Raw genomic sequence first — 72,089 nt, 5'->3', positions numbered from 1 at the left:
CCAATCACATTTTTTAGGAGTAATGCTGACGCTTCGTATCCTTGAAACTGAAGGAGGTGGAAAACATCGACCAAAGAACAGCCAACCTTTTTTCTTTCATTTATTACCCCTTTTAATTTTCTTCTTACATATTATTTTATGCCTTGGGGCAAACAACGTTGTGGAAAAAAAATGCGACCGCACGGAGCCGAAACATCCTTCCATCCTCATTCTCTTGAAATAGTGCGTTGTTGGGCGAGTTGGTCAGACATATCTTCAAGGTATACTGCGCGCACACAAAACAAGGAGAAATGTACACAACAAGCGCAACAGCTGCGCTTGTTGTGTACATTTCTCGTCCTTGTGTTTTGTGTGCGCAGTATACCTTGAAGACTCATTCTCTTGGTCTGTCTTCTACTTTCGACATGCACTATCTCGATCCGACGGGACTCATTCAAGACCTTTCAACTCCTGGAACTGAAAGGATAGATATGCCCGTATTCTACACACCAGAAGTATTGGAGTACCAGCCGATCGATTTTAATTGTTTTGTTTGTTGGGTTTCATGTGCCAAAATTACTCGGGCTATGAGAGACACCGTAGTGGAGGACTCCTAAATTTTGACCACCTGGAGTTCTTTAACTTGTACTAACATCACACAGGACACGAGCGCCTTGCTTTTCGCATTCAGTGAAAAGCGGTCGCCGCGGCCGGGATGCGATCCCTCATCCTTGGGCACAACAGCCGAACGCCCTAACCACTGCACCACCACGGCTTAAAATTGAATTCTGTAAAACACGTTGTTGGGCTAGTTGGTGCATTGCATGAAGTAAGACTAACCGGCCAAGACGCACACAGGAAAAATCGACACAGAAAGAAAGAGGCTGGACTTTCTTTCTGTGTCGATTTTTCCTGTGTGCGTCTTCTTGGCCGGTTAGTCTTACTTCATGCAATTGAATTCTGTCAGCCGTAATCAGGTTCGATTCGAGTTTAATGAGCTAAACCATTACCTGCAACAACATCACTGAAAGGCCGACGCGTTGCACACACGGCGGGCATACGTATGTTCAAGTACCGTGGCTGAAGGCGAGCGGCGCGTACCATGCATCGCACTACGGCCAACAGCGCCACCTACACCCGGCTTGAAATGGAGGAGCGGCTTCCGTCCGCCGTTGGCGTCACCTCCCCCTTCTAGCCACCATACTCCGGTGCAGCTGTCCTCTGCCAGGCTCTTACGGGAACCGGATTCAACCCCACCTGCTTTATTGTGCCTTATCGCATTTCATTCTGTTTTCTGCATGCCACTGGGAAAATATTAGAAAAGGCCACGGGATACCGTCTGCTTTCCTGTATGAGGGTAGGTGTGAATTAATAAGCGAAAAGAAACAAAATGCTGATACGCATGTAGTACAATCAGCAGGCGTATATCGCATTCCATCCATTGCTACCACCTGACCGCTTATTTATAACTTGATGGAATCGTTCAGAAAAGAAAGAGGATGATTACGATAACGGTGCTCAAAAGGAGCAGGGGTGAGGTTCCGTTCCCAGAACAGCCTGGCAGAGGACAGCTGCACCGGAGTGCTCAGTGCGCGCACGCGAGTATTCTCGCTCATTTCGCTACTGTGTTCCGTCATACGGCGCTTATCGATTCGACGGTCGACGCTCGTGCGTTCAGGTTAAAAACGTGGGAGGGTGCACTTCGTCGCAGTCACTTACATTGTTGAGCCTCTTCGCTATCTTCTGGACTTCGGCGCCGTGGCCGTGAAACTGTACATGTGCAGCGCCTTAAGCCGTTCTACGACCCCGTTGTATTTTCGTCCCCTTAAGTCACCAGGATGGCTCCTTTTTCTCTGGAGGGCACTGTGAAGAAGAAGATGGACCCTTTCGCTGGACACTGACGAAGAAGGAGCAGTTTTTGTGGAATTGCCATTGCTCAGATCGTGTTGGTCTTGATCGCCCCGCTTCCTCGCCGCCCTCAAAGCCGACACTGAGGGCGGCGAGTGGACTTGCAATAGTCCACTGTTTTCAGGGGGTCCCTCAGGGCACACGATAGCCAGATTGGTTTGGTTTGCGGGGTTTAACGTCCCAAAGCGACTCAGGCTATGAGAGACGCTGTAGTGGAGGACTCCAGAAATTTCGACCATTTGGAGTTCTTTAACGTGCACTGACATCGTACAGTACACTAGCGCCTTGCTTTTTTCCTCTATCGAAAAACGGCCGCCGAGGCCGGGATTCGATCCCTCATCCTCGGACACAGTTGTCGAGCGCCGTAACCATTGCGCCACCTCCGCGGGGCACAGTAGCCAGATTAAGACGATTACTCATTGGAATCTACCTAAGCGCAACCATGCGGCTAGCCGGCTACAAAGGAAACCTATGCAACTTTCTCATAATAATCGCAGCTGAAGGAAAATTAGTCCTTGCCCGAGGTTCGAACCCAGGACCACCGCTTGTCCGAGGTCATAGCGCTGCTAGCTCACCTATCCAGGACGGCCAGCAGATCAGGGGCTACAGCGAGAGGCAATTGATCAATAAATCGCAGTGGGAACGGTGTTGATTCCACGTTGAGGTGAATCTCCTATGGCGGACTATTATTTGTAATAACAAAGTAATTACTCTTTAGCCTCCACCTGAGCGCACCCACACGGCTGCAAACGAAAGCTACAAAGAAAAAGTGATATTCGAAACCGAGATGTTACTGGCTTGTGCTCAGCACTGACGACTTCTAACATATTAAAACAGGTTTGTCGCTCCAACAGACGAGACTTGAGAATCCCGCTAAATGATAACGATGATATGTCGTAGGTTCGAATCCCTGTCGGATATTCGCCTCGAACTTGCGTAGGACATGGAGGCTAAATATGGAGCGAAATTGTATCACACTACACTGAATGCTCCCCTTCATGGATCACTGCCTTGTCGTGGCGGAGGGGCTTGCGAAACTCGATGAAGTCGTGAGCTCTGCTGTGTAGGGCCACCCAAGATAGACAGGTCACGGCAGAGAGTTCTGACAAAATGTGATTCACTGGAGAAGGTAATGGCAACCCACTCCAGTATTTCCTGCCAAGAAAACCCTATGGCCAGTCACAATACCATTAATGATATGGCGCCGGAAGATGAGCCCCCCAGGTTGGAAGGCGTCCCACATGTTACTGGGGATGAACAAAGGGCGATTCCTAGTAGCTCCAGGACGAATGAAGCGGCTGGGCTAAAGCCAAAAGGACGCTCAGTTGTGGATGTGTCGGGAAGCGACCGGAAAGTCCGATGTTGCAAGGAGATATATCACATAGCAACATGGAATGTAAGATCTATGACGCAAGGTAAACTGGATGTCGTCAAGCGAGAAATGGACAGATTGAACATTGATATCTTGGGTATCAGCGAGCTCAAGTGGACCGGAATGGGAGAATTCAACTCCGGCGACCATTATGTCTTTTATTGTGGGCACGAATCCAAGAGAAGGAATGGGGTCGCTCTCATCTTAAACAGAAGAATGGGCAAAGCAGTGCTAGGGTACAACCCCAAAAAAGACCGAATGATTTCACTTCGGATCCAAGGTAACCCTTTCAACATAACAGTTATCCAAGTCTATGCACCGACCACTACTGCTGAAGAAGCTGACGTTGAGAGATTTTATGCGGACCTACAATGCCTTTTAGACCGCACCCCATCATCAGACGTCGTTTTTCTCATAGGAGACTGGAATGCTAAGGTCGGGAGTGAAGAAATATCCGGAATTATAGGCAAGTTCGGACTTGGCGAGCCAAATGAAGCTGGGCAGAGGCTAGTAGAGTTTTGTCAAGAAAACAACCTGACCATAGCGAATACTCATTTTCAACAGCCCAAGAGGCGCCTGTACACATGGACTTCACCGGACGGTCTGTACAGGAATCAGATCGATTATATTCTTTGCCGGCAGAGATGGAGAAGCGCTATACAAGCAGTAAAAACAAGGCCTGGGGCCGATTGTGGCACCGATCATCAGCTTCTTGTTGCCAAAATTAAGCTTCGATTGAGGAAAACGAAGAAAACTAGAAGGACTTTCAGGTATGATCTGGATCAAATTCCATTAGAATATGCTGTGGAAGTGAGGAATCGATTTCAAGAATTAGATCTGGGAGACAGAGAGCCCGAAGAGATGTGGACTGATGTTCGTGATATAATACAAGAAGTTGCTGCTAAGGTAGTTCCAAAGCAAAAGAAATGCAAGAAAGCAAACTGGTTATCTGAAGAGGCTTTGCAAATAGCTGAGGAAAGGAGGATGGCAAAAGTTATGGGGGAAAGAGAAAGATACAAGGTTCTCAATGCGGATTTTCAGAAAATAGCAAGGAGAGATAAGAATGCCTTCCTGAACATACAGTGCCAAGCAGTTGAGGACAACAGCCAATTAAGGAACACTGGAACTCTGTATAAGACAATCAAAGATATCAAAGGAAGCTTCTGTGCTAAGCTGGGCGTGATAAAGGACAAACAAGGCAAGGACCTCACTGAAGCCTCAGAGATAAAGAAGAGGTGGCAGGAGTACACAGAAGAACTGTACAAGAAGGACCCGAATGTGCAAACCCAACATAAGACGGTTGTGATTACTGATCTCGAGCCGGGCATCCTGAAGAGTGAAGTTGAATGGGCCTTAGCCAGCCTTGCTAAGAACAAAGCTAGCGGAATTGATGGCATTCCAGCTGAGTTGCTTCAAAACCTCAACAATGACGCTGTTAACACTCTGCACATACATTATGTCAGAAGATTTGGACAACCCTGCAGTGGCCACAGGATTGGAGGAGGTCAGTTTATATCCCCATTCCAAAGAAAGGCAGTGCCAAAGATTGTTCCAACTACCGCACGATCGCGCTTATTTCGCATGCTAGCAAGGTGATGTTGAAAATCCTCCAAGGTAGGCTGCAGCAGTATGTGGATCGGGAGCTTCCGGACGTGCAAGCTGGGTTTCGCAAGGGCAGAGGAACTAGAGACCAAATTGCTAACCTTCGCTGGATCATGGAAAAAGCAAGAGAGTTCCAGAAACCCATCTACTTCTGGTTTATTGATTATGCGAAAGCGTTTGACTGCGTAGATCACAGCAGATTGTGGCAAGCTCTCCAAGAGATGGGAGTTCCAATTCACCTCATCTGTTTCCTCAGGAACCTGTATGAAGGGCAAGAGGCCACAGTCAGAACTGGGAATGGTCTTACTGATTGGTTTCCGATCGAGAAAGGAGTGAGGCAAGGCTGCATACTGTCGCCCTGCCTATTTAACCTATATGCAGAGTGCATCATGAGGAAGGCCGGTCTGGACGAGTCTTCAGCTGGAGTGAATATTGTTGGAAAACGTATCAACAACCTTAGATATGCGGATGATACCACCTTAATAGCAGAAAGTGAAGTGGAACTCAAGAGACTTCTGATCCGCGTTCAAGAAGAGAGTGAGAAGTTTAGGCTTAACCTGAACATTAAAAAGACAAAGATCATGGCGCCTTGCCCTATCAAGTCCTGGAGCATCAATGGACAAGAAGTAGAAGCTGTGACAGATTTTCTGTTCTTGGGCTCCAAGATTACCTCGGAAGGAGACTGCAGCCATGAAATTAGGAGACGCCTGCTTCTGGGAACGAGAGCAATGGTTAGCCTTGACCGCCTAGTAAAGAGCAGAGACATTAGTCTGCCAACCAAGATCCGTATAACTCGTGCTATGGTCTTTCCAGTTGTGATGTATGGATGCGAGAGTTGGACTGTGAAAAAGGCTGACCACCGAAGAATTGGCGCGTTTGAATTGTGGTGCTGGCGAAGACTCTTGAGAGTTCCTTGGACTGCCAGAAGATCAAATCAGTCGATATTGTCGACCATAAACCCTGACTGCTCATTGGAGGGTCAAATTTTAAAGTTAAAGCTCAGCTACTTTGGTCATCTGATGAGAAGAGAGGAGTCGCTGGAGAAAGATTTGATGTTGGGAAAGGTTGAGGGTCGTCGGAGAAGGGGTAGGCAGCGAACGCGTTGGTTAGATGGCATCCTCGAGGCACTGCAGATGAAGTTATGTGATGTTAAGAAGATAGTGAGAGACCGGAAAGCGTGGCGTGACATGGTCCATAGGGTCACGAAGAGTCGGACACGACTGAACGACTAAACTGAAACTGATATATATATATATATATATATATATATATATATATATATATATATATATATATATATATAAGGCGCCCGTGTGCAGTGCGATGTCAGTGCACGTTGAAGAACCACCAAACAAACCAAACCATATATATATATATATATATATATATATATATATATATATATATATATATATATATATATATATATTTATATATATCTTCGTTAGCGATCACTTTCTAAGCAGTGGCATAACAATTAAACACTTTAAGGAATATCAGGCCATGAAATATTTCGGTGTAAGTTGCCCAAGCTAACCTTGTTCGTCCATGTCGTACTCAAAAACATGTATTTGTATTTAATAGAGCTATCGATGATGCTATCATGACTTATCTAGTTCACGAATACGAGACGATTTCTAATTTGTATTTTCATAAGCAGTCAAGCATTCGAGGAGTGTGTGATGAGGGGCTAGTTGGTAAGGCGTTATACTGAAGACATAAAACTACACAGGAGACAGGACACAGAAACGAGGCAGACGGGATGAGCGTAGACTAAAAACTGATTTATTAGAATGAAACATCCTTCCTTCAAGACCATAATGCATGCGCAGACGGGACGCTGCATTAATAAACGCCTTCTGGAGCACAATGATTCTTTAGCCAGCACAGTGGGCAGCATTTAGCAAGGCACTTCCAGTCTTGCAAGATGAATGAAAGAAGGAAAAAAAAAAAGTCTTTTGTACACCGCTTTTCAAGCCAACGAAGATTTTAGGCTGCGCGAAGGACAGGAAGGCACGCGAGATTATTGAAGCCTGGCGAATTGCTAGATGCGGTACGGACAAATATGCTAGCGATGCATCAATTCACCTGTATCAGAAATAACTAGATATGGTGGGGGTCATAAGAAAGGGTAATCTGTTTTTTGGCGTTAAGTTTGTTTGCACATGCGTTATGCTCTTGAAGGAAGGATGACATTCGGTCTTCTTTAACAGCTTGCCTACATGTAGCAACGAGGCATGGATGTTTACACGCTGAAGCACGTTAGCTTATTTGCGATTGCATTTGAAAGCGCAAATGCTTAATAATGTTTTACTTGAAAGGGGCGCAATGGATTTATTCTCGTTCAAAAATGCTCTGACAATGCGCAGGCAGCGAATGCGGGCGGGATTCTGGCACGGTTCCACCGATAACACGATGGGGTGCACAAAGCTGGCGATGATGGCTGGACTGCGTCTCGCTGGCCCTCGGAGATAAATACGTATTCCCATTTGATAGGCCGGTTAGCCCCGCTCTGTACGCAAGCGAGGTGTGCGGCGGCGGTCAGCGCTGCAATCACTATAGCCATGAGTGAGGCATGCCCATATGTTTACGCGTGCCGTGGCCGAACACGGTCGACTCGTTTGTCTCGGTGGGAAAGCCTAGCGGTAAGCGCGTATATCATCGCAATCATGTGGACGCAGAGCGGTTCATACGGACACCTGCAATCTATTTTGCTTGCATTAGTGCCCTGGGTGCAGAAGCGCTTGATTCTCCCGCGGACGTACGAGCGCACCCATCTGCCGTAATCCTTCAGGCCTCCCTTCAGGCCTTCTCAGCCCTGTGAGCCATCCCTTCATAATTGCAGTCATTGCGAGAAATGCACATCAGTTCACACGCGAAATCATAGAAGCCTCTCACATTCTAAAGCTAGGTCAAAATTGTGTTAGCACACCCTCAATAGCCCTGACTAAACGCGAGTTAGAATATCTGAACCAGACGCACAGTAGTTTTAATGTTTAGATTCCGGGTACACTCCTCAGCCTCTAGCGGCTTGGCCTTGGTTGTTTTAGGTATTCTGTTTTTAATGCCCTTTTGGTCTTGTAATGCCTTAATTGTCCTTTTGATTCTTTTATCGCTCTTAATGTCCCTTTTGTGTTTTTTATCGCTCTTAATGCCCCTATTGGCTTTTATCGCTCTTAATGCCCCTTTTGGCCTTTTTTCGACTTTAGTATGTATCTTCGGATCGTGCCATCTTTAACTGTTTTTACCTACATGCCTCCCCGTTTTTCGCTTCTTTATTTTTTATAGCCCTGCCGTTCTGCCTTGCTTTGACCTATATTGTTATCGTGCGCCTTTTAACTTTGCGTTCGGTGTTTTACGCCACGTGCAAACTCAGCAGTTATCAATTCTTTCACGCCCACTTTTCGTACATATATATTGTGTCACTCTCTAATAAAAACCAGTTGAAGTCAGCGCTGTGTTGTCGTTCTCTTCCTGTGTCTTTGTTTTGAAGTGCGCTAGTTTGATTTCCAAGAACTCTGGTGCACTCATTTTTTCTCCAATCTCTAGCCGCGGGAAAATGCTGCTTGGCCGGTCTGGTCCTGCCATGGACGCCAAAATTGTGAGGTTCTTTTCTTTAGATCTTCTGGCCACCTTATTCTGTGGCTTATGCAGAGACAGCAACCTAAATAGACGACCAGACTGACCAAGCTAACAACGAATAATTTATGTACACATATGGACGGGACGAGAGTAGGACAAGCAAGTAGGTCAAAGACTAAACACTAAGTTATCTACAGTCACCAGTTCGTTGGGTGGAGAAGCCGGTTCAGACGCTCCGGGTGGTCAGAGTTTTGTAGGGTCGGTGCAGTAAGGCCTCAGTAAGCCCAGCGGAAGGCTAGGCCACCGGACGGGGCCCAGTAGAGGCAAGAGGCCTCGGGTTGCCTTTCCACGGCCGATGCGTCAGGCCTCCCCGACGTGCCTGGGCTCAGCACGGCGCCGAACACTCGTGCCAGTAAAGAGCTGGCGCTGTGGCACTCCCGGGCCCGACCACCGTTCCGAGTTTCGTGGACGACAGGAGAACAGGACAGGATACGGCCGGCAGGCCCCAGGTCTGGATCCCCGGGTCAGGCCTGGCAGAAGACGCACCGCTCCGAGCTCCTTGGACAGCCGATCGGCTCCGCTGCTCGCCTGTTCTCCCCTGCTCGTGCCTCGCGTTCCTCGAGCCAACCTTCACGTTTTCCTCTTCTTCTATCTCCAAAAGTGGCTTTCTTTCTTCGTATTTGATCAAATTATCACATGTTCTTCACAATTACCTAGTCTTGGTTGCTTTTCTAAGAAATAAAAAGGCACAACAGGAATGTAATATAGACGAAGGCTTTAGTTTGAGATAGTTTCTTGTTTTTAGACATGCTTTGCATATAAGCGAACTGGCGGGAAGAGAAGCGAACTTGCGCTAACTTTAATAAAACTGCCAATTGAGTTCATTTAAAAAAGATCACTCTTTTGCTGTAAAGGAAAACAAACAAGCAAATGAATCAAGGGGTACCACAAGGATTAGGTAAACCTGCGAAATGAGATCGAACATTGAAAAATGCGCAAGCATGCGGGCAAATATTAGGAGGACACTTAAGTTTCGCCTTAAGTACCGCCTTTTCAATCCGCGAAATTTCAGCCCTGAGAGACTGGCACAGAGTTTGGTGAAGTGTTAAACGCCTTAGTCTGTTTGGTTTCCCGGGGGGAGCGGGGGAGGGGATAAGACGCAGTGCTGCCTCACTTCTCGTTGGAATGCTACAGCTAAAATCAACAGCGCACAGTTGGAGATATATATGTATACAGTCTGCTTGAATTCTAATGCTTATTGCAAGTTAGCTTCTAGCTTGACTAGCAGGTGGATGCTAAATGGAAAGCGAAATTGCATGGTACCAAATTGAGTGCTGCACACAGAGCGGCTACATCACACGGGATTGTGTGCGCATTTTTCGTTTCGACTGAACGAGCTGTACACGCTGCCACGTAAAACTGCAGTTTCTTAATCACAAAGGGAGAGGAATGGCCTCCTCAAGTAGGTGGGGCCCTTCCTCTTGATCAAATATGCTTCAGTTGTTTTTTCGTTTTGTGACCTGCCTACCAACCTTGTTTTTGTGAAGATCGTGGAACTCGTGCGACTTTAGTGTGGACGTGTGGCTGCGATAACCATTTTTTTAACGAAATCTTATCTTCGTATTTTCTCTCGTGAAAGCACTGGACTGTCTGAACAGTTAATATTAGTTACGGCCGGAACCTAGCGTACACATCGACAGCGGTGCGCTCAGTAATGGATATCTCATAAATCTTGCGAGGCATTTTTATAAATTTCCTTTGTTCGTTGATGATGCACATGTGCGAAAATTCGCAGTTTACTGCCTGCACAAAGTTGCCATGTACCTGCTAGCCTTCTTCCCGAGGCAGTGTAGAAGTCAACGAATGACAGGAATCACATCTATTCGACGACTGATTACCTCGTTTCCGACCAGAAACACTCCACTTTTCTGTTTAATTTTCTTCGCCCCAAAAGGACCGGAATATGGTGCGTCATGGTTTACGCGTAGCACATATTTGACAAGGCTGCGCAGTATAACGTATCTTTGTTTGGTAACCACTCCTTGCATTGCGTTGGATCATCATCATCATCATCATCATCATCATCATCATCATCATCATCATCATCATCATCATCATCATCATCATCATCATCATAATCATCATCATCATCATAAGCAGCAGCAGCAGCAGCGGGACTATCCCCACTGCAGGGCGAAGGTCTCTCCCATATTCCTCCAATTAACCCGGTCCTGAGCTAGGTGCATCAGCCTGACCCCTGCGAACTTTTTAACTTCATCTGCCCACCTAACTTTTTTGCCACCCCCTGATACGCCTTCTTTTCCTTCGATTCCAATTTGTTACCCTGAACGACCGTCAGCTTAGGAATCCTCTCTGCGACGTTAAACCCCGCAAACCAACCAATCCTCTCTGCGCTCTACATGCCCTGCCCATGCCCATTTCTTCTTGATTTCAACTAGAATGTCATTAACTCGAGTCATTTCTTTGGCCCACTCTTCGGGTCTTCACGCTTCCTCTCCCTCAACGTTAACCTACCATTTTTCGGTTTCAAGAGGAAAGTATACCAAAATAGTTTCATCTTACTTATACTCACCTATGAAACTGAAACGTGGAGGTTAACGAAAGGGTTCTACTTAAGGTGAGGATAACAGTGATGGTTACGTTGGCTATAGACCTTTAAAAGTAGGCCAGCTGCGCTCAGTGTGTAGGGGCGTAGCCATTTTAAGACTTCGGATCATCAGGTAGTTTATCCCTCAGTTATTGAGGTTTCGTGGGCCTCTGCTGATCTTGTTTCAGCTTCTCTTCATCAATAAATGAAATAAGAGCTGTGATCCTTACTTCAGAGACTCGCTGCGAGCTAACCTGACTCAAGTCATCCGCCTTTGTGTGTACTTTTCCTGCTCTGTGCTATATCTCAGTTACAGCCAATTGAAGCTGGAGGTTCTATCGTGCCAGTCACGAGCTAGGATCCATTATGTTCATAAATTATACCCCGCAGGGGGCACCTGTTAAAGCAGATGTTTGTGTGTACTGTGCGACAGCACGGAGCCCGAGCACATACGCTTAGCCGTGCGTGGCATCGCCGTGTCTGGGGAAAAGGAGATCCTGGTGGTTGAGCCGATGCTGAGTGTTTGGACCTTTAAGACCCCTTGGCACAGGCAACATACCACTTCGGCCCACGCTTCCCATAGACGGCAACTCCGGCCTGACCCGACCGGCGGAAACCGGCAGTCGCCCTTTCCTATCCTACCCTGCATCTTTCGCTTTACTATCTTTTATCTTACAACTGTCCTGTCTCTGCTTCTTTCCTGCTTTTCTAATTTTTCCTGGCGGCTAGGGTTAACTCTGAGTGTCTATCCACCCTGTGTTACGCCATATTTGGTTATAGTAGGGGTGTACGGCTGGCGTGGGCAGGACTGCTTTGCAAGTTCCTTTTCCGTCCCCTCGTTGGGCTCCGTGGTGGGTGCCGCCACCCTGGCCGAACAACAAACTTACCTTTATGGCTTCCAAATACTCTAAACCTGATCGCCCCGACAAACGGAGGCGCACCGAAGTTACAGCCGAATTCCTTGCAAAACCAAAGAAAAGCTATGCTAAGCTCTATTTCATTCACTCCGAACTTGAAAAAAAAAAAAAAAAAAAAAAAAAAAACAGCCCGAACATTGTCCCCATTTTCAGTATCAAAATGTTTAACAAATGCCTTAGGCCCAAAGTATAAAGTGTCTAAAACAGCAAATGGAGACCTGCTTCTATAGCTATGCCATGAAGATCAACAAGAGAAACTCGCCAACATCCAATCTCTTGGGAAAGTCCCTGTGAGCGTTACCCCACATAGTTCCCTAAACACCGTTCGAGGAGTAATATCTGATTCTGACTTCCTTCACCTCACTGAAGAAGAAATGCTGGATGGTCTCACTGACCAAAATGTCGTAAATGTCCATATATATGGAATCAAAGTTCGTAAGGACCACCGATAAATCGCAACAAAGCATCTGATCTTGACCTTCAATTCCAGCACACTGCCAGAGACAACAGAAGTAGGATACCTTAAAGTCGAGGTTCTTCCATGCATACCGAATCCTCGAAGATGCTTCAACTGCCAGAAATATGGCCATGGATCACAAAGCTGTCGTGGACACAAAACTTGTGCTAAATGTGCTTCTAAAGAACACCTTGCGGAATACTGTGATGCTCCAGTGCCACATTGCGCCAATTGTGAAGGAGAATCACCCATCATATTCACGATCTTGTCCAACCTGGAAGAAAGAAAAAGAAATTATCACGATAAAGACAAAAAAAAAAAACAACAAAAACATATCGTTCACGGAGGCAAGAAAACGGCTAGAAAAAACAATCCATTCACCTTCACCGCAAAGAAACCCTACGCGGACATGGCGCGCAGGGGCGGAGCGCCAGACTGCAACCTGGCAGCTACCAAGGAGTCTTCGGACCCTTTGGAAGGGCCATCCATGCCGCCCCAGGCAGATGCAGCGAAGGCTCCTCTGCCGGCTCCGAAAGAGGGTCTGCCAACCTCTGAGTCGGGAACCCACAAGGTTTTCCAATACAGAGGGAGGCCCCTAGCTAGTTCGTCCGTGGCATCGCCACGGGCCTCCAGCGCCTCCATTGAGGCCCCAACATGGTTGTGTTGCAGGGGAGGCGGAATTCGTTGGAAAAAAAAGGGAAAACCGAGGTTAACTCTATCCGAACCTAAATAACTTTTATTCCCCAAAACACCACAATATGGCCCACATAGGAAAATGGAATTGTAGGGGTTTACTCCGAAATTATGCAGACATCACAGATATACTTACATTAATGGTACCTAAAGCTTTGTGCCTCCAAGAGACAAGCTTTGGCCCAAATAACAGAAATATTCTTAAGAAATATAAAACCTTCCGAAGAAACAGAGAACAGGCAAACAGATTCTCGGAAGGCGCTGCGATCATAGCACAAAGCGACGTGCCTGCCACAGAAGTACCACTGAAAACTGTTTGAAGCAGTGGCAGTTAACATAATCAGCCACAAAACAATAACAACATGTTCTGTATACTTACCACCACATCTAACCTTTATCGTACATGACCTAGAAGAACTCATTAAACAGTTTCCGGAGCCATTCGTGGTAGTTCGGGATTTTAATGGGCTCTCTTCCTTTTGGGGGGAGTGAACGAACCGACATGAGAGGGCAAATTATAGAAGATTTTATTTTGTATAATAACATATGTCTATTGAACATTGGAAAGCCGACATATTTCTGCCCCAGCTCAGGCAACATGAGCTGTCTTGATTTCGCTATTTCATCACCATCCATTTTTAATGATTTTAACTAGAACGTTTTTGATGACCCTAGAGGGAGTGACCATTTACTCACTATTTCAAAGCTATTATCCTCTATACCCACCATCCCATCAAGACCACGGCGTTTGAAGCTTCACTTCACTTATTGGTCAGTTTTTAAATCAAATGCCACATTGGAAAACAGTACTCTGAAGAATTACCTACAGACGAAATAAATGAAAGGTTCTCCACATGCATAATATCAGCCGCATTATTAGTCATCCAGGAAACATCCGAACACACAAGGAGAAAGCACAGAATATGGTGAAGGGAGGAATGCAAAGCAGCCAAAAAGAAACAAAACAAAGCGTGGGATATCCTCCGTCGATACCCAACTGCAGACAACTCAATTACCTTTAAAAAGGCAAGGGCCAAAGCGCGGTACGTCGGGCGAAATGCCGAGAAAACCTCGTGGCATAATTATGTATCATCCATTAATAGCTCAATCGATGCAGAGAAAATGTGGGAACAAGTTCGAAAGTTCACCGGCGATTATACCCCATTTACTCTTCCAATGCTGACGACACCTGGAACACAAACAACACCCGAAGAATAGTAGAACATTTTGGGTGAACATTTCTCTAAAGTTTTGAGCTCTTCAAACTATACAGACACATTTCAAAAACACAAGGCAATAACAGAGAAACAAGAACTTTCCTTTCATGCGGGCACAAATGAAGAATACAACAGGCCAATCACATTACAAGAACTAAATACAGTTTTATCCCGTGGTAAAAACAACAGTACCAGGCCCAGACAACATACATTATACTATGCTTGCGCACCTTTCTGAAGCTGCCATAGAGGCCCTGCTGAAAATTTTCAATAAAATTTGGGATACTGGAATAATATCTGAAGAGTGGAATAAAGCAGTAACAGTGCCGTTTATAAAACCCGGAAAACCCCCTACAAAACCTCCCAGTTACAGACCAATAGCCGTAACCAGCTGTATCGCAAAATCTTTTGAAAGTATAATAAACATCCGACTCACTTTTGTTCTCCAGTCCCAGAAACTACTAAATATGCATCAGTGTGGGTTTAAAAAGTCATCTTCTACAGCTGATCACCTGGTCCGCCTTGAAAACACAGTCAGGGAAGCGTTCATCCACAAACAGCATTGTCTTCGACCTGGAGAAGGCCTACGATACAACGTCGAGGTTATGGCAACCTGTGTGACCTAGCTGAGCTAGTTATCCGCGGCAGAATGCTAAGCTGCTTGAGTGACTTCCTAACCAACCGTACATTCAAAGTCCGCTAGGCTCAACTTTTTCAACTAACTTTGTGAAGGAAAATGGTGTTCCCCAGGGCTGTGTCTTACGCACCACACCCTTCATAATTAAGATAAATTCCTTAGCAAAAGTGATCCCAAGCTCCATAATGTATTTCCTTTATGTAGACGATGTCCAAATAGCATACACGTCCTCCAAATTGTCAATCTGTGCGAGACAAATACAAATCACTATAAACAAAATCTCCGCGCGGACAGACAACAACGGATTTAAGTTCTCTCCACAAAAAATAGTAGCTGTTTTATTCTCGCTCAGACGAGGATTGCAAAGCAACCCTACACTTCACCTGAACCATGCCGAATCCATTGCCCGTCGAACAAGAACATACATTTTTAGGTGTCACCTTTGACAAAAAAATAACCTTTCTCCCAAACAATTAAAATAAAAAGCATACCAAGCCCTCTCAATGGGAGGAAACTATTCTCAAGAAAATGCTGGGGGTCCGATAGGGCATGTCTTTTACGTATTTGCCGTTCTGTAATACGCTCGAAGTTAGACTATGGCTCAATAGTATACGGCGCGGCCAGTCGATCCTACCTAAAACGGCTAGATCCAGTTCATAATCTTGGTTTACGTTTACATCCGGTGCTTATAAAACGTCTCCAATAGCTAGCCTCTATCTGGAAAATAATGAACCTGTTTTCAAAGATCGAACAACTGCACTAACTTGTACATACGTCCTCAAAATCCGTTCTATGCCTAAACACCTTTGTTACTTTATTGTCATGAAATGCCCTTCCCGAATTCTCTTCAACAACAAGCCTCAAGCAATTAAGCCTTTACTATTGCGCCTCGAAGAAAAATACCGAGAGCTGGACGTATTGAATGAAACTGAATGTATTGCACTAAGACACAAACCACTCCCTCCGTGGTACACTCTCCCCGCAGTTGTTGACCTCACGCTAACACAGTTTCAAAAAATGCACACTCCACATGAACACATATTGCAGGAATTCCTGTCACTAAAAAATATATATATATCTATATATGTATATATATACGAATCACATTGCATTTTGCACAGATGGTTCAAAAACAAGTGGCTGTGTTGGAAGTGCAGTAGTACAATATGAAAGAGAAGCAATAACAAGGCTACGTCCTTATATCAGTTTTCACTGCAGAGCGCTATGCTGTTTGTACTGCTGGGAAAAAAATAAGAAATGAAAACATTAAAAACGGCATCATTTACACTGACCCTTTAAGTGTCCTAACTGCATTAAACTCTAAAAATGCAGTTGAACCACTTATTGGCAATATAATACACACCATAGTACAGATAGCATCCAAAAGACATAATATAACATTCTGCTGGGTCCCCAGTCATGTTGGGATTAAAGGAAATGAGAGAGCAGACGCATGTGCTGCACAAGCAAGATCGAGAGAAATAAAACGTGAGAACATACCACACAGGGATTGTATAAAGTTGGTGCACAGGAAACTAACAGCTAGATGGTAAGCTGATTGGGAAAATGAAGAAAAGAACAAGCTACATTCTGTAAAGCCCATTTTAGGGGATGGAAATCGTGCCGAGATTAGGAACGTTTTATTGAGGTTATGTTCTGTCGTCTATGCATAGGACAAACACACATCACTCATAATTTTCTCTTGACAAATAAAGACAAACCAGTGTGTGAATTGTACGGAGGTGAGCTCACATTCAATCACATTTTAATCTCATGCACGCAACTTGAGAATCTCAGGAAAAATATTTTACTGTATTTTATAATGAACACATTCCATTTCATCCTGCATTGCTTTTAGGGGAAGAAGAATTCGTCGATTTCTCTCTAGTTCGTACATTTCTTAAAGGAGTATAGACACCATTTTTTGAAGCGTCGGAAGGAGTACGATTGCTTTCCTGGTTATACAGAGATGCTCCCCAAGCAATCCCAACCTCGCACGTTTCCGCGAAGATATTTTAATTTGATTATAAAAACAAGCCAGGCAAGTACTTCGTTTTTCAAAACACATTGGCATCGACATCTCTGTGACGAAAACGTGTACATAGGTAAACAACATGACGTCATCAAACAATTGTGACGAGCAGTCGGCAAAGCAAAGAGCAGTGACGACACATGGCCGGACTCGAACAGCGCCGCCGCCGCTTCCGGCCGTGCCCTGAGAAAGAACTATGCTTCTGCTCGCTTTACTTGATGGTTTCTTCGTTGGTGCATGTTACAATTACCTCACCGGTGTACGTATGGAGACTGCCTGCTAAACTCAGGCCCCAACAGCATGCCTGCACAAGCGCAGGGCTTACGGCAACGGTGCCTCTCGATGGCGCGCCGGGAACATACTGCACCGCTCCCCGCCTACCCTTGACGCCGCTAGCCCTAGCTGGTTTCATATCGAAGCGCCAGCGAAAGGCGCTTCGGAACGGGCTGACGCTGTAATAAACGTCGGAGTTTAGCGCCGCTTTACTGGCAAGCCCATGTCGTAAAATATTTTCTTGCTTTGCGTGACACCTTGAGCAGCGGAGCTGGCAGACATCAGGTGCGTCGCACCGGGCAGCAGCTGTAGGAAAAAAAAAAAATTCGCTTGTATCACTGTAATTATTTCTGCCAGGACCTCCGTATTGGCCGAATAATCCTCGCAATTTAATCATAACGTACAGTCCTTTGTACAAATAGTTATGTAAGCGAATGAACAGCGATCCGCGATAGCTAGATTACCGATAGCGGATGCTATGAGGCAGCTATGACTTGGGAGCCCATCGCGGCGGCCACCACGTTGGCGGCCACGGCTTTACGCACCCAGATTGCCATGACTGCGCCAGATGGCGCCACAGGCTTGGGCGGCGTAAAGACGGCGGCACGCAGGCCTGCCGCGTCGGGACCAATCGCGTGAATAAGCGTGAGTACGGTAGCCATCGGGAGAGTTTACGGGTTACGGTGGCTGATCGCGTCATTACTAAAACCTTTTTCTAGAACAGCTTGGCTCAAAGCGTTGGCCAACCGGACTGATAAAGCAGCATCTTCACGGTTCCTTTGTTCAACATTCCTACCAGTTGATATTTCCTGCGCGTCAACGCACCAAGCTTTCGTGGCTGCTGCTGATTCCTGCTTCGTCGCTTGAGTCGCAGGCGAGCGGGTCGGGATTAAAGTGCCCGGCAATGTTAGTAACATCCACGCTATTGGGCGAAACAACGTCGCAGTACTAATTATGCTACACTGAAGCGCTGCTCAACGACGATATTTTCTTGCACGTGCGATAGCAAGCAGACGAAAAACGCGACCCGAATGCGTCATCAGATTTTGTGTTTACGAGATCACCAACCTTGCCAGTAGGGGGCGCTCGTGTGGCGTTCTCGTATCTTTGACGTCATCGCACGCTCGTGTCCGGAGAGATCGAAACCGAAACTGGCCCTGATAAATGCACTGATAATAAATTAATTGATATGTGCTGGGGCTTTTTGGGTCGCAGTCCCTCTGTTGTGGACCACTGTGGATCGATTAAAGCAAAAATACCGGAACAGAAAATGTCCGTGTCTATACTCCTTTAAGAAAGCCAATGTTTTAAATCAAATATAGAACCACAACTCTTAAGCACGTCACATGACAAATCATCTAACCTTGTGTTTGGCGCAATATAGCCATAATTGTTCTTGCGCCATAAAACCTCATATTACTAACTAACTAACTAACTAACTAACTAACTAACTAACTAACTAACTAACTAACTAACTAACTAACTAACTAACTAACTAACTAACTAACTAACTAACTAACTAACTAACTAACTAACTAACTAACTAACTAACTAACTAACTAACTAACTAACAACCTAACTAACAACCTAACTAACTAACTAACTAACTAACTAACTAACTAACTAACTAACTAACTAACTAACTAACTAACTAACTAACTAACTAACTAACTAACTAACTAACTAACTAACTAACTAACTAACTAACTAACTAACTAACTAACTAACTAACTAACTAACTAACTAACTAACACAAATAATAATACACTTCAGCAGCTGGCAGTCTGTCACTGTTCTAAACTTGCAACCATACAAGTAACAGCGAAAGTTGCAGATCGCCCATACAACAGCCAAGCATTCTTTTTTCTGTCGCGCTATAATTTAGTTCTGCCTCATTTAGCTGACGACTGGCGAAAGTCACTGCAGGTGTTCGTTTTGTTCTAGCCTTTGTGACAGGAGTACTCCAATAGCGCACTGTGACGTGTCGGTTTGAAGGATAAACTCTGCTAAAGTCAGGATACTTAAGTGCTGGCGCTTCGACAACCTTTCTTTGCAGACTCTCGAAAGCAGCTTGTGCCTCGACTGCCCATCCGAAATGTGTACGCTTTGCTTTTAGACATGTCAGCGGCTTATCTACTCGCGCGACGTTCTCGATATGACGCCGATAATACCTATAATAACCCCAGAAACTTTTGCACCTATCTGAAACCGCTTGTGGTGTCCATGGGTAGGGCTTTCTTCAAGTTGAAGAGCAAGAATCACGCATGAAATAGTGCCAGTAACAGATCTAATCATGAACTGGATGCTTCCGCTGAGCCGAAGGCCTGGATATGACGTCTGCCGCCGTTGTGATGATCTGGTTCTTGAAGTGGGCAATGAGCATAGCTGCCGGCCTGAACACAATCCCAGGCAGGCTGCAGTACTAAGGAACTATCCTCAGGTTTGCGGGCAGTCGTTCCTCTCTGGCCTACCGTCCTTCCGCGGCTTTCCTTGTCACTTCGGGTCCTTCCTTGCCGTCCGCAGAACGCTCGCCATCCACGCAACAGCGCCGGTGCAACCATCGTCCGCCCGTTATCCCTGCATTCCAGCGTGTCGTTCTAACCCTTCGCCGCCGGTCAGAGCTGCCTAAATTACGGATGGGTTGGGGGCTCTCAACTCGCCGCGCAATCCGAATCTGCAGCTCTGGCACATCCAGCTGGACGTCACAGTTTGACGCCTTCGTGATCTTGCCCTGTATTTCCAAGAACCATTTTTTTTTTCATTTTTATCCTATTATTCCAAGTTTTACTATCTGCATTTATGACATGACCTTAAAACTCTTTATTTCTCTTAGAGAAGATGCGAGGCATGCATAAATCGACCCTAGACTTTCCCTCCTGATTAAGTGAGCTGGATACAAGAATGGGATACAACGCTCTAAAAAGTAAGTTTTGGCAGATTACAAAAATGTGTCTTTGCCTACACTGTATGACTGAACTGTAACGACTGTCATCGACCAGGGATACGAGGAGAGGAGCTAAAGGTAAAGTTTGTGTATATGTGCACACCAAAATAATGTATGGCCGGAAAACAGAAGAGTCGGAAGAGTCACAAAGGGCGGAAGTCAATTGCACAACCTCGTCTTCGAGGTGTGTTCTGTTGAGTTCTTTAGCTTTAATTTTACTCTTCACTGCGCTAGCATACCGGGGTCATACGTGTTGGCAGCAGTAAAGATTTACACCAGTGCTTAGACAGTGAAAGAAGTGCAGGATTAACGGAGCTCTCGACTGATGGGAAAAAAGCACTGCCCTGAGGCCAATATGTGGAAACCCAAGACGTCGGTAAGCAGCGCTTGCAAAGTGGTCTACCCGCAGGGGTAGCGGTCACCCAGTGTAACTAATGTTCTTAGCAGTGCACGAACCTGGCGTCTGTCAGCACAACATCATAGCTGGTCATACGGAGCGATGTCTCGATCGTACGAAGCATGGGACGGACCTTAAGGACAGCCTGCGGGGTGTCGGGGTGGTTTTCAACGAGCTAATTTTCGTCGAGCCAAGACATTTTGCTCCTTGGATAGATGACAAAATCATTGGCCCTTTTCTCCATCTTTTCTGAGAGAAAAGAAAGGACGGTTACAATGCACGGTGTTGTGGAGCAGAGACGAAAAAAATCCACTCCCCACCAGCGCGCGTGTTCCATATTGAGGCTCAGCAACCGACCAACTCACGCGCAGTGAAAGGCCACGGCCGCGCGGCCTCGTGTGTAAATGACGGCTAAGCTGTATAGTCACAGCACAACGTATGCACTGTTCTTATTGAGTTTTTTCAAGCGACATCTGTACGTTAATGAAAGCCTCCCGGGCCGGACAAAGAAGTTCGCCGAGGGACGAAACACATATAGTAGGAGACGTGCGACGCCTAATGTGAATTCGAAGGCATAGAAACCAGCACGCTTGCATGGAAAGAGTGTGCAACATGATAGTTTTAGCATCAGCTGTGGTGCACAAACATGTTCTTGCAGAGTCTGACAACCGCAGATGCATACGGACTTGCCCAATCTTGGAGCTATTCTGTAAAATGCTACTGAAAGGTCGTTTGTAGCAGATATATTTATCTTGTAGCGTGCCTTTCAGGCATGTTAGTTAGTATATCCTGTGCATTCCTACGCTCTCGCCACAGCCTCCTGCATCTACGGCACCCATGTACAATCTGGGTAGTTCTAGTGGCAGCCAATCTCCGGCTGCACGTTGCTCCGTTTTCGCCATAACCTTGTCCTTCCACAGTAGCCGCCCTCCGGTTTCTTTTTGGGGTTGGACATTCCAAGCCCTCCTTTTACGAGTGGCAGGCCATATTCTCTCTCACAGTTTTCTTTCCGTCACCTTTCCGTCACGGAGGAAATACTCAAGAGGGCGCGTCCAGCAATAACTTTGAAGCCTATCATGAAAAGCAAAAATGAGCGAGTATGTAGCCCACGTGATAGCGTACAGTGATATCTTTCATCGCTGAGCGGGCCATGCGCGAGCCGGCGCAATATATATATATATATATATATATATATATATATATATATATATATATATATATATATATATATATATATATATATATATATATATATATATAGCATATTGCACAATTAGAGGCGCGATGTAGAATGCTTCTCCCAGATAAACCGCGGAATCCTCGCAGTTCAAATTTTTCACAGAAATGGTATTTTGTTGCTAGTATTTTTTAATATCAAATTTGTTTGGGGTACTTGCCTGATTCGATCAAAAGAAGTCAGATGTTCCCATCTTATCCGGCGCGGCGACGACGCCAGACGAACAGCTGTCCCAGCGATGGTACTGGTGGCGCCACCTCATGCTGCTTACCACAACTCAAACTTTTCTGCCAAAAACGTTCTTCCCCACGTTCGCTGCTACAGAGTTGTTGTAAGCAGCATTAGGTAGCGCCACTAGTACCATCACTGGGGCAGCGGCTCGTCTGGCGCTGTCGCCGCCGCATAAGATGGGAACATTTGAGTTCTGTTGATCGAATCAGGCAAGGACCCCAAACAAATTTGGTATTAAAATATACTAGCGACAAAATGGCCCTTCTGCGCAAAATTTGAACTGCGAGGATTCCAGGGTTTAGCTGGGAGAAACATTTTACATCGCGCCTCTAATTGTGCAACGCGCTGTATATATATATATATATATATATATATATATATACAGATCAATTAGGGGAAATGAGGGTGCTCGTTATTGTGTCTAATTATCTTTCCCCTAAACAGATTACATTACTAATTTCAGTGATTATCCAAGTAAACAATAGAAAAAATAAAGGACATAAAGTAACATCCCCACGCTTTTCCTTGGCCTCGCCGACTGTTAGTTTCTATATATATATATATATATATATATATATATATATATATATATATATATATATATATATATATATATAAATATATCTGCCTATCTTCTTCCTAACACTTCCCGGGGCCAAGCGTCGCCATCAACATCAAGCGAACCGATCGTCCCGATCGGTTCGCTTGAAGTTGATGGTGACGTGACGGTGAGGACGTACAAGGAAAGACAGGTGTGAATGACTTGCTTGCCACCACGATGTCTGATGCATGGGTGATCTGCCTCCCTTTGAGCTGTTCAACCATCCGTCACCAGAGTCCATGGAACCGAAGGCTCGAGGTCACGTCGGGCGGCTTGGGCGGGGGTTGCGTGTTCGTGTCCATGGGTTCCTTCGGGTCATTCTGGTCTTTCGGGCCCTTCGTCTCCGTTCTGGTTGGTCTGTCTGGTCTCCTTGTCTTCAGGTCCGGGCTGGAGGCTGGGCTGGAAAGGCTGGGGCGAAGCTGCTCGACGATGTCCCTGCGCCCTCGGTCGATGGTCCCGGCTTACAGATGGCGTCGATGCTCCAAGGCGAGGATGGGGAGGACGTACGCCGCACCTCCAACCAGAAACTTTACGTGGTGACAAGCGAAGAGGACAGCGCAACATGGCGATAGGGTAAATGATGATTTAATGGTTGGCCTAGCGCGAGGGCTCCTCTCGCGCCGCTGCCTATCTTCGTAACAATATATATATTATAAGAATGGGGGGTTTATTTAACAGATCAACAGGACTTGATCAGCAGGACTGGGTAGATCAGCGGTGAACACAGCGGCAGCGAACACAGTCAGGTCCGACACGCGCAGCGATCACGATGCCACTGACTGGCATGTTCCTCGTGCACTTCTGCCTCTTCAAAATTACCCACGGGACGAAGAGGAGACATCCTAGCGACTTACAGCGTGAGCAAGACGGCAGGGTCGTAATAGGGTTTGAGTCCAGGGGCATTGGAAGGCATCCATAGCCAGACAAGAGCGCCAGACGAGAAGTGCGATGTCGAGTGTTGGCTGTCATGGTTGGATTTATGTCGATACTTGGTGTTAGCCTTGAATGCGCGGGCGATTTGTCGACAGTCTTCCGCATGCTGGCTGCTTGAGACGCAGGTGTATACTCTGATATGTCTGGCTGATACGGGAGTATGGTGTCGATTGTAGCAGAAGGGGTGATGGCCGTAGAGGAGAAAAAAAGGAGAGAAGCCAGTAGTAGACTGCGTTGCGGTATTGTGTGCGTACGTGACATAGGGAGGGACGAGGTCCCAGTTTGAGTGGTTGGAGGAGACGTACATAGAGAGCATGTCGCCAAGGGTACGATTGAAACGCTCAGTGAGGCCATTTGTCTGGGGATGATAAGCGGAAGTGGTTCTATGAATAATGTTGCAAGGCTTTTTTTTTTTTTGGTGAGCAAGGCTTTCACAACGTCACTCAAGAAAACGCGTCCTCTGTCGCTGAGCAGCTCTCGAGGGGCGTCATGGCGAAGAACAAATCGCTGCAAAATGAAGGAAGCTACTTCTGACGCTGTGGCAGATGGAAGTGCGGCGGTTTCTGTATACCTCGTCAGATGATCAACGGCTACGATAGCCCAGCGGTTGCCGGCCGCAGTGTAGGGAAGCGGCCCGTACAAATCAATGCCGACGCGGTCGAAAGGGCGTGCTGGGCTGGGTAACGGCAGCAACTCTCCAGCAGAATGTTGAGGAGATGGCTTGCGACGTTGACAGGTGAGGCATGAGCGAACGTACTTGAGTACAAAGGTGTACATACCCCGCCAGTAGTAACGCAGCCGGAGACGAGTGTATGTCTTGAAGACGCCCGCATGATCGGATTGCGGGTCAGCGTGGAAATAGTCACAGATTTGAGAACGTAGCCACTTGCGGCCATCTGCGCAGTAGTTGCGGCGGTAGAGGAGGTTTTCACGAATGGCGAAGTGGGAAGCATGGCGGCGGAGAGCACGCGATGGAGAAGCAGCTGTAGGATTGGAGATAAAATCGAGGATACAGTTTATCCAAGGATCTTGCCGCTGTGCTGACGGCATGTCATTGATGCGAAGCGATGGCGGGGAATCGTCGGAAGATGAAAGGTTCGCGACCTCATGTGTAAGGGGGCAGCGGGATAGTTCATCGGCGTCGTGATGTTTGCGGCCAGAGCGGTAAACAACGCGGACATCATATTCCTGAAGGCGAAGAGCCCATCTTGCCAGTCTGCCGGACGGGTCTTTCAGTAAGGAAAGCCAGCAAAGCGCATGGTGGTCCGTCACTACGTCAAAAGGGCGACCTTAGAGGTAAGGGCGAAATTTAGTAAGAGCCCAAATAATTGCTAAGCACTCTTTTTCAGTGACAGAGTAATTGGATTCAGCCTTCGTGAGTGTACGGCTAGCATAGGCGACCACAGATTCAGTATAATCTGCTTTGCGCTGAGCGAGCACAGCGCCGAGACCAATACCACTGGCGTCTGTGTGGACCTCAGTAGGCGCTGTGGGGTCGAAGTGACGTAGGACAGGCGGTGCCGTGAGGATGTGTCGTAAAGCATGAAGGCATCGTCGCACGCTGGTGACCACGACGAAAGGTCGGAACTGCCGGACAGAAGTTCTGTCAAGGGAGCAGCAATGGAAGCAAAATTCGTAATAAAGCGGCGAAAGTAAGAGCACAGCCCGAGGAAGCTACGTAGATCTTTGATAGAAGTCGGTTTGGGAAAGGCTGCTATGGCACGAAGTCGGCAGGGTCTGGAGACACACCTTCTTTGGAAACAACGTGGTCGAGAATGGTGGGCTGGCGGGCGGCAAAACGACATTTTTTTTTTCAAATTCAGCTGCAGTCCGGCATCAGATAGGCAGGTCAAAACGTGCTTCAGACGGTAGAGGTATGTGTCAAAGTCACGAGAAAAGACGACAATGCCATCGAGGTAGCAGAGGCACGTCTTCCATTTTAGGCCACGCAAAATGGTGTCCATCATCCGCTCAAATGTTGCCGGAACATTACAAAGGCCAAACGGCATAACTGAAATTCGTACAAGCCGTCGGGAGTTACAAAGGCTGTTTTGGGCGATCAGCCGCTACCAAGGAGACTTGCCAGTACCCGGAACGTAAATCTAGGGAAGAAAAAAGTTCGGCATCTTGCAAACAATCGAGAGCGTCGTCGATGCGTGGGAGAGGATAGACGTCCTTTCGCGTAATCTTATTAAGGCGGCGATAATCGACACAGAAGCGGATAGAACCATCTTTCTTTTTTACGAGGACAACAGGTGAGGCCCAAGGGCTGCTTGAGGGCTGAATCACGCCATTCTGGATCATTAGGTCGACTTGCTCTTCAATAGCCTGGCGTTCGGTTGCAGACACACGGTAGGGGCGCTGTCGTAGGGGTGCGTGAGTGCCGGTGTCGATGCGATGGGTGATTGTAGAAGTTTGACCCAAATAACTTTGATGAGAGCCGAAGGAGGAGCGAAAGTGATGTAGTAGGTTCAAAAGCTGAGTGCGCTGCTCTGGAGGAAGATCGGCGTCGATGGAACGGAGAAACAAGTCTGTAGAGGGGGGAGCGGGCGCAGGTGAAGGGGGCTGAGCGCAGTCACGGCACAGTGCAGCGCGTCGTCAGGTTCCTCAGAGATCAGAAGAGATGCGATTGGCTGGATACTTCTGAAGCATTCGCCATGGCGCAAAGCAGTAGGGGAGTTAAATGGGTTAGAGACCCATAACATTGAAAGGCCAGCGGAAATAGCAAGCACTGCGTAGGGCAATGGAAGGCACTTGCGGCGCAGGAAAGTACGGGCTGGTGTGAAGAGAACGGTGTCATCGCTAATAGAGACACAAGCGACACGAACAAGCGCTGAAGAGCAGGGAGGAAGGTCGATATCTTCGGCGACGAGGGCTTTAGCACAGGAATTTGATTGATCAGTGTCTGGTAAGGCATCGGGCACAGTCGAGAACCCCACTTCAGCTCGAGCACAATCGATAATAGCAGCATGACGCGACAGGAAATCCCAGCCTAAAATTACAGCGTGCGAGCAACTTGGCAGCACGACGAACTCAATCATATAAAGGGAATTCTGGATAACTACTTGAGCGGTGCATGCTGCTAAAGACTTGATATACTGAGCGCTGGCCGTTCGCAACGAAAGTCCCGCAATCGGCGTCTTCACTTTCTTTAAAGTGCCACATAGTGTTGCGTCCATTACTGAAATCGCAGCACCAGTGTCAATTAGAGCCATGACAGCAACACCCTCGACGAAAGCTTCAATAAGGTTTGGCGGCGACAGATGAGGACTTGGGAAGTTCGACGGGGTCGCAGTTCTCGCCTCAGGAACTGCGGCCTCTAGTTTTCCTCATGTGAAGCGTTCTGTCGACTTCGCATCGGAGAGATAGAGCGGCGTCGCAGCGATGGTGAACAGCGGTCGGACATGGCTGAGCGGTCTGGGAAGAAATGAGGGTGGGCTGTAGGCTCAGTAGGCGCGGAATACTGAGGCGTCGGAGACCAGTATGCAGAACCATGAGTAGGTGGTGCCGACACCGGAAGACGGTTGCGACAATAACGAGAAATGTGTCCAGCAAGCCCGCAAGTGTAACAAATTGGCCGGTTATCCGTCGTGCGCCAGGGATTACGTGGTCTTGGAGCCGGTTGCATAAACTGCGCAGGTTCTCGCGCAGGCGCAGGAGGTGGCGGCTGAACGTAGGCAAGTGGCGGTGGAGCACATGTAGGTGGCGATCTGGCCGCAACAGCCGCATAGTTAACGGCGCTGCAACAGGCATGGATTGAGGGGCTGGAGGAAGAGATTCAGCTACCTGCTCTTGAATAATGTGGCGCAAACTGGGAGCTAGGTGTGAGGAAGGTTCTTGATGGCAGGACATAGGGGAGAGCTGTCGAGCAACTTCTTCCCGAATGAAGCTCTTAATTTGGGGCAGGAGCGCAGAATGTTCGCCTGCATCTGTCAGGCCAGCAAGGGACTCAGAGTGCATGGTGCTCGCGCGAGTTATGGCCCTTCCTTTGTTTCCGCAGTTCATAACTTTGACACAGTGTGACCACTGGCATGTTCCTCATGCACTTCTTCCTCTTCACAATATATATATATATATATATATATATATATATATATATATATATATATATATATATATATGTATATACATGAGTTAGACCCTTAAGCTTCGCCTAAAAAGGATCATGAAATGGCTGCAAATGCCATTGGTAAACATGTTCAATGAGCAGAACGAATGCTTTTGAGCCTTGGGCCAAAATATAACTCTGGAACGGAGCCGGTGATTTAATAATTTGTAGAAGTAGTGTTCTTTAAATTAGCGGGTCGATTGGTCAGCTCGTAGTTTGAAAGGGGGGGGGGCGAAGGGGTCGAGGGTTACATTCTCCATCCTTCATATGTCACTAGTACGGTGAGATAATGATAAGTGACAGGCTACCTGTGGCTGCTATTGGCTGCAGACAAGACGGCCACGCCGTCACGGACAAACTCCGATAGCTGTGAAAATTGTCTGCATGGGTGCTGCGTGAGTCCCAGAGCTTGGCGACCTCGGTTCGCATCGTTAACCGCGAAAGTAAGGGCGCTTGTGGCTGAAGATGCGTGTCGTCACCCAAGAGCGACGAGTGCGTTATTAATTTTATTATATAGATTATTAATATTATTAATATTATTATTGCTACGTCATTTCGAAGGAAAAGTATTTATAAAGCAATATTTATAAACTCACAGAAACACATCTAAGCAAAACTTTTCGAAACATTTTAGTACGCAAGCTCAACTATGCCATACCTCCCAAGTTCATTCATCTCTGTCGCTGTCATCTTGAGCCCTCTGGGGGCACGAGCGCTCCTATTCATGCCACATGCCCTCTCTCTTGTTTTTCTTCGTGCGTAGCGATAATTTGCTTCGCGCAGCTCGCTCTTTAGTCTCGCCATGTTATAGTGGTGCACCAGTGGTGCGCTGGTTGAGCCTTCTGTACGTTCGCTTTAGCGCAACCGTCAGGCCGAATCCGGTCATCCAAGGGTTGCAGCTCGGCGGACTCTTGCTAAAGACAGAGAACGCAGCCGTGCCACACAGGCAGCTAGCTGAAACCCGCGAATAACGTAAATCCGTCGCCGAGAAATTCACCAAGCACGGGAGCGTGCCACGATCGAGCGGCATCTGTGACTACGGCAGATGATGTATGCACATAATAATTTTTAGGAGGCACTTGACACCCCTCAACACTTTCCTGTCCGCGCCTATTCCCATCGACAGCCCGCTATCGATGGTTTTACGATTCGACTTTTCCCGCTTCGAAGCGCGCCTTGACAAGTGGCGGCATCTAGTGGGTAATAGAACAAACTTTTTTTTTTCAATTTCGCTTTCGGTTTTACTTTACTTTTGCGCCGCGTCCCGCCCATTTTTATAATTTTAAAGTGGCGTGATCGGCACTCCTTGCTTTAAAAATGGCGTCGACGTCGCACGCTGCTGCTGTTCGGCAGCGGCCTGTTTCCACGGATACTGACGCATCTGAGTGCTCATCTGTGGATGCTAACCAACAGTGATGATTCAGCAGACGAATTCAGCTCTTCAGACTTCAGCACCGACAGCGAAACTGCGTTAAACCGACCAGGAATGTCAACGGCCATGACCCGGAAAGTTTCGTTTTCTCTTTTGAAAAGTTCCGTTTTGCTGCGCGCTGAGTTAAAAAATGAGAGTGTTCTGAAGGTCACAACTGTTATTTGCAGGGTGTCAACATCATTCGGGCGGGACTACTTGCCGCCGGCAGTGCAGCGAGTCGTACCTATTTTCTCCTAAAAGACCGCCAGGGGTCGACTTCAGTATTGCGCGCCATAGCACCGCACCGCGCTACTCCAGGGCCATCGATTTCTTTCTGCTATTCTTCACCACAGAGTTCATCAAGGAGATATGCTTGAACCCGAACAAATATTCGTGGATGCATAGACGGATCTTGGCGAGATGTCAATCTAGAAGAGGTGAAAAAAAAAAAAAACGTTGACCGAGCAACTGCTTGGATTTGGTGAGCCACAACCTGGAGACCCCCGATGTTCGTCCTCTGTTTCCGCCTCATGATCAACCTCAGGCGCTCCAACACAAGCCCCCCAAAAATAGAGAAGTACAAGAACTGCAAATTGTGCTATGAAGAAGTCAAGGTGGAACAAAAAACAAATGTTTTCTGAGCGACATGTGTAGCAAACCTCTGCTTCGCGGTAATATGGAACTGTTTGGCGCAGTGGCACGATAGTCATATGGTCTAATGTTTTCTTTCCTGACTTGATTAATACTGTACTTAGAAAACTAGAATTTGCAGCATTGTTACCTTGGTCCCTGTTATAAAACTCATATGGCTCAAAATTTTTTAAATGTTTTATTTGTGTGAAGACAGTTTGCTGTTTGTATGAATTTTTTTATTTTAACTGCAAGTTTTTCTGATAATTTTTTTTTCATCAACTATGCAATAAAGATGTTAATTGTGACCAATACCATTGTGAAGAGAATTTCCCCCTCTGCAGGTTGCTACCATAGACTCCTGTACCAAGCAAGTTTTTGTAAAAAAGAAAACAATTATGACACTACTCAAAAACCCCTACTTTTCCCTCTGTCAGGAAAGCGTTGAGCGATAAGTCGAAAGCCTGTGGAGGCTAGTTCTATATTGTAGTGTTTAATAGAAGAGTTTCTTTTTTTGAGACACACTTAGTCGTTTAGCGGTCCTAAACCGAATATCGAGCGATAGCTCTGTTGATATGACATAATGCTGATTTCAATGTTTATTTAATTGATTTCTTTCATCTGCAACGATTATAGGATCGTCAGAAACAACGCGGCTTCTCCACAGAAGCGTCAATGAACTCGGCCCAGCACCATAATTAGAATCCATGAGTATAAATACGGTGCAGAAAGTACGCCGCCTTATAATTACGCGCGTCAAATGACATTGATATATAGAATGCCGCTCACCCACTGCCTCGTGATTAAGTACAGTTGGCGCGGCGGTCCGCGCATGCGCCGGGGTTACCATTGCCTTTTCTCTCGCCGTCATCTGTGCCAAGCAAGCCCCGGCTGCCGCGGCTGATGTGTCAGTGAACAGCCAACATGGCTCATGAGGTTACGGAGTGCTCAACGTCACTACTCTGCAGGTCGAGTGCTTCAGCTCTTGTAATGCCCGCTGAGCATCTTCCGGCCATCTTGTGCATAAATCAACAAGGCACAAAGCCTATTTACGACCCCTACCGGATGGCCTATCAAGAGGTCTTATTACATCTGCAATAACAACTTCAAATTGATGATCAGGTCTAGTCAATGGCGTAATGGGTATGTCTTCAGTTTGACTGCGGTCTGAACGGGTTTTGCACTCATGGCAAGGCTGACAGTGTTCTGAAATTTCTCTTTTCATCTCAGGCCAAGAAATGTTTTACTTTACGTGGGCTGTTGTGTACAGCAATTCATGCGCGAAGGACAGAATTTCCTTTGGTTTCTCATGGGGAAACAGCGATTGTCGCATTTTAGTACCTCCTATTGAGTGCCAATGGTGTAGCAATCCCTCAGAAACGAACATAACCGCCTTTCATTGCTTAGAGTCCTCGCATGCCTTCATCGAGCTCTCATCGGTGAGCTGCGCCGCTCGAAACATTTCCGGCTGGCTAGACAGCGTATCGCGAGCATCCGCCTTTAAGGTCAACATAGGCGCGGGATCCCCTTTACGGTTACCCGTCGTCCCTCTATGAGGTTTGAGAACATAATTAAATATTAAGCCGGCCAAACCGTGAAGTACGTGTGTCGGTGTGTGATTGTGGAATAAGTTCAACAAAGTCACCTTTTTCTTTAACAAACAACGGGATATTTATAGATAGTAGTCCAAATTACACTGCATAACAATCGAAAAAAAAAAAAGAAAACGCCACGACACGATAGTGATAAAAGAGACTCGGTAAATGACAAGAAGGAGAACGCGACAATGAACAAAGTACTGCGATAAAAGAAGACTGTAAAGATAACAAAGCATGTATTCCAGATATAATTTGTAGGGGCAAGTATTACACAGAAAATATAGGGCAAAAATACTAAGTCAGATCAAATTTAAACAAAGGCGAAACAAATTCTAATAACCGACAGTCTGTGGCAAAAAAGGAATTCTCACGGCTTTCTTGTTCGATGAGTCGCACGCGATGAGTAGTCGCAGCGTTGATCGGTAGCGGCGGCCGTGCAAGATGAGGAGAAATAATTAGATGATTGCAGGCTCGGTGAAAAAAAGAAACTTTCCTAGAGTGAGCGGCCGCGAGGGAGGCCCGGAAGTCTGAATCTTCCCAGAGCGTACTGCCGCGGCCGTGCTGCGGTCTGCCTTTTTATACTCTCGGCTGGAATGGCGCTGCGGCTGCGCGCTTGCCGGTTGTATACCCCAGAGAATCATCTCCAAGCATGCTCGGAGGAGCGGGGAGATCCCGTAAATTCCGCTCTATATGTGAGGCAGGAGATCCCGTAACTTCCGCTCTATATGTGAGGCAGCTTGTGACACAGCGAAACTGTCTCTTCTCTCTCGCTTCACTCTGCTTCTTCTCGTGAGCCATCGACATTCAGTGCCGTGCTTACTTTGCATGCCAGTGCCTCACAATGCTGATTTTCGGCGCTTCCATCTTCGTTATCTAGCGTCCTACTGACTAAGCACTCGTGCTTGTGTGCTCCACCTCACTGTTCTCATTTAGGAGCGGCAAGTCCCCCAACGACAGCAAACAGTCCACCCTCTTCGCCAGATCATCAGTCAGGGCACATAGTATGCCTATCTCTTGGCCTGCGACTGTTCCGGGCTTAAATATGCTTACAGGGATCGTCGCCAACTTTGTCTGAATCGAACTGCCGACAGCCGACATTAGCTTTACTGTCCCTGATGGCTCCGTCAGCGCCTTTGGTAGTATGCTCCCTCGTATTGCGTATGGATTTTCACTACCCGTATCAAGCACTACCTCTGTGCAGACCTCTCCGCACACAAATCCTTCGAACTACAGTTTTGATGTGGCTGCCCTTGAACTTTGTATCGGAACTTCAACTCCAGTTAAATCCGTAGTTTGGTTTACCATTGGTTCCTTTACATCTGTCGGATCTACCGGCGCGGCTTTCTGCACCCTCTGTCGGTGCCCGTTGCCTTGTTCCAGGCGCGGTTCATTTCCTGTTGCTTGCAGGTAATTCCTAGCAATGTGCCCCAGCCCGTGTGACACCTAACTGTGTTTGTGCGGTACGGCGTGTTGCCGTTTGTATTTTTGGCATACTTGGCCGTGAAGGAATGTCTCGGCGGGGTGCCGTAGTGCGTACTGCGCGTCTGGTCTCTTTACAAATACTTGGTTCCTAGAAGGAGACCATTAGTTCAAGAGCAGGCTCTTAGTTCGGAGCGCCGCCACACGCTTCACTTTTTTACAGGAGACGGGGGAGACCCTCCGCTTCCCTCGAGTGGTCCCTCATTAACGCGGCCCCCCCGCGGTCCCGTCGCCCGAGTGAGAACGGTCGGGAGCCATAAATCCCGCGAGAAGGGTCTGGCTTTCGACCGGCATAACATGTAGCTTACAAATTCACCAACTTAAGTAAGGAAAACGGTCGAACAGGCTGCAACGAGCAGCACACATATGCGCTGGGCAAGAGAAGCTACAGTTTTTATTTTTATTTTTTACGTGTGGAAAGGGGCGCTCTCGGCTCATCTCTGGAGCGCGGGACGGCTCCCGAGTGCTTATTTTTTTGCTGGAGCTACTCCATCCTTGCGACAGGGCGCTCGCGGTGGCGAGCGCTGGGAGTAGCTGCAGCTTTGGATCTGTGGCAAGGGGCGCCAGCTCGACTGCGGGGACGCGGAGTCCCTTGTCGCTCTGTTTAGCGGTCGGCGCGGCCAGCCGCGGCTATGTTTTCTTTGTTATTAACTCTTGTACCACCTCTTGTTTTGTTTGTGTAAAGTTCTCCGGTTGTTCATCAAGTTGCTCCACTAACTTACTGGCTTGCTCCCACCATCCAGTCAACCATCAAAACCGAACCAAAAATTTTACTGGAGCAGTCGTGTCAAGATTGGTGCGCTGCAGCTCAACCGAGAGACAAGGTGCGTGAAGCATCGAGCGTCGATACGCCGAAGGCAACGAGCAGGTACAAGGGGGTGCGCCAAGCATTGGGCTTCAAGGCGCCGAAGACGAGGACGTCAAGGAGCAGCGATACGAGCGACACAGAAGCTTGCAAGCGCAAATGGATACGGCTGTCGACGGACGTGAGCGGAGCCCTCGAGCAGCGACAACAGCTGACGACTTCAAGCGGCGCCACTCTGACGATCAACGCCAATCCAGTCCGAAAAGAGGACCCGGCGAGCTAGCAGCACAAAGTTAGTTCCCTGATCCCTTTGTTTTTCTCGGCATTCACTGTTTGATGTGGCTGGTGTAGTAAATGCTAACCAGATTTAGGCATATTAACCCCGACAAGGCACTGACAGTGTATAGTGACAGTGACGGTGGGGGCGGTGGCGACAAGGGCGACACTGAGGCGCCGATACCTCCGTGTGGCTGAAACGCCGAAAAGGAGCTAGAGTTGTATGAAAAAAAAAAGATAAGGGCTTTAGAGCTCCAAGTGCAACTCGTGCTGGCTAAGGGGCAAGATGCGGCGCCTTCGGAGAACGAGAATCTGAGGCAGTACGCTAAGCTACTCGCCGGCACGCTCCCCAAATTGCCAGCGGATGGCGAAGTGCCGGTCTGGCTTGAGTCGGTGGAATACTCGTTCGAGGCTTACAGCGGTCCAAATTATTACTGGGCGCAGCTCGTGTTCCTGATGCTGGACGAGCGAGTGACCGACTTGTCAACTCGGTTCACCGCCGACCAGCACCAGGACTACGACAAGCTAAAGGCGGTGGTCCTAGAGGAGCTGAAACTTTCAGCCGCAGAGTACAAAAGGCACTTTTCTGGAGCCACCAAGCGCCGCGAAGGTACCTGGAAGGCATTTGTCACCCGCCTCCAGAGTTATCTAAATATTAATTTAAAGTCTCGATGTGTGTTATACTTCGATGAACTTGTAAGGCTATTGGTGGCCGTGAAGGCGGAGCTAACGACAAGCAAACAGCAAGACGAGTACGCGTCTCACTACAACAAGCACGCGATGGTGAAAATGTTTCGTTAAGGGGAGGCGGTTCTCGTCTTTGATGACAAGAGGCCAGGGAAATTGTACCCGAAGTGGCTCGGGTCGGCGGTAGTGAAAAGAGATACCGCGAGCACTTGTACTATGTACAGATGAGTGACGGTCGCCGCATGCTAGTGCATGCAAATAATCTGCGTCCCCAAATCAGCAGGGTAGACTGAGTGAGTGTCATATTTCAAGATGACAGCGACTTTGGGGAGGTCGAGTATACTCCGCGGGCACGGAACTCCGAGGAGAGCAGTGTAATGCTAATGCCGTATAAAACCAGTCACTTAGACAGGAACACAGCAGCGCTGGTGCGTGCCACGTTAGAGCAGCACCAGGCATTGTTCCAGAATAAACCGTCCATCGCGCGTGTAGGCGAACACAGCATAAAGCTTGTGGAAGAGACATCGCCAAGCGAGGCCACCCTCACAGAATCCCAGAGGCATAAAATCTGAGGTAACGAGGCAAATTGAGGAACTTCTCGAGAAAGGCCTTATCTATCCACGTAAAAGCCCTTTCGCGCATCCGATCGTGTGTGTTTCCAAAAAGTGCGGGTCGGTACGGTTATGCATAGACTACCGTGCGCTGAATGCGGTGACTGAAACGGATGCTTTCCCAATGGGTTGCCGCCAGGAGTTCATCATGCTTGTCGGGGCCGCAAAGTTCATATCCCTTTTGGACCTTATGTGCGGCTACTGGCAGGTGCCATTTGCCGAGAATTATCAGCTTCCGATGGCTTTTATTTCTCATCTAGAGCAGTTCGCCTGGCGAGTGATGCCGTTTGGTCTGAAGAACGCGGCGGCAACGTTCAAAAGGAACATGAACGAAGTAGGGCAGGAGGGATACGCTTGTGCCTATTTAGATTATTACATCGCCGTATTCAGCCAATCTGTCGAATCGCACATTGGTCATTCGCACAATGTGTTTTCCACAATGGAGGGGGTGGGCCTGTACGCTAGCTGGGAAAAGTGCCAGATAGCGCTTCCCTCAACTTGGGGCATGTGGGTGGATCAGGATGACATGGCCCGGCTAAAGAGAAACTTGAGGCTATTGAAGGCCTTCAAGTCCCTAGGACAAAGGAAGAACTGAGGAGCACCCTTGAGCTGCGCGGATACTACCGTAACTATGTTCGAAATTTTGCAGCAGTCGCGCTGTCACTGACCCGCTTAACGGGGAAAGGCGTGCCGAACAAGATACCATGGCTAGATGATACGGGCAAAGTCTTCAGCGCCTTGAAAAAAGCTCTATGCAAGGCTGTTTAGCTGACCACTCCAAACCCGCGATAGCCGTATCTGCGTTTTACGGACGCGTCGGCAGTAGCTACCGGTGCCTGTTTGGTGCAGCTTACTGACAACGGCACGGAGGCGGCCGTAGCCTTCGCCCGTCGCAAGTTCACTCAGTGCAAATGCGATAGGCTGCAATCGAAAGGGAGGCTTACGCCGTAATATGGGCGTTAAAGAAATTTGAGACAAATGTGTTCGCCGCCACTGTAACCGTCGTCACTGATCACAATCTTCTCTCATTCCTTACGAGTAGTGTGCCCCAAAGCGCAAAGATTACATGCTGGGCGCTTGCGCTCCAGCGCTATAATGTTGCCATTGAGCATCGCCGAGGAGTCGATCACGCTAACCCAGATGCCTTGTCTAGAATCCCCAACGCTTGTTGGAATAGGCCACCGGCTGACATTCCGCAGTGACCGCTGGGGACAGTGGGCCAGGGAATGGTGCGCGAGCAACGAATTGGAATCGTTGCACGTGAAAAGTGCACCCCAAGGCCGAACTCAGTGATCCTGTGGACCATCTGTGTGTGTCTATTTCTTTTCACATATTGTGTCTGTGGATACCCCCTTCATGGATCACTGCCTTGTCATGGCAGAGGGGCTTGCGAAACTCGATGAAGTCGTGAGCTCTGTTGTGTAGGGCCACCCAAGATAGACAGGTCACGGCAGAGAGTTCTGACAAAATGTGATTCACTGGAGAAGGTAATGGCAACCCACTCCAGTATTTCCTGCCAAGAAAACCCTATGGCCAGTCACAATACCATCAATGATATGGCGCCAGAAGATGAGCCCCCCAAGTTGGAAGGCGTCCCACATTTTACTGGGGATGAACAAAGGGCGATTCCTAGTAGCTCCAGGATGAATGAAGCAGCTGGTCTAAAGCCAAAGGACGCTCAGTTGTGGACGTGTCGGGAAGCGACCGGAAAGTCCGATGTTGCAAGGAGATATATCACATAGCAACATGGAATGTAAGATCTATGACGCGGATGTCGTCAAGCGAGAAATGGACAGATTGAACATTGATATCTTGGGTATCAGCGAGCTCAAGTGGACCGGAATGGGAGAATTTAACTCCGGCGACCATTTTTTTTTTATTGTGGGCACGAATCCAAGAGAAGGAATGGGGTCGCTCTCATAGTAAACAGAAGAATGGGCAAAGCAGTGCTAGGGTACAACCCCAAAAAAGACCGAATGATTTCACTTCGGATCCAAGGTAATCCTTTCAACATAACAGTTATCCAAGTCTATGCACCGACCACTACTGCTGAAGAAGCTGACGTTAAGAGATTTTATGCGGACCTACAATGCCTTTTAGACCGCCCTCCATCATCAGACGTCGTTTTTCTCATAGGAGACTGGAATGCTAAGGTCGGGAGTGAAGAAATATCCGGAATTATAGGCAAGTTCGGTCTTGGCGAGCCAAATAAAGGTGGGCAGAGGCTAGTAGAGGTTTGTCAAGAAAACAACCTGACCATAGCGAATACTCATTTTCAACAGACAAGAGGCGCCTGTACACATGGACTTCACCGGACGGTCTGTACAGGAATCAGATCGATTATATTCTTTGCCGGCAGAGATGGAGAAGCGCTATACAAGCAGTAAAAACAAGGCCTGGGGCCGATTGTGGCACCGATCATCAGCTTCTTGTTGCCAAAATTAATCTTCGATTGAGGAAAACGCAGAAAACTGGAAGGCCTTTCAGGTATGATCTAGATCAAATTCCATTAGAATATGCTGTGGAAGTGAGGAATCGATTTCAAGAATTAGATCTAGAAGACAGAGAGCCCGAAGAGGTGTGGACCGATGTTCGTGATATAATACAAGAAGTTGCTACTAAGGTAGTTCCAAAGCAAAAGAAATGCAAGAAAGCAAACTGGTTATCTGAAGAGGCTTTGCAAATAGCTGAGGAAAGGAGGATGGCAAAGGTTATGGGGGAAAGAGAAAGATACAAGGTTCTCAATGCGGATTTTCAGAAAATAGCAAGGAGAGATAAGAATGCCTTCCTGAACATACAGTGCCAAGCAGTTGAGGACAACAGCCAATTAAGGAACACAAGAGCTCTGTATAAGACAATCAAAGATATCAAGGGAAGCTTCTGTGGTAAGCTGGGCATGACAAAGGACAAACGAGGCAAGGACCTCACTGAAGCCTCAGAGATAAAGAAGAGGTGGCAGGAATACACAGAACTGCACAAGATGGACCCGAATGTGCAAACCCAACATAAGATGGTTGTGATTACTGATCTCGAGCCGGCCATCCTGAAGAGGGAAGTTGAATGGGTCTTAGCCAGCCTTGCTAAGAACAAAGCTAGCGGAATTGATGGCATTCCAGCTGAGTTGCTTCAAAACCTCAACCACGACGACGCTGTTAACATTCTGCATACATTATGTCAGAAGATTTGGACAGCCCTGCAGGGGCCACTGGATTGGAGGAGGTCAGTTTACATCCCCATTCCAAAGAAAGGCAGTGCCAAAGATTGTTCCAACTACCGCACGATCGCGCTTATTTCGCATGCTAGCAAGGTGATGTTGAAAATCCTCCAAGGTAGGCTGCAGCAGTATGTGGATAGGGAGCTTCCGGACGAGCAAGCTGGGTTTCGCAAGGGCAGAGGAACTAGAGACCAAATTGCTAACCTTCGCTGTATCATGGAAAAAGCAAGAGAGTTCCAGAAACCCATCTACTTCTGCTTTATTGATTATGCGAAAGCGTTTGACTGCGTAGATCACAGCAGATTGTGGCAAGCTCTCCAAGAGATGGGAGTTCCAATTCACCTCATCTGTCTCCTCAGGAAGCTTTATGAAGGACAAGAGGCCACAGTCAGAACTGGACATGTTCTTAGTGATTGGTTTCCAATTGAGAAAGGAGTTAGGCAAGGCTGCATACTGTCGCCCTGTCTATTTAACCTATATGCAGAGCGCATCATGAGGAAGGCCGGTCTGGAAGAGTCTTCAGCTGGAGTGAAGATTGCTGGAAAACGTATCAACAACCTTAGATATGCGGATGATACCACTTTAATGGCAGAAAGTGAAGTGGAACTCAAGAGACTTCTGATGCGCGTACAAGAAGTGAGTGAGAAGTTTCGGCTTAGACTGAACATTAAAAAGACAAAGATCATGGCGTCTTGCCCTATCAAGTCCTGGAGCATCAATGGACAGGAAGTGGAAGCTGTGACAGATTTTCTCTTCTTGGGCTCCAAGATTACCTCGGAAGGAGACTGCAGCCATGAAATTAGGAGACGCCTGCTTCTGAGAAAGAGAGCAATGGTTAGCCTTGACTGCCTATTAAAGAGCAGAGCCATTAGTCTGCCAACCAAGATCCGTATAACTCGTGCCATGGTCTTTGCAGTTGTGATGTATGGATGCGAGAGTTGGACTGTGAAAAAGGCTGACCGCCGAAGAATTGACGCGTTTGAATTGTGGTGCTAGCGAAGACTCTTGAGAGTTTCTTGGACTGCCAGAAGATCAAATAAGTCGATATTGTCGACCATAAACCCTGACTGCTCGTTGGAGGGTCAAATTCTAAAGTTAAAGCTCAGCTACTTTGGTCATCTGATGAGAAGAGAGGAGTCGCTGGAGAAAGATTTGATGTTGGGAAAGGTTGAGGGTCGCCGGAGAAGGGGTAGGCAGCGAACGCGATGGTTAGATGGCATCCTCGAGGCACTGCAGATGAAGTTATGTGATGTTAGGAAGATAGTGAGAAACCGGAAAGCGTGGCGTGACATGGTCCATAGGGTCACGAAGAGTCGGACTGTCTGTGGATATGTGTGACGAAGGGTCGCGCAGCGAGGCTCACCTGCTTTCATAGCTGGCGTGAGCTTCAGGACTCAACCGCCACTTGCCGAACCTTTTTTTTGTTCGTTTGTCTCGGCTTATCCTACCCGAGTCCTGGGGGAAGGTGTAAGGTCTGGCGCGTTGCCATTTGTATTTTTGGCATACTTGGCCGTGAAAGAATGTCTCGGAGAGGTGCCGTAGTGCGATCTGCGCGTCTGGTCTCTTTTCAAACACTTCGTTCTTAGGAGACCATTAGTTCAAGAGCACAGGCTCTTCATTCGGACCTCCGCCACACGCTTCACTTTTCTACAGGAGACGGGAGAGACCCTCCACTTCCCTCGAGTGGGCCCTCATTAACGCGGTCCGCCGCGGTCCCGTCGCCCAAGTGAGAACGGCCGGGAGCAAGAAGGGTCTGGCTTTCGTCCGGCATAACGTGTAGCTTACTAGTAACACCAACTTAAGTAAGTGAAACGGTCGGACAGGCTGCAACGAGCAGCACACGTATGCGCTGGGAAGAGAAGCTACAGTTACTGTATTTTTATTTTTATTTTTTACGTGTGGAAAGGGGCGCGCTCTCGGCTCATCTCTGGAGCGCGGGACGGCTGCCGAGCAGAGGTGGGCATTTGATCTAAAAACTGCTGTAGCGCGGGAACGGCTGTAGCGGAGGAGCAGCAGTGGGGCGGTGGCGACCCTACCGAGGCGCGAAGGGCGTTGGAAACAGACCCCATTGGAGAGACCGTAAGAGAAGAGAAGCGCGCTCTCCCTCGAGACCGGCCGGGGTCAAGGCCGCATCGTTGACTCAAGGCGAAGCCGACACGCGGACCTCCCGGGGTGCAAAATGTGGCAGTTCGGCAGCGAAACAGTGACGAAAACCAGAAGCACGAGAAGGAAGGGCGTCCAGGACGGGACGCCCGGTCCTAGTTGCGTGTTTGTTGTTTTCTTTTGTCGCTCTACTTCGATCGTGATTGTGTCATAACTCTGACCGAGAAGCGTTAACGTCTTCATGGAACACCACTTTGTGTTCTGGGATAGAAAAACTTCAGTTCCCACCTCCACTTTTGACGCTTGTCTTTCTTCCTATTATTTCTTTCTTACGCTTTTACCGGCCTCACTGTTCACGTTTAGCAGAATTTATTGGGACCACATGTTACTGTTTTCCCGACTGCGGCCTCTCGTTGCGCGGCGCTGCCGCTGCATTCATAAATCTCCCGGTTCCCTCCTTTCGGGGTCTTTATTAGCTGACCCTCGGTTTGCTGTGTACGTTCCTTTCCACTCTTGCGTTCCCCCCCCCCCCCCCCCCCCCCCCCCCCCCCCCCCCTTCCCTTCCTAAAACGACGACACGCCCGCTTTGGTTCTTTCAACTCCACAGGACTCGTTCAGGCATCCGGCCGTATCAGCTGTCGCATAGGTTCCCGGCCTGCGCACTCTTCTTTAACTTGCGTTCGGACTCTCCTGCTTTGTTCTAACGATGCCCATATTAACGAGACAAAAATGCATGGGCCGAGTCAGCTGTGTGCATTCTTCCCTTGCCCACTGTTCAGACAGCGAGTTTCCATATTAACGAGGCATAAATACATTGAAAAAGTTTCGCCCCCAGAAGAACAGTTCATTATTCGGGTCGTCCATATTAGCGGATGTCATATTAGCGGGGCACGAATTTTCCATAACAGCCACTCATGAAACGACTTGTCATGAAGACTAAATCCCCAACAAAACAAACAAAAAGGAAAAGACAGCAACACACCAAATAATCATAAAACTCAGCCAACGCCGAGTAAACCTTCAGAAAATTTCAAAGAGGAATGCTGTTTATGTTATGAGGTCCCAACCGGCCACTCCTAAGTGTTTGTTTATAATTCTATCATCCCGTGACGTATTGCAAGAATTGGCGAAATTACTTCTTCGAACACCGGACACGCTTAAATTAAAAAATTACAAGGGTCGGAACTGCTAGGAAAGAGGGTTAAACATGCACCACGTTGCTGTCGCAAACATCAACTCGCCCGTCAAATTTCGCCGGAGCAAAATGTCCAACTACCACCCGCCTAAAAAAAAAAAGAAATCAAACAAACAAACAAACGATATAAAAACTTGTACGTCCGAACTGTATAGAACTCTTCGGCTACTTTGACTATCTTGCCCATAATCGTGATGACGTTGCCCGCCTTGTCCCTTATTGCATACATCTGGTTTTTGCCTATATGCCCAATTTCTTCTTTACCACTTTAAGGCTTCCTCCATTCTTTACAGCATGCTCAATTTTCTCCATTTATACTTCCTTATATCGGCCACCTTGCGCTTATTAATTAGTTTTGATATCTCGGCCAATTCGATCTGGTCTGTTGGATTGGAAGCTTTCATACTCTGGCGTTGCTTAATCAAATCCTTCGCCTCCTTAGGCAGCTTACCGGACCCTCTCCAACTATCCTACCGCCTACTTCTGCCGCGCACTCAGTAATGATATCTCTGAAATTATTGTTCATTGCTTCTAGGGTAATGTCGCCATCCTCGGTTAGAGCTGAATATCTATTCTGTAGCGAGATCCTGATCTCTTCTGCCCTCCCCCTCACCGCAAATTCGTTGATGGGTTTCTTTCTAACTGATCTGTTGCGTTCCTTCTTCAGATTTAGGCTAATTCGGGACCTCACCATCCTGTGATCACTGCATCGGACTTTCTCGATTACCTCTACATCTTGCATAATGGCGGGGGTTGAACACATTATGAAATCAATTTAATTTTTAGTCTCCCCGTTAGGACTTTTCCATGTCCATTTCCGGTTCTTCCGTTTGCTGAAGAAGGTATTCATGATTTTTAAGTTATTGGGCTCTGCAAACTCAACTTGTAACTCCCCCCTGCTATTCCTAGAACCAATGCCATAGACACCTACTGCTTGGTCTCCTGCCATGCTTTTCCCCTACCTTGGCATTCAAGTCGTCCATTAGTACAGTATACTGCATCTTTACTTTTCGCATTGCCGATTCTACATCTTCGTAGAAGCTTTCAACTACCTGGTCATCATAACTACATGTAGGTGCATAGGCCTGTACAACCTTCAGTTTATACCGCTTATTAAGCCTAATTACGATGCCTACCACCCTCTCATTAATACTATAGAGTTCATCTATATTACCAGCTATATACTTATTGACAAGGAAACCTTCTCCTAATTGTCGCCTCCCTGGTAAACCTCGTCAATACAGTATATATGCCCATCCTTCAGTACAATATATGCCTCATTCGGCCTCCTAACCTCACGAAGCCCTATGACATCCCATTTCATACCCTCTAGTTCCCCTAACAGCACTGCTGAACTAGCTTCACTAGGTAGGGTTTTAGCGTTAAACGTTGCCAGGGTCAGTTTCCAATGGCGGCCTGTCCAGCGGAGCCAGGAATTCTTAGCACCTCCTGCTGCGTCACAGGTCTGACCGCCGCCGTGGTCTGTTGTTCCGCAGCCGCTGGTGACTGAGGCCCGGGGTTTTATGGAGCTTATCATAAGAGGTTGCGGCCAATTACTGCACCAGGGTGGCCAACTCCTGTTCTGGTGAGGGAGTGCGTTGCCGGAGGTGTTCACCGGCATCAGGTCGCACGCACCCAAACCTGTTTATGCAATTCCATCGACACGCGGATTTTTTTTTTTATTTAATCCGGTGAAGAATTGCGCGGCACCGGGATTTGAGCCCCGGTCCTCTTGCATGCGAGGCGGATATTCTACCGCTACGCCACCGCTGCACCTTACAGTTTACATTAGGTAGCGAAGTACTGGAAGTAGTAGGCGAATATGTCTACTTAGGACAGGTAGTAACCGCAGATCCGGACCATGAAAGGGAAATAACAAGAAGAATAAGATTGGAATGGAGCGAATTTGGCAAGCACTCGCAGATCATGACTAGCAGCTTACCGGTATCGCTCAAGAGGAAAGTATACAACAGTTGCATCTTACCTGTACTCACCTACGGGGCTGAAACGTGGAAGCTAACCAAGAGATTTCTACTTCAGTTGAGGACAACCCAGAGGGCTATGGAACGAAAAATGGTAGGGGTTACATTAAGAGATAGGAAGCGTGCAGAGTGGGTCAGAGAAATAACTCAAGTCACCGAAATTCTAGTGGAAATTAGGAAGAAGAAATGGGCATGGGCAGGACATGTAGTGCGAAGAGAGGATAACCGCTGGTCGCTTAGGTTAACAAACTGGATTCCAAGGGAAGAAAAGCGTAGCTGGGGGCGGCAGAAAGTTAGGTGGGCGGATGAGGTTAAGAAGTTCGCAGAGGTCAAGTGTATGCAGCTAGCACAGAACCGGGTTAAGTGGAGCAATATGGGAGAGGCCTTCGCCCTGCAGTGGGTATAGTCAGGCTGATGATGATGATGATGATGACGTCCTAACTGAATACTGGATACCATTTCGCCAGCAAATCTGGGACGAGCGTCTTTGTGGTATTCACTTGTTTTCCTTTAAAGACTGGACTAATAAATTGCTCGGTGGTGTCTCCGAAGCTGCTTCGCCACATGCACCGTAGGTGCATCCAGAGAAATTGTTTCCCCGTTATTGTCGTATAGCTACAGCACATAAACGTAAAATAAAGACAAGAACAACAGAAAGGAGGCGAGCAAGCAGCCCGGAGGGACCGCGCTCCCTGCTGTGCACGCGCTTCTTCCTTCACCGTCCGTCTCTGGTGGTTTTGCTCATGCAATGAATGCCGAACTGTCATCAATACACACCAAAGGCAGTGGCGTATGTGTGTCAGCTCCGCTTTCAGAGACTACATCGCGCTTTCTAATAATTAAAAAAAAAAGAGAAAGAAAAACTGAATGACTCCGCCGTTAAGTGGAAAGGAGGGTTGTGCTATGGGCCGCTGAAAAGATGCCAAAGAAAGAGCCAAATGTTAGGGAAGAAGCCTGTTCTCTGTTCGGCAGTGCACGAACTTAAATGTCATAGAAGAAAAAATATATAAAGAAATACCATGCTGACGAAAGTAATAACAAATGCCGCACATTAAAAAAGAGAAGAGAATTGCGCTTCCCAGAGCGTATAGAAGGCTTGAGACATCGACTTGGTACTGCATTCCTCAGTGCTAGCCTGTAATTGGTTTCATTCACATATATCTAAATTGATTTTTAAAGAAAAAAGGTATGTCTGAAAATATTACTCGGACATCTGACCACAAAAATGTTTATCCGATGGATTTGTCCGTCTCTAGCAGGCGGCAGCACAAAAGAAACACGTTCAGTTTGCCACACCAATTCATCCGTCTAGACACCAAAATGTCGAGCCGGAAATCATCTCAGTACTTTTTAGCTCATAAAAACGTGTAGGATAACGCTTTTCTTTTTTTTTTTCTGCGCCTAAATAAGAGATTTCAAGAGAGACCTGATATTATGAAGTTAAGGATCCCTTACTCTCCTCCTTCCTCCTGCATTGCTTGGTTTCACTAGAATTGGAGATAGAAACAAAGGGCCTTAGCGGGGCAAAAACGTTTTTTTTTCTTCATTGGGGTTTACTGCATACAAGCCCCATATAATTTTTTTCTTCTTCTATCTAGGCAAATGGTTAACATGCGCAGGCTTCTTTCCTGTATACCAGCTGCGTCTTATAAGTTGTGCCGTCCGTTTCATCCTCTTGCATCTTTTACCGCTATATTGGTTATATAAGGAACGCTAGCACCTTCATCCCATATCAGTTGTTTGGGGCCACCTATGAATCTGTTAGAAGGAACAAGCAGCAGAAGACCAAATAGAGTTTTTTCTGGAAAATATAAGGATATAAATTTACAGGAGCGGAATTAGAACGATGGCGCTGCAGACGGTATATTGGGCCGATTTTCCTGGTTTGTTCATGTTTTCCTTTTTTTTTTATCTGTTAGTGTCACGTTCTCTAACAATTTCGCTGCACCATTTTCTGTTAAGTTTCCGTGTAATGTTCAGCGGGATCGAATGCGAGGCAGCAGCCTGGAAACGGGCATGCACACGACAAACAGTTCTGCTTCGCGCCGTCTTCGCAAAGACAATTTACTTCGGTTTTTAGTTTGCTTGTTTATTTGCGACATCCGACAAGTGCCAGCTCGCCTAAACTCAATAATTATTACGACATTTACTACAGACATAAGCAGCCACTTGCCTCTAAAGATATCAAAATCCGCGTAAGCCGCTTTATCCCCTGTCAGTGCCTAAGCTAAAAGCCCGGATTGTTTATGTATAGGAATCGGCTGCAGGTACCCCACGGGCAAGTGAAGCACTGTGCCACTGCTGCAAAGTATGAATTACCTTTTTGGGAAGAAGTGCCTCCTGGAAACTCAGCCCAAGTGTCACTAGGACTGAGTAAAGTAAAGTAAGCCCACTCTACACCTGAGTGATGTCACGATGACGTCGCATCTCACATGACTTCCGTCTGGTCATTACCGATGACTTAACCAGGCGATTCACGCATATATGAAGCTTTCCCCGCCGGGAGCCCGATCCAGGCGTCCGTGCTGCGCCTTTCATTGGCGCTTCTTTGAATGCCGCACCACACAGCATAATAGCAGACGCAATAAAGCAGGAATCAGCCGCGTTTCAAATTAGTTTACAGGAAAGAAAAGGCGCAGTATCCGTCACAATTCTCCGTGGACACATGTACGTACCACGCTGTAAAGGAAGGGAGGACGGTGAGAGTTAAAGTAGAGAGGGAGATAGAGGCGCCATAGTCGAGGGCTACTGAGCTTTCTCTTCATCGCACTTTAATGGTCCAAAGTGCCCCCGAGAATTTTTATTGCGTTAGCAATACTGCGCCAGGCTTCAGCCCGTCGCGTATCCCTGGAAGGACCACATTTGACCTTGAGCCGCAGCCGAGCCGAATACGGCTTTAACCAAGCTATATGAATGTGTCTTAGGGGTAACGTGAATGCCAGCATCCTAGTAGGCTCATTCTGACATAACCGTCTCGTGTGAAACGAGAGACCCAAGCTGGCAGCTCCTGCCAGCCTACATATAAACTCAAAGAAGAATAGCTGTTCATTTGTGTGCCATGTCTTTACTCATAGCTAAACATCTCAAGCTGCACCATGTGGTACACTCACTACATGTTGAACTACAAGCGCAGCCATGAAGGTATTGCTAACGCAATTCAAGTCAGTTTAACCAGAGCTAAACCACAGCCATTTTTTTTTTTTCGTAGCAGTGAAATATGGGCTGCGATGTCCTGAGCGGCTAAGATTTAACTGCTTCAGTGCGCGCGCACTGGACTCAATCGACCGCTTTTGTACCTTGAGTTCAGCGCCTTATGTGAAACATCTTGCATATTTTCACAGCTTAATTCCAAACGTCAACGTTTACGCGCCCTTTAGCAGAGGCTTGACAGTTCTTTCCTGCCGCTACATAGCTGCACGTGTGTGGGTGCGCGTGTGTGCAGACACTCATGCGCAGGTACTCAATATCTTTGCAGCCCCGCATAAAGTGAGTACTCTTGCACGTTTTCATTACAATGAGGAAACAAACCCACAAACCCACAATCCCTGCAGCTCGCTGCGAAGAAGCAGACTCACAGTTCCAGAGTCCATTATTACGATTCGCCGCCGTCATGTGCGAAAGCCGACGCGGCCGCAGCGTAATGCAGCGAACGCAAGAGCAGCAGCCAAAGCAGAGATCATTTTGGCCATTTCAGCGCCGTGCATTCCGCCGCCCAATGTTCCCTCGCGCTGACATGCTCCGACGTGTTCAATCTACACATATCGGCATGTGTGTGCGCGCTTGTGTGTGCAAACGCTGGCGAAGCCCAGCTCTCGAGGGAGAGAGAGCGTCACTTCACCCGTCAATAGGAGGTTCCTCCAAGCCGCAGTGACTGAGTACGCAAACCTTTTTCTGACATGAATCCTTCTGCCTTTCCACTGCCGAGCGTATAAAAAGCAGCGGCTGTTTCGGCTGCGAGGGAGACTATACAAAGACGATGACCAGCCGACGCCGAGATGCCTGCTTTGTGAGCGTGTCACTACTTTGTTCGGGCCTGCCTTTCTGCGCGTTCCTACGTGATGCTTTATTAAACGTTGTTATTGTTAGTCGATGCTTCGTCTTTGCAGAGATCGCTGATGCCTTCCGTCCAGCCACCGAGCCGCAAGGTAAACGCTACCGATGGGGCCTCGAGCCACATATAACACCATCCACCACTTCGCGTACCATCCACCCCGAAAAACCATCAGTAGAAAAAGAACGAAACCAAAAATTAGGAACGCACAGAATCGGCGTTCACTCTACATTCCTGCGCTTCGCGCCTTTCGACTGGGCAACAAAAAAGGACAAAAAAACACTACTAGATACGTGCATGTGACATATAGGCTACGCCATCTATGTGTCCCGTGACTGCGCCCCCAGGACCTGCAAAAATATTTGCTCATTGGGCCCATTACAGTATATTCTAGGCACTATAGGCCCATGGCGTGAGACCAAAAGGGCAAAACAAAAATTAATAAGGGGACAACATCATGTGCACACATCAATAATTTTCGTTTGTAACGACTAAAAGGTAATATTATAACTTGTTTTGGTTAGGTACTATTGTATATTTGATGCGTGTGACGCCTGCAGGAAGCTGATTAATAAGCATTTAAAACCTTGACACGTAGAAACGTTCAACAAGGGGAGAGAACAAAGTCGAAACTTTCGAATGCGATTGTGGGCTCTACTGCGCGTAGAGGTGGTGCACTATTTCGCTTGAATGCTTATCGCACCCACGATATAGAAAGTGAGATATATTACAAAACAAGCAGGGTGGGGGGGGGGGGGGGGGGGGGGGAGGGGGGAGGATTCGCTTTTCAGTGGGCATATCATCTTGCTTTGTATTTCCTCTCGCGTAATAACCATGTTACAGATATTTGAGCTCTTCAATAAATAAATCATAGTAAAAATAAACAGTTGGAAGTCTCGGCCCATAGTGACATCTTCATTTCTATTTCTTCTGTAATTCGCACTTTCATACCCTTTATTAGAAAGAACCAACTAGACCGCCAGAACGTTATTCTCAGCTTTGGTAAGCGTTTCGTTTCCACGGATTAAAAAATCGCTCGTTACTAGCGGCATTAGCGACATTCGATCTGCCGATGTTAGGGCTGAGCGCTAGGAGTGGGTTGTTAAAGAGCTACATAAAACCAATGCAGACGTGGGCTCTCAAAAAAAAAAAAAACGACTTTATTTATTTGAGTCTGCACGCTTGAATTCGATCCGCAGGCGAGAGCTCTAAGGTTCGACCTCTGATGCGTTTAGTGTTTCTGGCAATGCTGGCCTACGCGCGTTCAAAGCGCATGCCAGCCGCGCTCCAGACGTGGTTCACGATCGCCTTCAAAAACCAAGCTGGCCGCTCTTCATGTGAATGCGCCGGTGGGCTCTGGCAGAGTGGATGCTTCCGAACTCTGCACCGCACTTGAAGCACAGGAGCTCTCCCAAATGCGTGCCAAGATGAAGTGCCATGGTCCTCTGGCTCTTGTACTTCCGACGGCAGATGGGACACTTAACTTTGGAGTCGCCACAGGGACGGTGCTTGTACAGCTGGTGGGCAATGAATTGGCTCTCCCGCTTGTAGAAAACTTTGCACGGCCAGCACGCATGGATGCTGCCCTCCCATGTTGGCTGCAAGTTGAGCCGCAATGTGCGCGAGATCGAGTGCTGCTGCAGAGAGAAGAAAACGGGTCGCTCGTTGAGAATAAAGGTTGTCTTATGATGTGGCGGCATGTGGGCAAAAAGAATAGACAGTGCATGGGGAGGAGGAATCCAGCGGGATAATTGACCTCAACTCGTAAGAGCACCGGTGATTGGACAAACAAATGGTTATGCTCTTGAATGAGTTTAATAGCCATCACAAAAGTGAAAGGCGCTACTCTTAATGTTCAGGCAACTGCGACCTAAGTTTCCTGTCGAGTGGATTGCGCATATTCATTCCCGAATGAAGGTCGAAGCACAGCTGTTTCCGAACTTCGCTGCCCACAGCTAAACGCACCCCGGGCTACCGACAAGTACCATCGCGTGCACTACAAAATTGCCGATGGTAGTCGGAAGAGGGATGGAGCTTACCTTCTCAGGAGGCATAGTCGCAGGCTTCACCAGTGGCCCTGCATCTAGCGCTTCAGTCTCAACAGGCGAGGGAGACCTGACGGCAGAGACTCGACGATGTGCGCGGGTCCGAGGCCACTGGCGAACTTGCGAGGCGGTAACGCGATAAAGCAGCGGGAATGGTGGTATTACCGTCAACGGTCAGCGAGGCTGGCGCTTAGGTTAAACGGCGCAATGCGGCACGCGAACGTTGCTCGCGAGAGTAGCAAAGGAAGAAGAGGTTACGAAGGGGAAGAAGTGAGAGGCATCAGTAGTACTTGAAATGTTTATACTATTCATGTTTGCTTATTGAAAAACGCCGCCTGTTTTTACCACTTCAGCGAATGTAAGTAATTGTTATTATTTCATGCTTCCTGAGTAATGTAACTTATTGTGGGAAGGGATGCAGAATCGAGGCTATGGACCAACAGCGATCTGTGACGTAAGAAAGATGCAGTCGCGCTGCTATAGCCAGACTGGCTTGACTGGAGATGAAAAGAAGAGTTAACGCCCTAGGAATTCATGGAACTAAAAGTGTTGAAAGTAGTTTTCTACTTTCACATTGTGCCTATGCTATCATCACTCGATAAATCGTAACCATGCTAATCGTAGAACAGATTATGAAAGTGAAGGATCTCATTACACAGGTGGAATATTTCTAAAACGCCGGGGAATTAATATGAGGGCACTGTAACTTCGCAGCCTAGTGATGAACTCACTCAGATGTCTCAGAAGAATACTATAGACTACTGTCAGCGAGGTCAGGGCCTTCCGCACCCTCCACAGATGGTCTTCAGGCATCCCTCCAGGCGGCAGGGCCAGCGATGGACCTACCTTTCGCAATTGAAGAGCTATTCCACAGCTAACACGGAATTAAACAGAAGGACGTCTCCGTGTCACGATGAAGTCACCTATGACGCAATCGCAAAGCAACCTCACAGTTCCCGTCTTCGACTCCTGGAATATTACAATTTTTTCTGGATGTCTGGTGAGAGAAAGTTGGCAAAAATTTTGTCGGTTTTCAAACATTCTAAACAGCCAACAAGTTACGCATCCTTTTGACCCATCGCCCTACTGAGCTGCGTATAGGAAGCTTATGGAGGCAATGATCTGTCAACGCGTCACCTGGTTCCTCGAGAGACGAAATGAGTACCATTGAGAAATGACCGGGTTTCGCCAACATAGATCTGCAACTGATAATGTCATCGTCCTTGTCTCATCACTTGAAGTATACCTTTACGCTGGGTACATCCCGGCAGTAGTTTTCCTTGACATCAAGGCCGCTTTTGACTCTCTATTTGATCATGCAATTCTCGCAGCCTTGGCCAGCCTTGGCCTCGGAGGAAAGCTTTACAAATGGATTGGACACTATTTACCAGACCGGCAAATTATTTGGGCACTCCAAATGGTCCAACTCTCTTTCACTCAGTGAAGAGGGGCGTAACTCAGGGAGCTGTGCTCAGCCCTCTCCTGTTCAATATTGCCCTTTTATATATAACAAGAAACCTTCCGCGAGGAGTACACGTAACAATTTTTGCAGATGATATCTGCATCTGGAGTGAATAACTTTCGTATTATATTACTCAGCAATGCATTTAGAGAGCGTTATTGCACATATCAATGTATCTGGCTCCCCAGGGTCTTCGCCTCTATTCAAAAAAGAGTGTTGCTATGGCTTTCACAAAACAAAATAATGATTCTATACGTGCTCCTTTTAGGTGGACGGTTACTGCCGTATGTATGATCAGAGCGATTCCTAGGTGTTATGATTGACAGTAATCTTTCTTGGGTGCCTAAGATAAAAAAACTCCGTGACAGAATCACTGCAGCATCGCCGTTTTTCAGATTTACGGCGGGAATACGATGGGGCAGGAACTGCCGGTCGATGGTTCTGCTTGGAAAAGCTTACATTGAAGGAGCGTTACGCTATGATTTACCGGCGCTTCAAAGATTATCTCGAACAAGCAAGAAGATTCCTGAAGCCGCGCGGAACAACTGCATGAGGATATTCCTTGGAATCCCAAAGGAATCATCTGCATCAGGAACGCTTTCAGAAGCAGAATGTTTCTCGCTAGATGTGATTGCCGGTAAAGAAACTATGCGTACCCATCTCCAACATATCCTCTAAGGGAAGAAGCACTTCTTACACTGTGTCCACCTAACTCACTGCAACTCTGGCTTAGGCCAAGCTATACAGTTTCCGCCTCTCCCTACTATTATTCAGCCACTAAGTGTACTACCTAGCACTTTTCCCTCATGGACACCATCGTCTCTAAAGGTGAATACGTCTGTTCCTGGCGTGGATGCTAAGAGCCGCATGCCATAGGCAACACTTCTGCGAGCTGCTCTCGCCTACTTGGCCAAGGAATATACGCAGTACACCCACATATTCACCGACGGTTCAACTACTCGACACTTCGTCCTGTGGCCTTTATGTGTTGCAGATGCATGCAGGAATCTGCAAGAATGATGAGGACGAAAACCAGGTTTTGAAAGCGAGAGCACGAGGGAGAGATTGGGCGCCACGTTGGCTCATCGATAGCCAGGGACAGTGGGGTATTAAGCGCATTGAGTTGTGGCCTGGTCTCTCTCCTCCTCTTTCTTCTATATTTTCGGTGCCGAAACCTGGGAGGGTAATGTGAGCTCCTCCATTAATCTTTCCTAAAGATTACAAGAGGAACAACAACTTCCATCCAGGAAGATACCAGGAGCTTCGCCACCGAACCCCACTGGAGATAGAAGAGGGCTTCATCGAGACACCATGGACCGCATCGAAAGGAAGCGCATCATCCAGCGCACTTTTATGACCCTGCTGTTATATGAGGCAAGAAAGCTTTTGCATTCGAACACAGTTAATATTCTTGCAGCTAAAGCTTCTTCACACGAGACTAGAGGCATGCAACGACGGCTTGTGCGAACTGAACGAGAAGCTGCAGGCTTTTAAAGGCAACGTTTGTGCAGAAGACGCCGCAGTTCCGCTAGAGTATGAGAAAACTACCACACAGACATTGACACTCCTCTTCCAGCACATCGAGGGCGTTAAGGGGCCTACTATTGTTCTGACAGTCGTTGTTTCAAGACGACCGCGGTGAAGTTCCCTGCAGCAGCCACATCCTATACGAAAGCAGCAGCAGAATCAAGCATAACAGAAAAGTGCAGCTCACGGCGGGAATACAGAGCTCTCATTCAGAAGTCATTCTCGGGACAGCTAGAAAGCTGTAAGGAAACTTTCAAAGTAGTGACGCAGCTTATGGACAATTTATATGTCGAAATATCCACCGCGGTCACACCAATGTCTGACTTTCCTTTTTCAGAGCCAGCTCTAAAGGCCCAGTGCATCGAAACGCGCGGAGAGTGATTGATAATAGGGATGATTCTAAGCTGGCCCAGAGCGATGTCAGCCGTCACCGAGGAGCGGCTGGCGTAGTGTGGGACCCACCTCTTGAAGAAGCGTATTGCTAACTCGAACCTACCCAGACGGGGCTCTCCGACAGCAAAGAATGAATCGAGCACGTTACACGCGTTGAACGACGCGCAGACGCTTCTGTGCTTTCTACAATCGAGATTGTTTTCGGATCGCCATCGGAAGAAGACTTTGAAAGACCGCACCATGTTGATCGCGCACCTGATGTCATATCCTTAGAGCGAGCATCGAAAGGAATCCAGAAGCAAACAATAGATAAAGACAACAATGCATTCATGACTCTGTGCAAGACAAAGAATCCAACAGCGATAGCCTCCCTCGAAGTACTCAGAAGTGTAACTTTTGAAAATAATGTCCGGAGGAAAGATGCCTCGGCAATGATTCTAGCAGACACGCCGACTTCTGTAGAGCTTTCGAAAGAGGCCGAGGTGGCAAATGAAAAGTTTGTCTCTAGCATTATTGCACAAACAAAAGAAAGGGGTCGGGAAATTCCGCAAGCACTTATGCAGTGCGCAAGGGAGAGGAAGAAAGACAACGAACCATCGAACAGCTGGAAAAGTGCCGGCCACAGTTGCACAAGCAAATAAAGAAAGTCCAGTGAGCAGAAAAAGGACACAGTGAAACCCCAGTGTGCTTGGTCAGTGTTGTGTTGTGCCAGAGTGTGTGCGTGAGTTGTGTCAGCGTTTACGTCAATGATGTGCGCATAAACATCGAGATGCAGCTGTGAACGTCCTGCGTTGAACTCATACTTTGATGCTGCTGAACTAGGTGAAAGCCTATTATGCATACAGTGAAGTGGGGAAAAGTCACAATAAGACCTTCATGGCGGGGAGAAGGGTTTCAACCAGCAGATGGCGTCCAAGTCCTGCGCGGCCCCGTCCGTGTTGCACCAGCTGTTCCACATTAAGTATATCGCGCTTTACACGACGGGAGCCAAGATGACTGAGAGCAAGCAGGAGTTGTACGAAGTGAACCTGAAACCATCTGTGCTTTGAGCATCGAGGCTGTCACTCTTCCTGAAATTACGGAACAGCTAGGTGAACCCCGCTAGAAACGTCCCATAGAAACAGTGCAAGTGTTGTCACAGCTGGTACAACAAGGTTCGGTGCGCTGGTCTCCGTCCAACAGAAACGGACCCTCTGCACATCGTGCAGCATTGACGAGGATTCATGGCTACGATGACGCTCAAGTAGATCAGCGATGAATCTAATATCTCGAACAGTAAGAATCACCAGGGGGACCACAGCGCAAAACTGAAGAAGACGCTGGGCGAGAACAATGAACTTCCTGTATATGCAGCTCTTACTACAGCATCTTGTACACCATTCATCAGTCGCATCTTCGCATCAAGTCGCATGGTGGTCATCAGAAGCATTGAGGTGGTATACCGTTCATGTCTCGAGCTACTGCTCACCTCAGGGCGCTGAGCGTGTTGCAGATTCAGGCAATAATCTGCAATCAGAACGATGAGAAGAAGGAAGACAAGATTTTGGAAGCGGGGGCGCGCAAGAGAGACTGATCGCCATGTTGGCACATCAATACCTATAAGGGCATCCGGGAATTAAATGCACTATAGAGGCGTCTTGGCTTTTGCCCTGCTTTCTCTACAGTATGCGCCCTCAACAAACCATGTCATGTTTTACCGGTACAGCGCAATACATCATCTACAACTGTGCTCCATGGCATTAAAGAAGCTGTTTCCTATACCCTGCGCCAAACCCCCGGGCGATGGGTTATCGTCACTGATTCCAGAGCATCTTTGCAAATCCTGTATAACCTGCCGAAGAAAATCAATCATCAGCCTTTTCCTGTTGACATCGGATATCTACATCATTTGGCCATAGCAGCAGGCCACTGCATAATATTTCAGTGGATACCAGCTCACTGTGAGATTAAAGCCAATGAAACAAAAGATGAAGCGGTTCGCAAAGGCCACCAACATGAGAGATACATTCGTAGTTTCTTCATAAAATGTTATGCATCCCAACTGGCCAAACAATTTGCTTCAGAAGCAAAGTATCGACCTGGAACTTGCCGACACATCGCTACCAATTTATTTACTCTGTTGACCCACATCTAAGATCAAGACGCCGTCCGAAAATTCCTCTTCAACTAGAAAGAAACTCTTTAAAACCGACCTCGCCTGAACTGTGCATATGCAAATGGCTTTCTATACCGTTTCGATCAAATGAACAGTCCACATTGTGACAACTGCAGATCGATTGAAACTGTGGAACATATCTTGCTTGAGTGCCCTGCATATGCTGGCGAGCCTGCGTACTATGAACATAGCATGGAGAAGCTCTCCCCAGTGCTTGTAACAGTGAAGGGTTTTAGGTCCCTTAGCCTGCCCTAGGCAACAGAGACGGGCAATGAACTTTTTATTTACGTATTTGAAAGAGATTGGACTTTTCGACAAACTATAAATTAACCTCGCATGTTAACCTCAGGTATTTTTCACGCTCTGAACTCTATAAGCATATTTGTCGGATTATGCATTTCACCATTTCATTTTATACCGTTACTCCACGATGCACCTTACAACGCATTTATTTATTTATTTATTTATTTATTTATTTATTTATTTATTTATTTATTTATTTATTTATTTATTTATTTATTTATTTATGGCGCTGAGTTTGCCACACGGCATAAAAGGTGGTGGTAGAGTCATAGGAATGTGGGGAGTGCAACCAAGTGCAAGAAGTCACATAAACTGCGTGCATAAATATTGTTTGCTATCCATAAGTGGAAATGGGAGTCATTAGTCGGTGAAAGTCCAGCTTTTTGTAAAATGATCTTCCGTATATGCGAAGTTCCTGGGCATGCCCATATTCAATGCCGGAGAGTGGTGTCGCAAGCGGGTTCTTCGCAGTGTGGGCATTTGTCGGGAACTGGAATAGTAGTACTTTGCCACATGGTGTCGAACGGCGGGCGTAAGGGCCACTCCGACTCTCTGTCGTCTCCTCCACCCTTGTTAGATTAAGGCGAAGTGGGTATGTACACGGGGGAATTAGAGCACCTTACAACGCATTTAATTGCCGCGTTTTATCTTCTCCTTCTTTTCTTTTATTATCCTCACTGTTCTTTTTCCATCTTTCACTTCCCAATTCCCTATCCGACGCAGAGTAGCATGCCAGCGAAATCTAAATTCCGGCTAAATTATCTGCTCTGTTCTTTATCAAACGGTCGCTCTCTCTCACTCTGCGCAGTGAGCTACTTCGATCCCCGTGTCGGCAACCCTGATGTGGCTGGGGCTCGGGGGCCTAGGCTTCACCGCAGTCGAACCACGAGGAGCCGGGATGAAGGAGCAGAAGCAGCCAGGGAGGAGAGGCAAAGAAAAACGTTTTATACAACTTTTTGCATGATGGGACATGTACAGGTCAAGAGAGGAAAACGGGGCTCTCTGTGAAGATAATTTCTGCCGCTTAAATACGGTCGGTTGTCCCCACTTCCCTAGCTGGGGAAACAAAGTTCAATTTGTGCAGTCCAATCAGTGAGCACAAGATATCACTCGAGGTGCCGCCCACTGCACAGGGTGGTGCTCGGACCTCCTTTCACATCGTTTGGTGGCGAGGGCAAATTTTCCGATGTCGATGACGATCTTGTGTGGGCGATGGAGTTTCTGCACCAAGGTGAAACATCCCGCGAAGACGCCCGCTGGCCAGCAGGGTCAATCGTCAAGGCTGCTCGGTCGCGCGCCGCTGGCCCCTTCAGCACAACGATAGGTTCCCTTCTGTCGCCGCCGTGGCGCCAAGGAGATTAAGGCCTGAAAGGCAGCTCGTTTCTATCCCGAAGGAGGAGAGGCGGGAAGGGTTGGTCGCCGCAGCCGGAAACAAAGCGTCACTCCGCTGCCGTCACCGCCGCTTCGCTGCCTTTGGCACCGGTCGCTCGCCGGTGTCCGCTAGTACGCCTCTCTTTTCAGCAGCTGAAGTCTGCGCGTACCTCGGCCGGAACCCCGGTCACAACAGCCCGTCCGCAGCCCGAAGAGGTCTCGCAGTGGGGCAGCCCACGTCGCTCCGCGAAGAGACCTGGAGTCGGATCAGCCTGGTCGGTCCAACCACGTATCAAACCTGGCGCCCTGGTTCTTGTTTGCTCGCTGGACAGCTTTAACAGTCACAGCCACGCAAGGCCAAAAACAGCAAATAGCAAGCGCAAAACCAACTTTGAAAATCGCCAGGCTACTTTCTATCCAAGATTGCCCTTGCAAAAAAAAAAAGGAAACAAACAAAATTTTGCCCCGACAATTTCGAGTCCGTGGTTACCTTGTTTTGGTTGTGGTGTTTTCTTTTGATATGGGCCTACTGCGTAGCGAATACAGCGTCCATGTATTGGTGCGAGAGAGTGCGATCACGGGACACCGAGCAGGAGTGCGCGGTGCGTCGACAATGAGAGCGGGTAAGTGAAGAAATGTGCGAAAGAGTGAGCGGTGCGGTGCGTCAGCACGGAGACCGGACGCTTGAAAACTGTGCGAAACGAAGATGAGTATTTGTAATCGAGTGGTTGATTGTTAATATACGCATTGTTCGTTTTCGTATTTCATTTGTGTGTCATTTCTTTCACATCTTTTTTTTTTTTTCGTTCTAAGGCTAACACTTGACAATGACTCATGTCGATTGGTGCCTCCGAGTGAGGCCTCACTCAGGTGAATAAAAACACGTTCGAATGTAGAAAGGCTTCCAGGGCCATGCATATGACAGGTAGTGATTCTCGTCCGCCCGGAGAAATATTTTAAATTGTCTCACTATTACTTTACTATCCTATAACTGTATTTCCTACTCATAAGTATATGAGTGTATTTCCTATACTGTAAGTGTATCCCCCTCACCCTCTATCTTTGTTTAAAGAAACGATATAATTTGTATTTATTGGAATGTTAGAAATTTAACGACCATTACCTTGAGCTTTAGTTTTCAACGTCTCTACTTGGTCCAATCCCATAGCACTCGGGTGGGATTTTCAAGCCACAGTTTTACGACCCTGAAGTACAATGTTATAGGAAGCTTTGTAGAAGCAAGAGCTGGGCGCGTTTCGCTGTGAGGCGCTGAGGCAAAAAATGCTGTTGGCGGTCGAATACTGGAGGAGAAAAGCTGGCCGTTTGCTTCGCTGCGCGGCGTAGGAGCGAGGCGCATCGCAGCGAGTTCGAGCGCTGCCGTTAAGAAAAAAGCGACGAATTCGGCTGGAAGTCGTGTTCGGGGATGAACAAAGGATAGTTAAGAATATGCACGGGGGCGAGAATACAGGGGGAATCCCTCACATATGTAGCACCACTCCACAGAACAAGCATCCTGAACTGGACACCGTGCGGAAGCATTGCTATCGCCAAAGGTTAGGGTGCCTCGCTCAAACTTATGAAGACTGAAAAGCCACCTTTCGCAGGGAAATTGCACAACAAATCGTTTTTTTTTTAATACCGGCTTTTATTTTTTGTTTTGCCTTAATTGGTTCCTTCCTACGGTCGAATACAGCTCAAAAACGAACTATAGATGACCTACTACAATTAAAAGAGGCCTCTCAGGCTAGCTTTTCCCATTTCTAGTGCTTCGCTACCAGGAAATAAACGTTGACTTAAAAATCAGAGCTCGTACGTGAGATCGACGGTCTTTTTTCTGCTCGTCCTGCGCTATTTCCCCGTCGCTGAAACAAACTATAGATTGCTTTATATCGTGTATTCCTGTTGAATATATTTTGGGCTGATAGGCGTGTTTTCTTTTTTATTTCTTTCAAGTTAGCGCTTCCTGCTATGGAAAACATGAGAAAAGCAGAAGGAGAGTATTGGCTGTCCTGGATCTCTTGGAATCAGTGAGTGCTGAGATGATGGCATTTTATGTGCCAACGTTGTACGGCTGTACTTTTAAGCTTAGTCGCTCCACGTAGATCGATCGCACCTATACTTTTAATGCGTTAATTCCGAAGTATTTGCCTGTGCCTGTCACGGCTTAAATCTAAATAAGGGCTCGGGGGTCTGAGACCTGCATGAAGGACCGCATGAATATAAAGCAGGCAATAATTTTTATCTTTAATTGTTGTCAGTGGTGGTCTGAATATTAACATTCCTTCTATATTGTTTCAAAAACTTCGCACTGTTTTAGAAAGAATCATTAACATGTTTTCTGAATCCTGAGACGGAGAAAAATGACAATTCGGTTTCGCCGCACAGAGGCTGGAACTGATTCTGCATACACACTAAGTCTCGCCGATTTCGCTGGTTCGCGCGCATCCAATTGATTTACCTGAAAATAGTAGCCCGCAAGGACCCATTTGTTTTATGCATCTCCATTGCCAGCCAGGCGGAAAGAACGCAAGCGATAAAGTAAGAAAACGCTTGCTCAAGCGTTTCCTTTTTTTTATTTTTTTTTTTTACGCGGTAGCGCTTGCACCTGTAACACCGCCTTCAATCCGAACATTTTAATTTTTTTGTTAATGTTGGGTTTGGGGGAAAGGAAGGTGCAGTATCTGTCTTAGTTCTCCGTGGACACCTCACTTACAATGACCAGCATGCAATCGGAAGTACGCACATATATACGTCGTCAGGATTACAATCCATATCGCAGTCTAGCCTTCAACGTGTCTAGCAAATGGATACTAAGTGGGAACAAAATGGTATGACACCACCCTCAACCCTTAATGACTGAGTTCGATTAAATGAGCCTGCAAGGCTATTTTTATTTTTTTTTTTTGCTGCCCGCTGATTTTCACTTTGAAACCCTGGCGACGCCGACGCCAGCTTCTCTGTGACCCGGGACCCTTAAGTTATTACGTAAGAAAATGGATGTTTATGAGATAACGCTACAACGAACGCCGCGACTGTCTGGTCGGCCCTCGTAGCCGCGCGTACCGGCGGCGGCCCGGCTTCCGCTCCAGGCGTCGACGTTAGTGCCGCGTCGCAGCAACCGCCTAAAAAGCCTCACATGGAGGGCGCCGCTTTTGCCACTATCACTGTACCTAAAGTCTAGAATCGTATCAACTAAGGTGCAACAAAGAGAGCCTGTCTTCGTGCTGGTATGGGCGCTCTGAGATGTCCAAAGACCGACAGCTAATTACTGCACTTTTCTGTGCTTACACTGCCATGTATGCACTTCTAGTGGAATGTTCAAGTACTGGGGCAATCTCTGCGTCGATAATCTCTTCGCTATCCTTACCGTCTCCTTTAACGCTCCTTCCTAACCGCGTATCTGTGAAAATTAGGAAAATGTTGTCGACTATTGATTCTTGGAAGGTAGTGGCAAGCAGATTTGTTCGAATCACATGAAGTTGAGATAACCGAGAATCTTGTTAGTTACTTTGGTTTTGACGAGACCAAAAGCGACAGTCCGGGTTAACTACATGGTTGGAATAAACGATGCCTTGAATATATTTTACTGGTTATGTGCAGTGGCACATGCCCAGGCAGCACACCAACATAGCACCAACGGCGGCCCAACGTCGACAAAAATTGATACCAACAATGGCGGAACGCTGTTTTTTTTTTTGTTTTTTTTTGAGAAATTACATTTTTATATATTGGTCCGGCGTATATGCCAACATTTCACCTGTCTTGACACTGCCAACATAGGCGATAAACAGGCCGTGCAACTAATATCACAGATTAATATTTATTGGCATACAACAAGTATTTATTGCCATACGTGGTATTGACCCTGCTACTGTTAAGCCACCTTTAGCCATGCAAAGTTACTTCATTCTTGCCCTTTACTTACTGCTGCCATTTCTTTTGAATAACTATCAATCTGAAAATTCTGGTGCAGCGGTGGCGTAGCGGTAGAACATCCGCCTCGCATGCAAGAGGACCGGGGTTCACATCCCGGTGCCGCGCAATTCTCCACCGGATGAAAAAAAAAAAAAACCGCATGTCGATGGAATTGCATAAACAGGTTTGGGGTGCGACCTGATGCCAGTGAACACCTCCGGCAACGCACTCCCTCACCAGAACAGGAGTTGGCCACCCTGGTGCAGTAATTGGCCGCAACCTCCTATGATAAGCTCCATACAACCCCGGCCCTCAGTCACCAGCGGCTGCGGAACAACTGACCACGGCGGCGGTCAGACCTGTGACGCAGCAGGGGTGCTAAGAAAGCCTGGCTCCGCTGGACAGGCCGCCATTGGAAACTGACCCTGGCAACGTTTAATGCTAGAACCCTAGCTAGTGAAGCTAGTTTAGCAGTGCTGTTAGAGGAACTAGAGGGTATGAATTGGGATGTCATAGGGCTTCGTGAGGTTAGGAGGCCGAATGAGGCATATACTATACTGAAGGATGGGCATGTACTGTGTTATCGAGGTTTACCAGAGAGGCGACAACTAGGAGTAGGTTTCCTTGTCAATAAGTATATAGCGGGTAATATAGATGAATTCTATAGTATTAATGAGAGGGTTGCAGGCATCGTAATTAGGCTTAATAAGAGGTATAAACTGAAGGTTGTACAAGCCTATGCACCTACATGTAGTTATAATGACCAGGCAGTTGAAAGCTTCTATGAAGATGTAGAATCGGCAATGCGAAAAGTAAAGACGCAGTATACTGTACTAATGGGCGACTTCAATGCCAAGGTAGGGAAAAAACAGGCAGGAGACCAGGCAGTAGGTGACTATGGCATTAGTTCTAGAAATAGCAGAGGGGAGTTACTAGTTGAGTTTGCAGAGCGCAATAACTTACGAATCATGAATACCTTCTTCAGCAAACGGAAGAACCGGAAATGGACATGGAAAAGTCCTAACGGAGAGACTAAAAATGAAATCGACTTCATAATGTGTTCAACCCCCGCCATTATGCAAGATGTAGCGGTAATCGGGAAAGTGCGATGCAGTGACCACAGGATGGTGAGGTCCCGAATTACACTAAATCTGAAAAAGGAACGCTACAAATTAGTAAGAAAGAAACTCATCAACGAATTAGCGATGAGGAGGAGGGTAGAAGAGTTCAGGATCTCTCTACAGAATAGGTATTCGGCTCTAACTGAGGATGGCGACATTACCCTAGAGGCAAGGAACATTAATTTCAGAGATATCATTACTGAGTGCGCGGTAGAAGTAGGCGGTAGGATAGTTAGAGAGGATACCGGTAAGCTGTCTAAGGAGACGAAAGATTTGATTAAGAAACGCCGGAGTATGAAAGCTTCCAATCCAACAGACCAGATCGAATTAGCCGAGATATCAAAGCTAATCAATAAGCGCAAGGTGGCCGATATAAGGAAGTATAACATGGAAATTGAGCATGCTGTAAAGAACGGGGGAAGCCTTAAAGCGGTAAAGAAGAAATTGGGCATAGGCAAAAACCAGATGTATGCGATAAGGGACAAGGCGGGCAACGTCATCACTAATATGGAAAAGATACTCAAAGTAGCCGAGGAGTTCTATACAGATCTCTACAGTAGCCAAAGTAGTCAGGACCGTAATGAGATTGGCGGTAGGGAAAAACAGTCAGACGTTCCACCAGTGACGAAGGACAAGGTCAAGAAAGCACTAGAAACTATGAAAAGGGGGAAATCAGCTGGAGAGGATCAGATAACTACAGATTTGCTGAAGGACGGGGGGGATATCGTGCTAGAAAAACTACCCACCCTGTATACGCAGTGCCTGGTGTCATCGACGGTACCGGAACCATGGAAGAATGCAAACATTATCCTCATTCACAAGAAAGGGGACTCTAAGGACCTTAAAAGTTACAGACCAATCAGCTTGCTGTCTGTTACGTGTAAGGTATTTACTAAGGTAATCGCTAACAGAATCAGGACAACCTTAGACTGCAATCAAGCAAAGGATCAAGCAGGGTTTCGGAAACGGTACTCTACTATCGATCATATCCATACAATCAATCAGGTGATAGAAAAATGCTCGGAATATAACCAGCCCTTTTACATAGCATTTTTTGATTACGAAAAAGGATTTGACTCAGTTGAAACCTCGGCGGTGATGCAGGCATTGCGAAATCAGAGGGTAGACAAGCCGTACGTAAAATTGCTAGTATATATATATATATATATATATATATATATATATATATATATATATATATATATATATATATATATAGTTGGAACTATACTTTCTTTATGCAGAACTACAGTTGCTGTGCAGCCAATATATATATATATATATATATATATATATATATATATATATATATATATATATATATATATATATATATATATATATACATATATATATTGGCTGCACAGCAACTATAGTTCTGCATAAAGAAAGTAACAAAATTCCCATCAAGAAAGGTGTTAGCCAAGGAGACACAATCTCCCCAGTACTATTCACAGCTTGTTTAGAGAAAGCATTCAGAGACTTGGAATGGGAGCAGTTAGGGATAAGGGTAGATGGAGAATACCTCAGTAATCTGCGATTTGCTAATGACATTGCCTTGCTAAGCAATTCGGGGGATGAACTGCAAATAATGATTGATGACCTAGACAGGAAAGGTAGAAAGGTAGGCTTGAAAATCAATATGCAGAAGACTAAGGTAATGTTCAACAGCCTCAGGAAGGAACAGCAGTTTACATTAGGTAGCGAAATACTGGAAGTAGTAGGCGAATATGTCTACTTAGGACAGGTAGTAACTGCAGATCCGGACGATGAAAAGGAAATAACAAGAAGAATAAGATTGGGGTGGAGCGCATTTGCCAAGCACTCGCAGGTTATGACTAGCAGCTTACCGGTATCGCTCAAGAGGAAAGTATACAACAGTTGTATCTTGCCTGTACTCACCTATGGGGCTGAAACGTGGAGGCTAACCAAGAGAGTTCTACTTAAGTTGAGGACAACCCAGAGGGCTATGGAACGAAAAATGGTAGGGGTAACATTAAGAGATAGAAAGCGTGCAGAGTGGGTCAGAGAAATAACTCAAGTTACCGACATTCTAGTAGAAATTAAGAAGAAGAAATGGACATGGGCAGGACATGTAGTGTGAAGAGAGGATAACCGATGGTCGCTGAGGGTAACAAACTGGATTTCAAAGGAAGGAAAGCGTAGCAGGGGGCGGCAGAAAGTTAGGTGGGCGGATGAGATTAAGAAGTTCGCAGGGGTCAAGTGGATGCAGCTAGCACAGAACCGGGTTAAGTGGAGAAATATGGGAGAGGCCTTCGCCCTGCAGTGGGTATAATCAGGCTGATGATGATGATGATGAAAATTCTGTTTTTCTTATGCAGTCATTTCCCAATACCATCTTGCATGCCATCTGCCTAATAAGTCATAAAAACCGTGCATTTCCATGAGGCAAATAAAACATTTTCCGAAAACATTTTATTGAGAGCTCATATACATTTACATGCCACAAGGATATTAGAGGGCCAAAATTCAGTGCAGGAAGAGGAGGCATTGGGTACAGGGTCAACATGGGAGGGGCTAGTAGGTGGGATTGGGAACAGGGCACTAAGCAGCACATGGCCAGATAGTGTAGGGAGAGGTGATGGGGTGCAGTGTGCATTTGGTCCTGATGAAAGGGGCGTGCATGGGGAGTAGGGTTGAAGCGCTATAACCTTGTAGTGCGAGAGGTGTTGCGTGAATAGAAGGCTGGCATGGGTGCAATCCAGTGCAGCGACCATCATGGATGGAAAATGGCAGTGGACTGTGTTGAACATGGTAGTTGGCAGTGAAGGGTCTATGGATAAAGTGATGAGGTTGAGGGGCCGGGGAAGCGCATGGCCCAGGCAGTAAGCTGGACACCTCGTAGGAAGCAGAACCATTCAGGAACAGTTTGTTGAGATTGGCCCGTGGGTCTTACAAATGATATCTGTCATAAAAAAAAAAAACATATATCGTCATAAGATCCACACTTAGCTTCTCAACACTTATTCAAACACACATGTGAAGTCTGGGTGCCCTATTCAATTGAGTACAAAATACAGCAGAACCCCGCTATAGTAAACTCGGCTATAGTAAAAACTCTTATATAGGAAAGTAAAACTGAAGTCCCCGTTCATCTACCATAGACAACTGTACGTTTTCCCCCTTTATAGTAAAGACGTTTTTGGTAAAAATCGGTTAAAGTGCTCCTAGCCGCGGCGACGACTCCCACGATATGATATCGCCACCCGCGCACTACCAAGAATCGTGGGGAAAAGATTTTGTGTATTTGAAAACAAAAAAATAACGCAGAGTGTTTCTTTAGGTGGCTTTTCCACTAGCCTCAACAGCAGTCAGAAGAAGCCTACTTTACAAAAAGGCCTTGGAGCCGTGAGGGGAAGGGCGCAGCGCGTAGGAAAAAAAAAAAAAAAGTAAAGCTGTCTACAAACATAGCAAGTAGGCGGCATGGTCCTTCCAGAAAGTAGAGTAAAAGTGCGCCAAAAAATAGGGAAGGGAAAGAAATGGGTGAACATTCACTGCAATGTGCAGCACAAAGCATGAGGAAGCGGAGGCAGAAAGTGGAGGTGCAGCGAGTGCGGTCTCACTGCACTTGAGTGCCACACGCATTTATCATTTATTGCCTTTTAAAAGACAGAAACAGTAAACAGGGACACCATGCTCATCCAAGGCTTTGGTTTTCACATGAAATCGAACTTGGTTGCATTTGTAATCACGTTGTCCTCATGCTTAAGAGGTACTTCCACAAGATGTAAAGAATTTTTATGAGATGGAAGGTATTTACGTTTTTTTTTTTCATTAAGCAACAAGACGTGCTCAGTAAGTGCCTATTTAACTACCAGACAGCATCTTCAGGACCCCGTCATCACCGACCACTGATATGGTAAGGACCTTGATATAGTAAATATTTTTGCTGGTCCCAGTGACTTTACTATAAAGGGGTTCGCTGTATATATTGAAGGCCTATTGCCACACATTCTTCTTTTAGAGCGTTTTGCCACAGGTCTCTGGGCCTGCAAGGACATGGATCATCTTATGATGTAGGGATGATAAAAATATATGCAAAATAATATGCATTCCACATACAAAAGAAAGATATTTGGGAAGAAAAACCTGCTTTCAGCAAACCAATAACTTCAGGTGGATGCTTAGTGTTCATATAGAATTAGAGTTCCTGAAAATATTATGGTTACGGCTCCAGAACTTATCACTTTTTAAAAAATCCTTAAAAATCCTGCAATAAACAATATGGGTTACCAAGCGTGCAAAACCAAATGATATTAAAGAACACATTAAAGAACATTTTTCTGCAGTACAACAGTTACAGGCACACATACATTACTGCGGCCAGAATAAAAAAAAAACATTGTTCTGACCGAATCAATCAAACTGTCTTCAATATGCGTGCTTCAATAAGCTAACTGAAGGAGATGTGTACATTGCAGATATTCTCAAGGCTGTGTATGCATATTATATTCTCAAGATCAGTGATGACTGAGACAGACCTGTTTGGTTTACAACAACCATACCATTTCAAGTTCCAGGTTTTTAGTTTTAACAGCTTTTATTGCAGGCTGCATTCCACTATAAAAAATTGCCTTACCTCTAATGTACCAAGCAATAGTTTTCATACAGTGCTGCTTGTTCAGCTAAAATTATTACAGTCAGCCTGGAATGAGCAATTGGGCAAGTACTAGAAATTTACTTTGCATAGGCAGGAAAATGTTATACTGGATCTGAGAACAATGATATCATATTTTCTTATCAGCTAGTAGCCTATCTGGTATGAATTTCCTCTCATCACAGCTTATCACATGGCCATACCTACGGCAACCTTCCATGAGCAAGATTATTTTCAGTTAGGCATACATGTGTCATTCCATATTCAGCTACCAGGTGTGGTGCATGGGCATCTCTGATTTCTTCAAACCAATTCATTGTAGTTGTTGGTATACAAAACAGTAATCTGCCTGATTATCTGAGGTGAAAAATTATTTTCACTGCTTAAGCACATATTAAAATACAATGTGATGTAACTATGGGATCACAAAAAAAGATACACTAGCATGACAGCGATTTGTTTATTTTCACCCAATCACAAGTTGTTTGAAACAGCAGTTTAATCCTGAGTTGAAAAGTTGTTTCACACATATTTTATATTTCAATATCTATAAAATGTTGCTATTTTGTAAATTTATTTCAAATTCAAAATTTCTTACCACCCTAACGAATTGTTTTTTTTCTCAAAAATTGACAAAATTTTGTGCTCAAATTAAAAATAAGATTGTATCTGGAGAAATAGTTTTGTTTGAAGAATAAAACAGCACATATGCAAAGAAGCACCAATATCTCTCAAATTTAATGTGCAATGCATGAACTGAGAGTTCACATAAAATCCAAGTACAATAGCCCTTTATGCATGGACTCGACAGCACCGGGTCTGACAGAGCTTGCGAGTAGTGCAGCTTGCAAGTACGACACGTATCTGCTGGGCGATGATGGTTTACTGCTCCGCTACGTCCCCCAACCTGACGAGGAAGAGGCGATTTCATCCCCTATATAAGTCGTAGTCCGAGGAAGTTGCGGAAGCGATTCCTTCTGTACTTTCATGACTAAGCGCTGGCAGGTCATAGCAGCGGCAGTAAGACACAAGTTATGCCGTGTCGCGACCTTGCCTATGAAAAAGGATGTGCTGGGATACGCTCGTACATGTCTTGTTTGCCAGGTAGCAAAGCCTCGGCCGGGAAGCCCACTGGCATGATGAAGCCGGTAGTTACCAACTCACCGTGGCAAATGGTCGCGTGCGATATCATGGGACTCCTCCCTCGTTCCGCGCGCTGAAACCGGTATATCCTGGTAATAATGGACCACTATTCCAAGTGCGTTGAGGTATTCTCTCTTAGGAAGCTTGTGTCGGAACGAATTTTGGAGAAACTGTTGGAGACGTTCACTCGTTTCGGCTTTCCTTCCGATCTGATCACAGACAATGCTTCGTATTTCACAGGCAAAGTATTTGTGAATTCCTGTCAGGAGCTTCAAATCCGAGAAACGAAAACGAGCCTCTACCACGCGCAGAGCAACGTAAACGAGAGGGTGAACCGGAATATTCAGAGTATGTTGGTCACAACGACCGACGTCCAGCGCAGAGATTGGGACGCACGGCTGTCCGAACTGGCGTTCGCCACTAGAACAACTGTGAACAGGTCGGTGGGTATGACACCCGCTTACTTGAATTTTGGGAAGGAGATAGCTTTTCTGCTAGGAAATTCCAACTTGATTTGGCGCCCCCTTGTCCTAGCCTAGCCTGTATGTTCCTCCAGGTTACTGCCTCCTGTCTGCTGAGGTCTTTGCGCGGTTCTGCGTATCGTTTTCTTTCTAATTTGAAGTATTGTATTAGTTCCCTGTATGTGTGCGCGTTTCCCGCTGCTTCCAAATGCTCCGCCTCTTTTATTGCGAAAACAATACTATAGGTTTCGAGCCTTGAGCGTAGCGCGCCGGTAGCCATGTCTTACCCACGTGACGCTGTGACGTTACATCCCACGTGACACTAGGGTGAGAGCTGGGCTACCAACTTAAGCGGTCGGCGTAGTGCGGTGGTAGCCACGTCTTACACACGTGACGCTGTGACGTCACAACCCACGTGACACAAAAGCGAGAGATGGGCTCCCAACTCAAGCGGTCGGCGTGGTGAGGTCGGAGCTGCGGCTCAGTTGGCAGGAGATGTCAACTTGGGTCTCTCGTTTCACATTCATATAGCACGGTTACAGCGGGGCTTTATATGTGGGCTGAGGAAGAAGGAAAAAGAGAAGAAGAACGCTCGGTCACCCACAGCTAATGTTTTCGCTCAATATTTGGTTCAGCAGCGTTTAACTCTTGTAATTTTATCCGTTCCTTCTCCCCGCTCGTACATGGATAAGCGGTCCCAGCGCGTGGCTATAAAGATGGGTGCACGCCTTCGCCTCACTCTCTTCCTCGCCTGCATCGTCTTCATGGGCGGGTGCTCCTGCTGCTGGCTCCCGATCATGACACCTCTGATCTCCGGACACGTGAGAACTAAACTCCTGTGTTTACACGACCCGCCTCGAGTCAGGTCGTGTGCCGCTCGGGCAGATGAATAGTCCACAGGTTAAATCGGTGCTTTATATGTTGGCTGGTATGTTATGCTATCGCGTCATCGCGAAGGTGGGAGTGAAAACAGATAGGTGCCGTAGTGGGGGGCGTCGCTCCACCGCGTGATAGAGGCTTTCACCTCATCGCACTTTAGTGGTCAAAAGGGCCCCCTATGGCATAAATAAAGCTTAAACCACAGAGTAAACTATTATGTGCAAAAGCCATGTCTTTACTTTCAAGCCGAAACTAAGCTTAGCCATGCAGATAGCTCTCGCTTAAATCCAGGTTTAACCGCAAGCTAAACCACAGCTAATTTTTTTAAACGTGCTGTGACATTCGCCAAGTTAAAGCTGACTTGCATTGCTAACCAATACTAAGCACCAGATTGCTCTCTTTCGCTTCCTGTGCCATGCTAAATATCCGCAGCAGGGAGTATAGTTTTCATACGTGGCGCTGAGCCCTCGAGAGGCGGGTGGTTAAATGGATACCCTTGGACAAGACCTAGACGATCGTTTTTCGTCGCCGTGCCCAAAGACACTCGTGTTCCCATTTGATGTGAAATATTTTTACGATCTGTTTATGTCGCGTAATTCCGCCTCCTCAGCGGTAGGGTCCCTCAACTTCTTTCTCCTCATTGGTTGCCTCTCAGCTGGTTAAACGGCGATTGTTAGCGAGAGGTGTCTCTGAACGCAACCTCAAGGTAACATACCCTCACTGAAGGCAGAAAATGATTGCGGTGAAGGTAATTGAATCGTGTTACCGTTGCCATGCCGTCACTTCGTGGCTCTGTTCACGGATGGTTTTGAGGCTATTAAGAATTAAAAACATCACATAATGCAACCTAAAGGGGAACAAACCCCAGGCGAGATCTTAGTACCCTAATTTAAGGTTGCGATTAAAAAAAAAATTCAGAAACGGTTGCACTTACAAGATTCGAACAGATGTTCTAGTCGTTCAGTGCCCATGCAAGTAGTGTCAATCCATTTCGCCAATGTAGCAGCCTGTACCGTATGCTTTAAATGCGCTCTTATTCATTTTTACCATATTTTCGCTATCTGTCGTCAGGTGACGCTGCTTAGAGGACCGTTGAGAGAACGGAATCACGCGTCTATGCCAGAGCTTGCAATGGTAATCTCAAAAATCAGCCATTCGGCCCAGGGCGCGGGTGGTATTACATCGGACATCATAAAAGTCATCTGTAACATTCCTCCAGCGGGATTACTGAATATTATTAATTGTTCACTTAAGAACTCCTCCGTTCCTGGCTCTTAGATTCCTGCTAAATTTGTTCTATCATTAAGCAGTCAAGGAATTGGATATGTAATTGAGAATATCAGTGCGATCTCGTAACTTCTATGACAGTAAAACAATAGAGCGCATAATTTATGCGCGCTTATCTTAGTCTACATCAGTGAACGAAATTCTTTCTCTCAAGACAGGTTGACTTCCATGCAGAGTGTTCTATCTGGTCAGCACACATTGACCTGGAGAGCAGAATTTGTTTGGCTAGAGAGTTTAGTGAAATGTTCTGTTTATTTAGTTTAGATATTTCAAAACGGTATGACAGTGCTGACCACAGACGTCTAATCGCTCGTTTGATAAATTTCCACGCTCAAATTACACCGTTATGTTGAGTCAAGAATTTCGTTTTCTATGATTTTTTATTGTTGTCAAGGAGGTCTTTCATCTCATGAATAAACGCAAACTTGAGGTATTCCTCAGGGTTGTGTCCTATCCCCTCTATTGTTCAATATTTTACCTCTGCGAGACAATATTCATCTCTAAATCTCCTCATGCGCAGTTGAGCATACTTTGTCTTACCTTGGGGACTTCCCTAACTGAACATGAACCCTGGCTAGGTTCGCTTCTCTTTGCACTTAATGTACGTAAATGCTTCGTTCTAGCATTCTGGTCCATCAATCTGTCTTTTTCTCTATCATACCATCACAAGCCTATTGTTCAGGTCACTACTTTAAAAGTATTTGGACGTTTTGTATGATTCTACAATTTGTTGGCGACCCCATATGAAGCATATCAAGTGTAGAGCGCACCCTGTGATTCCTGCGTCTTATAAACCACATGAAGTATGGGACCAGAAGAACTGCTGTTACAATGATACCCATATGCTTAAATTCGGCTGCGCTGCCTACAAGATGCGACCACTTCTGATCGAACGGCAAGCATTTTAGTTTTGGCTTGGCCTTCTATCTTTAAGGGAATAACTGAGGATCGTACACTTCCTTTGGATTTCTGATTTCAGCCGCTTACGGTATACAGATCATGCTGAAATTATGATTCTTTACTGTCGTGTTCCCAAATGATTTTCATTATTTCACTTCATTTAGTTTATAATAGTCATTGGTCTCGCTCTCAAACGCCGCAGGTCGTGTATGTTAGATCTTTTTTATGTCCGTTCCTAGTGGATGTGTGTTGTCATTCGCAACCAAATCCTTGCCTACCTCAGTATAATATTCTTTATGAGGATATTTATCCCAACCATGCCAATATTTTATCACAAGAATGTTCTAATCGACAAGAACAGGCAAAAGCGCACGCCGGAAATATTTGAAGCGGAAAAGATAGCTCGATTAAGAAGTGCCTACTTTATCACCCCTTTTGTTACTCTTCCCCCAAAAAGTCGTTTACATTCAGTCCCGGTGATATCACATATGTCTGGTGACATCATGACAGTGCAGCGTGTGTGCATAGATCTTTTTCTTCAAAATAGAGTTGTTGGAACTTAGCGCTATGTGTCAGTCACCTTGTTCTCAGTCCTTGCCGTGCGTTGTGTTACAATGATGTGTATATGTCAGGACCAACAAGCCGAAGTATCCGCCTTTTTTCTGGGTCCTTTTGCTTCTTTCCGTTATGCTTTTTACAGCAAGGAATGCATTGGAGCATAGCCCTTTTCTGTATTTAT

The sequence above is a fragment of the Amblyomma maculatum genome, chromosome 1, assembly GCF_055883805.1.
Source record: "Amblyomma maculatum isolate TAMU_Amacu chromosome 1, ASM5588380v1, whole genome shotgun sequence".
NCBI lineage: Eukaryota > Metazoa > Arthropoda > Arachnida > Ixodida > Ixodidae > Amblyomma > Amblyomma maculatum.
Note: the sequence above shows the minus strand (reverse complement) of the source record.